Genomic DNA, 61,031 nt, shown 5'->3' with positions numbered 1-61,031 from the left:
GTATTTAGAAGTCAACAAGGTTTCATGTTCTCAATTTGAGAACAACTGGCTTATGTCTGCAAACAAACACGACAACTTAGTTCCCACAAAAGCTTTCCCACTTGCAAAACCCAGTAGCACTACTTAGCCCATGACACTCATCACTAAATATCACTCTCAGGAGCGGCCTTGAGAAAGGGCATTTCATAAAACCACCCAAGAGAAGTGACACTTGTTGAGTGACACACAAGCAAGTTTTGACCACATAATAAAAGAAAAACAGCACTTTTAACTTTTTTCAATTTCCAAAGACTGAATACACCATCCTGCAGCTCTTCACTTGTTCATGGCTTTCCATTAAAAATACAGAGAAAAGCATCAGTCTCATCTATTATTCAATAACTCAAACTGAAAATAAAAAATATAAAGAAATATTTTCAGCAAAATACAAAACCAAGCACTCCTGGACCTTCACCATTTCTGGGTTATCCACAAACTGCAGTCTCAGTAGCCAGTCTAAACCTTCAAGAGTGAAATATTAGTGACTGTAAGCAACAAATCTCAGGAATCAAACTCCAGGAGTAGAAAATATTGAATTTTATTTAATCAAATTTAAGGCTTGAGAAAAAAAATATATTGAAAGTCATTCAGAAAAGCCATCTCAGAAGAGGAGATAGGAGCTCCCCTCCCAGTGGCTGAACAATGTTCAAGCTGCATGACAATGCACAGGCAGTAAGGGGAAGAAAGAGGGAAGGATGGGATGGGGATACAAAACCCAAGGAAGGCAGTTCTACACCTAAATCAATGGCCACATCAAGCTCCATGGACTGGGAGCACAAGTCTGTCCACATGGCACTGCATGAGCTCACCAAAGCTAAAGATCTCTTGGGAAGAAACATTCAGGTTTTCACAAGGCAACCCAAGGTCCTTTGGTCACTGCACTTTTTTCAGTGCTTATATTCATCCTCCTCTTCATGTACAGGGAAACTGTGTCCAAATGCAGTTATATCAATAACACCGGAGGCAGCTGCACTGTCAAACACACTGACACATACATACATTGCTTAACGGAAATAAGTTGTGCTCATTTCTGAGAAATAAAAGATATCACATTGAAGTTTGCTTCTCTCAGTCCAGTTCTTCAAGTCTGACCTCTTTTGACATCTTCATGAAAAACCTTGGTTCCACTGTAGTGTTGGTGAACTTGTTCCAAAGGCAACCGCTGAAATCTCAACATCAACAATGTATCAGACCTCTCAGTGAGATCACTGAGTTAATTTTCCTTTGAGGCTTCAGAGGCAGGCTCACACCCAGCTGCTTTTGCTGACAAGACTTATTTTAGACCATAACCTAAATCTTTAGCCATGAAGTCACTGCAGGTCCACAGAGAAGGTGCTAAATAAAACTAAGTAGAAAGTGTTCCCCTTACAAGTCTGAAATTACACCAGCCAAGTATGGGTGTACTTCAGAACATACAGGGGCAAAACAACCTAGAGCCCAAGGATTTAAAAAATTACACTGAATAAGCATAGAGAAGTTTATCCACAATGTCAAAAAAGACAAATCCCTCCATGAATTTAAAGGTCCTCAAATAAGTTGAACTTCCCTCAAATTCAGTTCCAAATAACTGAAACACTGATACAAAGGCTGGTGTTAATATGGCCAAAGCCATTAAGAATTAACTGTGGAAATACAATACTTCAGTTAAATTCTGGTTTGCATACAAACAGTGCTTCAAAAAAATGAAGTATTAATTAGTCTTCAGGTAACTTGGCAAGATGTGCAGACCCTGGAATTGTAATCTGTAATGCTGGCTCTTGTCAGCAGCTAATTTCAGTGCATGAGCTCCACAGCCATCTTTGACACCAGAATGATTTTCACCAAATCGCTGGAATTCCTTCCTAGCACTAGGAGCTGCCTGTGTCAAAAACTGGCAAAGGGAAATGTACTCTCTAGCTGGTGTTTTCAATGCAATGTTTTATGACTAAAAACTTTCAGACAGGAATCTGCCTTCTCTGATTTTACATACATCAGATTTCACACATAACCAAGTAAATCGGCTGATGAGGTGTTACAAGGTTTCAAGCACCAGAATTTAAAGCAAAGTTTCCTGGCCACTACTCTGCTGCTTACCAAGCTGTATTACAATCACACATTTCTGGCTGCTTCTCATGGATCAGATTCAACAAAAAGGTAACACAGACCTCAAATTCATGGCTTTACAGAAGAAATGCCTCTTGCTCTCCCCTCAGTGATCTACTGCTATTGTTTTCTTGTTGTATACCCAATTTAAAAAGTCACAGTGTACTTCCAGCCATTTAACTTGCAGGTTTTTAGATGAGTTAATAGCAGACTATTCTCTGCTACTGTAAGGAAATCAGCCATCCTTAGACAAGCTTCCTTTTCCTGTTGTGTCTCAATCACTGGCCAGAAAAAGAACTATGAAAGCTGAAGTACACATGAGCACTGTCTGAAGTGCTTCACAGATTACAAGCAAGAAGGGTGTCTGGACAATCCACCAGACACAAAGATTCTTACTGTTGATCAACTTTTGCCAGTGAAATGATTGTTAATATATGCATAATAGAAAAAAAGAACATAATATATTTAAAAGCTTGGCTTCCAAAGAAAGCCATATACTTTAGAAAGACAAGTATTAAATCTTCAGGCACACTACATATAGTAAAATATCATTATAAAAATAGATACTTTTCTAAAATTTACACTATGTTAGGCACTGTAAGTGAACCTGCTCTCCCTGAAAACCCTGGTGTCACTGGAAGCAGTAAATGATGTTAGTTATATGGCCCACAGTAAGACTGACAGCTACAGCTACTTCTAAAAACACTTCAGCCACAGACTTCCACCTTACAGCTAAGGAGACAACACCAAAGTCTTACAGAAGAGACTGGAACCCCTACTGACCTACAGATCCATCTACTAATCCCCACAACGGGAGGACTGGAAGAAGAGTTTCATTTTCTCTTGATTAAAATGAAAACCCTGACATAAGAAGGACTAGTTCAGCTTCATGTAGAAAATGACATTAACACTGAATTTGCAAGTCTTTCATCAGTCCTGGTAGTGGCAGTTAAAACTTCTGAAGATCAACATAGCAGTTGTGACAGAAACTAGAGGAATAACAAAAGCCATCAACAGCTAGCACAGCATGCTTGCTACCTACTGAAACAAGCTGCATTCTGAAGTGTATGCAGACAGCCCTTTTTAAAGCTATTACTGATCATTGAAAGGATAAGCATTTTTAAAGAGGTTTTTCTTCTATAAATAAAGAATATTTACATTTTTCTCAGACAGGAAACAGCATCAGGGCTTTACACCCTCTTGCCTGAAATGGAGATTTGTAAGACTTAATGCTATAGATAGTCAGATTTTTCCCATCCTGGGAGCAGGCTTGAATTATTCAAAATAGCATGGGATTCGAACAACCTAAAGTCAACTAAAGATGTGGACATTTTGTGGGTTTTTTTTCCCAATTTCCAGTTATGATCGCTGGATATGCTGCCAAAAACGGCTGGATAAGTCTCCTGGAGAGATTAGCATGATTGCAAGGTTCTGAAGAAATCAGCACGTGACATTTGACAAGATTACATTTTAAGACAGAAGACAGGAGTGAAGACAGAACAATCTTCATAGCAATCCTTCAAGGAAAGGGTTTACAGCAGTTTCATGGCTCCCTGCTACAGTCTTTAAAATCTGCTCTGCCAGTGTCCTGGGAAATTCCATTTCTTCCTCAGAGATCAACGCTGGTGCGCTGAGTTGTCTTGCCAGAAAAAAGGTAGACAGCATGTGTTTGGTGATTGTTTTTTGTAACAGCTTTTAACAAAAACCATGAGCAGGGGAAAAAAAAAAATCCACATAAGGCTTTTAACAACAGGAGTATTTCATGGTCTGTGCATTTCTTCTGCCTCGGTGTCCAATCAATCATCTTAACATACACTGTCTTGCAACATGGGTCTGCTTTCATATTCAGAAGGCATTACTTGCCTTTACAGCTTCAATATCAGAAATCAATGTCCTGGCTAGGAAAATCCCAAAAATCTAAAAAGATAAAAAATACACCATTTTGTGAGATAAAACACTTGTAATGCACCAGTCTGCAAGATGTTTGTTGGCAGGTTCAGATATTTCATAGCCAAGATCATCCATCAAAACATAGCTATTACTAAAAGGTAATAAAGGCAACAGAATCCTGCAGGTAATAAAACTCATGAGAAAGATACTTTCATGTAAAACTTCAGCAGCCTTCAAAATAATAAGCTTTCAGATGCCTTAGAGCTAGAACAAACCCACTTCACCAAGCCTGAGTGTCATGAACACCCATGCTTACCTACTGCTAAAGCTACAAAGCAGACATTGGCATTCGTTCCACAACTTTGAATAACAACCCAGTCAGTTTTCAGATCAATTTTTTTAAATACAGACAGAAAGTACAATTACCAGTACTAAAATGAAATTCTTGTCACAGACAACACAGTAGTCCCATATTATTCAGAGACATTTGAAATTTGAAGTTTTAACATTCATGGCAGTTCTCAGGGAAATCTTCCTTTATAAACTGAGGATAAACTTGTAACTCAGCAAACTCCCTAATGCATTCTTAGCAATAATATAAAACTGGGGTGAAGTTTTGGAAAGCCAGAAGATTTCATTTAAATGTCAGGTTATGTCTAATTCTCAGTCCCACAATAAAATAGCTTAATGCACAAGAAAGACCCAATTGGAAAGCACAAATAACTGAGAGTGGTTTCACAGAGTCTTGGGACATGAATAGAGAACAGCATTGTCAAGTTATTGTCAATCAACACACTGCCAAACGATTAAACTTTGTGTCTTGGCCATCTTCCTAGCAAGAGGAGCTGTTTTTAGCACAGCATTTCTCAATCCCATGGAAGCATTATCACCAGATGGTGAGAAAAACATATCAGACCCTAAGCTACAGAGGGCAGTATTACCAGGGCTGGAGGAAGGACTTTTGCTAGCACTCCATACTAACTATTGTCAATTACACAGAAAATACTTTCTGTAGCAGAATTTAAAGTTTATTGTTTCCAATTGAAGTGAAGGAATTTCATAGCATAGAATGCAGTGCAAACAACTGCCACAATGAAAGCAGCATCCACCTTGAAAGCAGTAATGTAAGATGCTTTAGTGAGAGTTTCAGCTCCCTCTCTGATGTACCAAGCACTGATGAGGTAACAGAAGTCACCATCTTCCATCTGGTTCTCCTAACATCACATTTGCTACCTGTTCACCTATTTCCCTGCTCTTACATTCCCAACCTTTTTGAGCAGCATGCTACAGCCACTTTAGGTCAGCCACTGCAGGTTACCTACAGCCAGCTGAGGTAGCCTCAGCATGAAGGACAAGGCTGTATCTTAGTTCAGATTTGTGATAGAAAGCTGGAGCTCAGATCTACTGCAGCAGACAGCAGATCCCCCCTCCTTAATGACATTGAAACACAGGGAATACTTTATATAATAATTGTATATTACATATGACCATATTAATATTACAATATATATCCCAATTATCACACACTATTATTACTGCACTGTATTTTTATTATAACCTTCACTGCTTTGTGCAACAGGTGTTTTCACACTAACTCCCCTCTACCATAAGAGGTGTTCCTGCCATCCTCTTATCAAACCTAAAAAATCCACATTCAAAATATTTATTATACCTGTCCATAATTACTTTTACCTTCAGCAGGTCTTTACCTACAAACATGGCAATTTTTCAAAGAATCATAGCAATAACAACTAACCTGGAGCAGTGAGATAGCTATGAAGACACCTGCAACAATGTAGATATTTCGGGGTAACCAAGCTTCAAGTGCATGGATACATCCTTTGACAAAAATCTGATCATCCCATTGACTTTTGCTCTGAATGTAAAAAGGAAGAATAAGAATATTACTTTTCTGCTCAAGTTTACTACAAGATCAATCACATGATCTAGCTAGGCTAATGTTTTGTCACTTTTGCAGTAAAGTTTTTAACCACACGTCAAAAATACACATGTGAATTGGAGAATGTCAGGCATTGATATTTCTATCTTCCTGAAAATCCTGTTTATTAGAAACACAGTAAAACTAGCAGATAATAGACTAGCAGATGATAGATGGTCAAATTAGCAAACAACAGATCAGCAGATTTAGACTATTACAACTGGTAATTGAAATGAACACTTGAAATCCAAATCCTATCCCTTTTTGAAACCCACCTTTCCCCTCACCTGTTCCCACTTGTTTTCTCTCCCCTCCCACAGCAGGAGGTTACTTTAAACAAAGGACAATGTCTACCTTTTTCTACATCTGTAGTATGATGTAGGACAGTTATTAGCTCCTAGAATTTTGAGCTGACACATCTATCAGCAATCCCACCAGTTTTAGTCTTGTCTATGCAGGCACAGAACATGACAGACAGCACCTTACCTTCTTTCTGATATCATAGCCACATTGTGTATTCACAACTTTTTGCTGCAAAGCAAAAGAGATTTTAAATAAACAAATCAATTTACTTGTACTCACTTCTGTTCACAGCAAGTTTTTCTACCTTTTATATCCATAAACAAATCAATTGTCAGAGCCAAACATTTTTAAAAGCATTTTTAGCAAGACAAGCAAAGCCCTAGCAGAACAGAAGAAAATTAATGACAAAGCAAAGGTGCGTACTATAGATGATGATATCAGATGATACCCTGCATCAGAAAACTCAGCTGCTTCTATCACTTGCATTCAACTAGCAACTTTTTAACATGAAAACTGCACTACCATCACACAGGTGAGACATCTGCATTTACAAAACTGATAGTAAGGTTTATTGAAATATTAATAATAGAATCTCACATTAAACAGACTTAAGCATCCTTCTGCCTCCTTAAATATAGCAGCAGCAACAGAAAAATGTGCAGTTGAACAGTACTGCTCCAAACTAGGCTAGAAAATAATTACTGGGGAATCTGAACATGGTATATGGCCCTGACAAAGGCTTTCCTTGGCTGATTGCCAATACAATCAGAGAAGCCTACCAGATATTAAATATAACTTACCAATGGCTCTCAGCACAAGGATTGCTGGATGGATTTTAAGCTGTAAGTATTCCCAATAATACCATAAAGCACTCTAAGTTAGCCCCTACCTCCACATTTTGGCATCTGCTGCAACGCTCAAAAGTTTCACAAAGTTTAGTAAAACAAGTTAACCAATAAGCACCTAAACCTTGCCAAAACCAAGGACTTTCTCAGAAGCTTTAAACTTCATACATGAGTACTTCACTAATTACTGACAAAGCAGCAAATGGAGCTACTCCTGCCTGTCTGGCAAAGGGGTGGTGAAACATTAATTCCATCTGGGGTAAACACACTCTTAGAGGTCTCAGCTCTTTACACGCCTGAAAAAGGCCAGGGATCCAAGGAAACAACACACTGGGAATAAAAAATAGCCAGCCACCAGTGCTTCAGATCCAAACCATACCAAAATGGCTTGAATTCCTGGTAACAACACATTTTCACTTAACAGGTTGCCACATTTGGACCCTAAAAAGAATGCAACAGAAACACAAAAAAAGGTTTGTCTGCACAAGAGTGATTTTTAGTCATTTAGGACACCTCAAAGCCCTTCAACACCTTATTCAGGAAGTACTTCCTGTGATAACCTGACAATCTCAGGGCAACAACAAAGCCAGGAAACAACTTACAGCAGGATCGGGTATACAACAGGAAAAAGGAACTCCGCACTTCTCACGACTTTTGCTTTCACTCTTGCAGTCAAAGTAGATGTTGAAGTCCCAATCTTCTGGACCTTGGGCCCCACAGCAATGGTTCTGCAGCAGATAAATACATTCCAGAAGTTTGTTCAGTGGATAAATTATCTCTAAAATACCTCCAAACAGTGTTTGCTTACAAATCTTCACTATCCCTAAGTCTGTGCAGAATCAATGACAACAGCAGAGTAAAAACAATGAATAGATATGAAATCCAAGCTCTGTGAAATCAAAGCAATACATCTGGAATACTGCTCCTGGAAACAAGTGTCAGCCTGTCAAGGCAATTCATAAAAATTATCATTTTAGATGTAATTGTCATACAATAAGTTCCACTGCCAAATTTTTTAAGAGAAAGCTTTTTCTTAGGGAGCAAGGGAAAGGGGAGCAAATGAGAAAGGTCAAAGGCAGATGCATGCCTGAGAGAGCTTCCACAGCAGACATCAGAACAAGCCTGGACCTCAGGCTATCTTCCCTCCCTGCTGCCTTCAATACAGAAGGAAGGAAACCAGCAGATCAGTAACAGTACTATTAGCTACAAATGATTATGATTCTATTAAAAAATGAAAACTTTAAAATCTATATTCTCCTAGAAGGCATCAAAGAAGTGACAGGATATGAACTTACAATTCTCTGTAGTGAATCAATGATGTTCTGGAGGTCAATGTCGTCTCGGTAGGATTTAATGTTATTCTCAAAGAATTCTTTTACCCTGTCCCTCACCCAGTCCTGGAACAGGAAAGCCATAACTGCTACTGCCAGCTCCAACAGGAATATAAACACAATTGTTCCACAGAACTGTAAAAAACCGAAAGTCCTAAATTAGAAAATATTAATTCATTTTGTATGCATTCCTATACCACCAGAAACAGATACAGAACTGGGTTCAAATTTTGATTCAGTACAGACACTGAGCACAGTGAGTATACAAGGTAAAGAAACCCCAAGAGGAAGAGTTGGTTTTTTTTGTCACCTGAACTTGACAGTAAAAAGACCATCAGACAGTCATTATTCACAGCAATGAAAACAATAATAAATGAGAATCAGTAAAACACAGGGCTAAAGAAGTCTTGATTACCTCTTGGATTGTTTCTAATTTTATAGTTTATTTTTTTTTAATTTTTTGTCTAGCTTAGCTGTTTTTAGCTCTGAAGCAAAGAAGAAGCCTCAGTATAAAAAGAACCATTTAAGAAATTTTACATCAGTCTCTGAAGTCCCAAAGTTTTGCCAACACGTACAAGAAACTTGAAAGCTTTTAAGGGATTTTGTTCCACTATATTATACTCTCTCAGTGATTCCTAACTGACTAAGCATGTTCCATAACAACACAATGTTAGATTCCGATATACCTACTATAACATCACTGCAGAGCAGAACAAATTAAAAAAGTCAGGGAAGAACATGTTCCACAAAGAGGAGAATAGATAAGCTAGGACCACTCTGCTTTCAATGCCATTACTCAGAGGTTTATCAAGGCAGCAAGTTTACCATGTATTTTGCCAGAAACCAAATTCTATCATGAATTATCTGGGTTTGCTCCCAGTTCATCATTTGCAGCTTTCACACATATAATAACTCCCTCATGTAATGATGTTACTTACAAACTTCAGCAGGCAGATGTTTTCTCTCAGTGCTCCCACACAACCAGCAAATCCCAAAGTAAACATCACTATTCCCACCACTAAGACAAGCACCACTGGGTCCAGACCATGAAGACCAGTCACCTTTGTCAGATCAGACAATACACCCTGCAAGAAAAAGTCAGAACAAAATGTGACCACTGTAAGCATCTCATTCACTCAGCATTCCTTCTGGATGATTTCCACGATTCCCAATGAACTGGTTGCAAACCCTTGAACTTGCCAACAGTGACACCAACAAAAAGTCTTGTTGTCAAATGGTCATTGACAATACCAGTTCTCTTCACCCCAGCAGAGGAAGTATTAAAGTTATAGCTAGCAACTCTTCTAGTAAGTCAGTTTCTCGGGCTACATCGTCCTATTTGCCAAACAGAATTCCACAAGATGGTGCCAAAAGCTCAATTCTACCACTGAATGTTCATTTAGTTTCAAGGTAAAAGAATTAATGTTTTATATCAACTTGAAATGCATCAATCACAAGGGCACTCCAATATCACGGCCTCAAAAATATATTAAGAAAACTTTTCCAATTCTAATGTTTAAGTGGGACAAAGGGAAAGACATTCTAAGGACAAAGCACCTTATGGATGACGTTTGAAAGAGGGAAACCTTTTTTTTGTTTTCACGGGAAGCATATTTGTCCTCTCTTTTTGGTTACAATCCTTCTAGTGTCAGAGAGTCTTAGTAGTGCTACTCCAAACTCTAGCAGAAATATAACAGCATAGTCTAAACACTCCCCTTTCACCCCTGATATTCTTACACCAAAACCAGTTACCTATTCCCTATATTTGCAATTTGCCCAACATAGAAGCAATAGTTTCTTTTTTGTTAACTATCCAAAAACCATTTATCTTGACAATAATCTTTGCTATGAAGTCTGTGCGCTTAGATTGCTAAATCTATGTGAATGCAATGCTAACACAGTGAAAACCCTCCTTATACTTTCTAGATTAGGTTTTAAAAAGTTATTACACCAGCTACCATTAAAACTCCATCAAATAAATATAGCAGGATTCTCGGGGTATGTGCAAGAACAAGACGGAAGATGCAGAACACAGAAGGGACGAACAACAAACTCTTCATGAGAAGGATTTGCAGGGACACCCAGGCAGCCCTGAAGTAGTCTGAGTGTTCATCATACAACTATTAACAATACATAGAACATCTTAGTAAGGAAATATTTTCACTTTTGAAACAAAGAAATAACAAAAATCAACACATGTTCACTATTTTTCTTTATAGAGTATATTCTCAAGCTAACCATGTTTAGTGTAAGAGCAAAATATCAGAGACACTTGGAATAAGCTGCCCAATTCCTTCAATAAAATGCAAATTACCATCTTTCTACCAGGTATACATTCTAGAATAAAGTGCAAAGGATATACATCCTAAGATAAGACCTTGGAAAAATCTCTATCACTTCTTATTCAATTGCTTACTTAACAAAATAAAATCTACAGCATTAGAAGAAAATGTGCCCTTGGAGGAACTCCATCAGCTGAGGACATTGATTAACAGCACTGCAGTGTTCCACAAGACTCCATCTTCTTTCATAGCATGTTCCATAGCAGATTCTGTCAGAGCTGTTAATTTGGCAACAGCAAAACAGAGTTGTTTATATCAAAACTGGCTGATGAGATGAAAAGGAAAAAAAATAATTAAACTGAAGGACTCACAATTGCCTTGCAACAGCTGGTGACTAACAGTTCAAACAGCCTATTACAAAATGGTCCTAGTTTGTAGATATGTTTTGCCAGTCACACGCTTTCATTTTTAAAAACTGTTACACCTCACAGCTAAAAAACTTGGTCTACCTGGTTAATTATGAGAGTCCCACCTAATCAAACCTTGGCTCAGACCCCACAGTCAAGAAACACCTGTCAGGATCAGATGGGCTAATGCAGCATCCGTGTAGAAGCAACATGCTGTGAAACCAAACCATGTGTGCCCAGGATGCTGAAACATTCATAACCATTGCCAGCCATCTCCTTCCCACAACCAAACTCAAGCTTTTTGTTTTCACACAATCTCACTTGCTCAAGCAACATTTTTTGGAGGACAATTTAGTCTGATCAAAGCATGTTACAAGTAGAAGTAGGCAGGAACCAGCTTTATTATTCAGCCTCAGAGGTCCACAACACTTTCTTCACTTTCACACTTAATGTTTACAACATGCTCTTTTAAATAAGAGGGTTATGGGGATTTTGTTTAAGAAATGATGTTAAGTCAAAAATCCTGAAGGAAGGAAACAATGGAATTAATTCAGAAAACTCTAATCCCACCACACCCATTTTGCTAAAGACACTCCTGCCTGTGCCATCTGCACTGGTACAAACAGGATGCCCTTTACAACACAGACTTCCTCAGGTGCACAGGAGAGCAGCCTGATACCTGTACTCAGTGTCAGACATTCTGTAACAAAACTCACACCTCAAGTCTTCCTTTCAGTCACACAGAACAGTGACTTATTTGTCCATGCCCTTTAAGTCCCTCTAAGCAACAGTCTTGATTTGAAAACTGCCTGTACCCTCTCCATTTGTTATTAGCCACGAACTTGCTGGAATGAAGTGAGGCTGGCCAGCCTTTGGTTTCCCAGATCTTCCTTTGTGTCCTCCTTGAAACCATTCTAAGCAAAACTGTTTTGCTGATAAGAGGGCTCAATGTTATTCACCTTGTTTCTATCAACACTTGACAATAATTCACTCTTTGTGACTTTTGAAGTATCTGTTGTTGGACAGATATTGACTCTTAAAATTTTATGCAAGTTAACTTTTATGTGACTGTTCAGAATAATCAAAGTCAGTTACAAAATCATAAGGATAGGCCAATTAGATACACCAGTTAGAGAGATTGGATCTTAACCAAATAACAGAAGTCACAATGGCAACATTTTTCCATGTAGTATTTTCAACACTTCTCACAAACCAGCAGTCTCATTTCAATATATTACCAGCCAAAAGAGAAGCACAGGATTTAGAGCCAGAGAAAAAGACTGCTGAGCAATTAATCTGTACTCCTAATGCACAAAGAACCAAGACAAAATCATAGAAATGAAATGGACCTAATGTACTCCATGTTGTGGTAAGAGACAGGATGTTTAGAACTCTTCCACCACCTGTAGTTTATCTTTGGGTTTACCACTGCAGCTCAGTTTCTGCAAAGTTTTTCTCTTACTTCCCATCTATTGTTCACTGAGATGCTTATCTGTGAAATACAGGCACGATTGGCTGAAGAATGGCACTGCTCTGAAAGACTGAAAACAGCACATAACAACTGACAAAAATAACTAACAGATTTCATGAACCATTCAGAAGTTCAAAAGCACAGGAAAGGCTTTGAAGCAGCATTTATTTGCAAGATAGCACAGAGAACAGAAAGAACTCAGGAAAAGTTCAAAAAAGAAAGACAGAAAGAGTCTGCCTTTGCCTTTTAGTCACTTCAGTGTACCATAAAGCCAATTTGGCAAATGGAGATATTAGTCTCCAGCCACACAGATCATATGTGCTTGTATAAAAAAACCAGAAGAATGAACATTACAGAACAAACTCAAGGCAAGTTTGACATCCTCCTTTAAGGGTTGGAAACAAAATTCTTTTGTAACAACAAAATAGGAGGCAAATGCATTTGCGTGTCAAGATAGATTTTCATATAGCAATGACAGCACTAACCTAGTTATGAGAATGTGTGCAAGCACATGGGGAGCAGGGAGGAGGAGAATAAATACCTCAGAATTAAAAGAACCATAAAACTCACTTCCAAAAAGCAGAGGACTCAGAACCTCTCTGCATGTGGACAGCTGCTGTATGGAACTACTCCAATTAAGGAAAAGTGAACACATGATGGTAATTGAAGTCTTACCAGTTCGTGACACAACTCAACAGAGAGGGCACCTGCCCTCCACCCCTGCCTGAGATGCAGATCAGTGAATCTAGTAATGGTCACTTTCTCCTAGTGCTTGACTTCATTAAACCCTTACTTTTACAGCCACTCAGTGGAGGAACCATTAATTTCCATACCTGTATCATTCTGTTCCCTTGTAACAGGAGAACTCAGCACATGTGCATGTAACTTCCTTCAGCTGAGGAAGTTTCTTAGTTACAAGAAACCTTCGCTAAAAATAAGAGTTATTCAGCTACACCATGTTCCCCAGCGTTGTTCCTCTACACGGAAACAATCACTTAAGCACTCCTTAGGGAATAGAGTGGACAACAGATGGCCAACAGACTGGGAGCATCTTTTTGAAGTATTTAGAAGATGCACATTTAGATTTAGTGGTGCTTTTCAACATATAAAGACAGCTCATACCCCTCCCAAATATTTGTTTGTAATAAAAGGAGGTGAGTAGAGAAATACAGATTTTAGAAAACACGCTTTTGAAAGAGAACCTATTCATAAAGGCTAAATTCTCCCCAGCATCCTGCTCTTACAAGTTCATAAAAAAGCTCTGAATATCAAGGGTCACAGCTTAACTCCTGATCAGGGACAAGAGGTAAATTCCAACTAAAATCAGTTTAGATTATTTGAACATGCTCCTGAGTACAGATGCTACATTTAACTTCCGCTGCTTCCTGAGGAAGTAGTTTTACTGGAGCAGGAGGAGGCAGCCACTGAAATAAGACCAGCCATCTCTTATCCTTACCTTTTCACTCCATGCCCACAGACCAGCTGCAAGGAAGGCCACTCCAGCTAGCTAAAATTAAAAAAAAATTAATTAGATGTAATAATCAACCACATTATCAAAAAACTTACCTAGTAGCACTATTGCTCAAATAAAACAAATACTGCCTGTCATTTGAGACAACAGTAATGGGACCTTATTCCCCATGAGTCCATCTCTTACAAAAATTATTTGAATGGCATTTATTCCACAACATTTATGCATTTTATAAATTACTTTTTAAAAATATTTTAATTTGATTCTTCATGATAACTCAAAAAGCACATTATTCAAGAAGAAGAGATACTTAACAGACAGCCCCACAGAGCACCATGCAAGTGGGAGTTATCCTTGTCCCAGTGATTTGCTAGAAAGTGTCTGCCTGCCCACTAATGAAGATGTCAGAATATTTAATGCATTTTGAGGTTATTCCCTATTTAGTTGCTTAATACTACCAATATTATGGCTATGACAGTAGCCACGCTTGCTCCTTGTGACTTCTCAGTGCCAAGGCTCTCTGTATTAGCCTCTTCTCTGATTAGATACCATTTGTATTCTGAATCCTTATTTTGTTTAAGCCCATCTGAATCAAGCTGGATTAATGGTCCATTTGCTTACTTTCCATAAGTATAAAATCTAATTTATAACAAACCGTCCACTAATTCGTATGTTTGAATAATAAATACTCCTGAATTACAGTCACTCAAAAGAAGAAGTTCCTTGTTGTAATATTTTATTCTCTTTCTTCAGTACTCAGGCAACTTGTTTTTAACATCCAATTTCAATAATCAAACTAAAATGACCTCTCAATCTTCCTGTCTATGCAGGAATTATTATATGCCATAATCTGGATTAAGCAACCAAAACCACCACTGACACATGGAGCTAGAACTGAACAAAGCAGTACTAAATAAATTGCCAGAAGCAATAGCACAATGAGTACTCACCTTGGACTCAGAATCAGCTAAGAGCATCTAAAGAGATCATTTGGATCAAAACATAACTTGAAAAATACTATTAAAAACCACATCAATGTAAACAGAATATTGACCCAAATTAACCCTAGATCTTAACCCAGTGATCTTCAGATCAAAAAAAAGCAGGGAAAATAGTCAGTAATCAAATGTGTATGTCATTAAGTTGCACAGTGCATATAATTGATGCATCCTTCATCCTTTTCACTCCAAATGCTCCAGGAATGCTGGGAGACAGATGAAGACAGCTGGTATAATTTGCAGTAATCAAGGTAAATTACACAGACAGCCGGATCTTTGGAAATTTTTTCTACAGAAAACAAGGTGGAAAAAAATAACTGGGAAGACATATTGCACTCTCTGTATACAAATTAAGGGTACTAGAATACTAATATTGTGCTATTGAATTTATAAATAGGGTGACCTCTTCAGACTGTCTGCCTTCCATTATAATTACCTTCTTAATTAAATTTTAACGAATTTTTGATTAAGTAGATTTTCCACTAGCATGTATTATTCTCACCTTTGAACATGAACTTTGCTCATTCAGTTTCAAGAAAATATACTACTTTTGAAAATTTATTCCCATAAGCATCTGTGCAAACTAGCTACAAGTAAAATAGAGTTTATCAGAAGAAAAATAAACTTAGTCTCATTAAAACAATGCGGATAAATCTAAAACTTAATTCAGCTAAGACAAGCAATTCAAAAATTTCACTAGAAGCAACCAAACCAGATACATTAAAAAATTCTTTTGCAAAAATCCAGTAAAGTATGGGGTACTTGCAGAAGAAACAAAGCCATCAGCCACTACATTGACAGGTGCAATAACCAAAACAACCAATCTGCAACAACATAAAATAGTAGTGAAATGAAATTAAATCATTTTGCTTCAAAGACTGTGTGCAAGGTACTTTAAAGTATCTCACTGAAAACCATTGTACAAACACACCATGCTGATCAAACTAGCTCAGAAGTTGGTGTGATTGAGCACGCCCAGAGTTCTACAGAGAATCAGCCCCAGGAAAATCCCCTCTCTAACACACCTGCACAGAGGCACCCAAAGGATGTCTGCAAGGCAGACCAGGGAACTGATCTGCCTAAACTAAAAGCCAAGTTTTAACCTCCTCCAGCTCACTGAGCTAAATGGCTGAGGAATGGGACAACAGGCAGCTGAGAAGAAGCAAGGACAACCAAAAGTGTTCCCAGGGTGAGAGCAGGCTAGTCAGCTATTTCAAAAAGCACAGCATTATGCAATTTGCCTTTCACCAGAATCTGAACAACATGTAAACAAGAAAAAACTGGATTTCCCAATTCACTGCTGCACTGCAGAGACCTTCAAACCATTTACTCCATGAAAAGTTAGATGGAAACATACACAAAGCAGCTCAATTGTGCCCAGAAACTGAAACACTATTTACCAGCATTTGCTTATTTCCTGCTTTAGAAATCCACTTTTTAAACATAGTGCATCAAACTGTAGGCACTGCTCTGATGTACAATACTGATGTCAACTCAGTGACACTGTGCACAAATTACCACTTTTAAGCATCACCCATTTATCCATTCCCAATCACACTTTGAATTCCTATGATTCCTATGACTGCTGCCAGAATCACACTACCAACTGAGAAAGCAGGGCTAATCTGTTTCTCAGATGTAGGCAGCTCTTGGCAAGACAAAACTCTAGCAACACAAAGTGATTGTGGGTCAGTCTGTCCCTAGGTCAGATCAGCAGCAATAGGAATTGCACGCAGTTTTTGTGTATTCTCACATTTCCCACTCCCTGGATAATCCTGTTTTACACTGCAGCTCCACCCATGCTAGAGCAATCAGCAGCCTGCAGCCCCTTCCTTCCTATCCTTTACTCTTCAGAGACTCTTCCTCTCAGGGTCAGGAAACCACCTGGTGGTGCATTCTCTCCTCTTCCTGGCACAGCATTGCTGTTACAGAAGTTCCTGGAAAACAACATACGATGGAAAAGCCAAGCTAATCTTATGCTAACCTGGGTGTTCTCTTATTTTTCCAAGAGATAAACTCAGAATTCTTTTCCAGAACTGAAGAGAATTTTTGACTTTCATCACCATGTGCAGGGCCTCCATTCCCTTTCTTAAATCTCCTACAGGATGAATGACAAGTTCTGGTTTTGCCTCCAAAAACACTTAAGAGTCACACACAACTACTGACCTATAGAAGACAAACCCAGGTGATTGTAGCTAAAAGCTATTTTACCCTCCCCTCTCAATTCATGTGAGAGACAGTGAGCCCACATGCAACATAAAAGGCTTTGGCAGAGCACACATGCAATCCTTCACTTCACTGAACCAGCCACGGCCCCACGAGGTGCAAATCTACCCCAAAAAACACCCTTTCCACTGGAGGCAAAGCAGCAAGCACCAGAGCTCTCACAGAAGAGCTCTCTCAATTGCAGAACGACTCAGAACAGAAAGGTGCCAAAACCAAGCTCTTCACTTGGCATTGTTGCAGTCTTTAATTTGCACCATGACAAATGAAGTGATTTGACCAAAAAAAAAAAAAAAAAGCATTTAAACACAAAAAGGTCCAGCCTTCTTATCTTGCTCTCTGCAGGGCTATCTTAATGGCTAATGGCTGCAGCACTGCCTTATCACCACTCATTAACAAGAGTGTACTTGGACAAGCCAAGTCTTGTGAGCATGCCTAAAAAGCAAGATGGAAACAAAGTAATCACACATGAAAATCAGGCTTAGGCAGAGCCTTCCTATGGCCTCCATTCCCTTTCTTAAAAGAATAGAGAAGTGGTATTACAAGCCAGCAGCGCACAACTAAAAGCCAGAACTTTCTTTTTCCAAATCACTCCCCTGAAAAAAAAGAGACTTCCAAAGAATGAATATTTCTAAAGGGTGATTACATTGAGCTTGCCATTAGTCATATTTGCCCTCTTTGAGTTCAATATTTTGTTTAATCCCAATCTATGTGAACTGCATTTGAAGCATGACACAAATTGCAGTAACCACCCAGTGAAAAGTCTAAAACTTCTGGGAATTACTACATCAGCACATGGTTTAAAGTTTATACAGTCAATGATATCTTCAGAGCTACAATGGGAAAGTCAACATTTACCTTTAAGGATGACAGAAGAACAAATGCAAATATCTTCCTGCAACTATTTACTATTACCTGGTTTGTGCATCAACACAGGAGAGCTCTAACAGCTTATATGGGCAAAAGGCTCTCTGACATCCAGCTAAATCCATCCCTCATCCACCTCTAGAGTAGCCAGGCTCACTAACAAACGCTCACAAACAAGTTTCCAGAAGCACCTGTCCTGCAACCCAAAGAAAGTGAATCAAAACAAACATTCCCTCTTTAAATGCTACTTGTGGATTATGGTTACATTTCCCTTTCTGGTTTTGTAGTTCTTCAGTTTTTCTAAGGCACACAGAAAATTCACTCTGTTTCACAAATGGTGAATTTGTAGTCATTCCAGCCAGCAGGATTTCACAGGCTCCTGAATCTTTGTGTCAGCTAAATGATTCATGGATTGCCTATAGGGGTGTCTACCTTCAACATTTACATAGCTTGTTCTACAACTAAAGGTGCCAAAAATCTTATCCACAGAGCTGTAGCTGCACATCATTTACTAGGTCAGCCTGATAACGTCAACAGAAGCATCAGACCCTTTTGTTGAGGAAGCTACCAGGACTACAAGTACCTGTACAGAAAGCTAATTCCTCCAGCCAACAGACCAGCTGAAACACACGGGTTGTGTTATCAATTCTTCTCCATGTTTTGGCATCTCTTTAAAAGTTGTTCTTTAAAGAACAGAAAAATTTTTAGATCTTCACCATTCATCTCAAGAGAATACAGTTTTTAAAAAGTGAAAAAAAATGTAGTGACTGCAGAGAAGAAAAAAAGATATAAAATTTATTCCTGTGAAAAAACAGAGGCAAATTCTTGACAGTCTTCCTCCCTTTACAGCAAAGACAAAAAATTTCAGTTTAAAAGATTGTCAGAAACAGTCACTCAAGCTCCACTTCATGAGACACTCACGAGAGTAACATAGAGGTCTAGAAGAAATCTAATATGTTCATGAACAAGAGTGTTGATTTCTCACGTACCCCGCCATGAACTTCTGAAGAGCATCCACATAGTTATCAAGTGATTTCTCTGAAAACCAGAACAGTTTGATAACCATGACTTCTCACTGTGCCACACTCCACCACGGGTACATGGGAAGAAGAGGAATGGCAGAGCTGGTGGCTTATAAGCACAATTTCTGACCTGTTGAAAGCATCCTCAATTGTGACACAGAAAGTATCATGCCTAGTGATCACTTGCACGATGCAATATTGTAGCAAATCAACCTTTAATGGGAGAGAAGTTTCTGCAAATCTTTTCTGCCCAGGTATCCACAGGAGGATAACTCCCCTGTGGTTTAGTGCTACAGTATCATGCTAGAGCACTGCACTATAAATAAAAGGTGGTGACAGTAGCAAGGAGGTCTGTGGTTATCAGCAACTTTACTGCTAGCACTGGACAAGTTACTATATCTGCACTCTTCCAGGACTACTCATGCCTTTCCATGACTGCAGCTCTAGGACTTCAGGTGCAAACTTGTTAACATTTGACCTGAAAGTTCCAAAAGGAACTACTGAGTTTGTCTGAATTGCTTCCAGACCTTCCCCTCACAGACATCTTAACTCTTTCTGGTGCAACATTATGCTCTAACCTTTACAGGGCCTTCTTTTCCAAGGCAGGTGCTTCATTAACATCTAAATCCACTCGTGTATTGTTGCATCTTTTCACACTCATGATTCTAAACGTTACAGGCAGGTTAGTCCATAGCTAAGTATTTCAAGACTGTATCAGACAATTCAGCTGCCCACAGAGCATGACATGTGCTGCCAGCTGTTGACACATGCCCGAGGAAGCTCCTTTCTTCTCTTCTGCATAGTGTATTGACAGCTACACCACCCAACAATGATCAAAGATGGTCTGAAAGGAAACATTTTAAGAGGATTCTTTTAACAGAGAAGCAATTTAACATGGATAATATGGACACTGAGTCCTCACACTTTCAATAATAATTTCTCATAAGGGATAAGATTCTTCAATTACAGAACACCTGGGGCATACTATACATCAGTTTCCTGCTTTCACACAAATATTTCAGCTGGTTCTCTTGACCAGAATAATGAAGTTAATAAAACTTAGCTATGCCTAAGCTATTTCAGCCTCTACATTTTGTACTCACCCAAAAGACAATGTTGTAGCTGAAGAGCAAGTATTTGTACCAACAGCTGACTTCTGCATTAGAATATCGGTAATAGTGCATCTTCTATGGCACAGCCTCTGCACAAAAGAGAAAGAATGACAGCATTAGGTAAAGATTTCATGAATAAATGTTTCTTCCCAGGTCTCTCTTGCTCTGTTGAGAAAGAGTGTACAGTAATCTTTACCATATGCCATCAAAAGGCATTTTCAAAGTCAGCTCACACTTCCACTGACCCAACACTACCTTTCAGTATCTGTTGCTTAATAATCTTATCTTTAAGCACCCTAATGTTATAACAGGGCAGGTACACCCACAAAGGAAAGTCACTATACAGTTAGCCTAGGAAGATCAACATAAGCAAGGTAACACTCATCTACCTTCTCACTCCTTCAAAACCATTTTACTACTGCAAATGGCTACTTGGACTTATCCACAAACCCTGAGCATTGTACATCCAGCAATCCAGCTAGCAGGATATCCAAAGTGTTTACCTGGAATCTCTCAGTCTCTCTGGATTGCTAAATACAAAAGGTAATTGTACCCAGCTCTTCCATATTTGTGTGTTCCTTTACCAGATCATCTCCTGTAAGAGGTTTTATTCTCAAGAACCAAAGTCCCACCATTTTAAACCCTCAGCTCTGTGGAGTTTGGTTTGCTTCCTTACACACACTAGAGAGATGAAGTTCAACCACAACTCATGCTCAAGTATTTCAGACAACTACAGCTGTTCAGAGAATCATAACTAAACCACCTCTGCAGAAATGCCATGCATAAGAAAAACTGAGAACAAGCTGTGAATTCAGAGCAGGAATAAGCACTTGCACAGCCCTCACATTCTGGACAGCTGAGTGCTGCCTAAGACAGATGAGCAGCATTTCAATCCTCCACTTCCTTGAGGTAAATGTTAGTGGAAGGTTTGCAAATCAAGGAAACAAGAATGCAGAATTTCCAAACACCTCCTAACTAAAAAAACATTTTGTGCCACTCTGGTCATTCACAGACAGAGTGCAAAAACCAAGCCTACCCTATAAAGTCTGAAACCCAGACCATGGAATGGACAAGTGAACTGCACCACATCCACAGCTATCAGAAGGTAAACTAGGTTTTTTGGGGTTGTTTGGTTTTGTAGTTTCTTTTCCTAGAAAGGAATCTGCACCTCAGTATAAAAACACTCCCACTTACAGAAGAAACAGAAGTTGGCTTTGAGAATCCCATCCAGTACAGACCAGAATGTGAATTAATACTTCAGCTTGCTATTTCTAGAGTTCAGATGTTGATTTCCATATAACTTTAACCAAACACTGAAAACAGGTTTTCTTCCTTCACCTTACAATTTCTAGTGTGCACGGTCCATTTATAGCAAAAAACATTTAACTTTCATTAAAGCAAAGGAAATTGTCCTTTATGGCATTATAGGCAGTGACTGGAAAGGACCTTCCTCCATTTGGTCAGCTGTACCACATGAAATGAGTTTTCTAATTTAGTTACTGACCTTTGCAACCCATCCAATGTTACAGACAAAATTTAGGAACCTTTACAACTGTTATGAATCATAGCAAAGAACTCTTGCTTAAGCACCATCGCCTTGCTTATCTAAGTCCACAACTGAGTGAAGATAGGAAAAGGAACAAAGACTGGTTTTCCCCACTTAATTTCAGTTTCTAGGTCCAAATGGCAATTTATATGTCAACAATCAATATGCACACACTTGGCCGAGTCAGTCAGTCTGATGTGCCTGGACAAGAGAGGAACGAGAGGGTACAAGAACAGAATAGCACTAATCTGAGCAGGGTGCAATCCCATTTTACAGCAATACACTGGCTGCCAGTGCAAATACATTCTCCAGATGCAGACACACCGAGGCCTCCATCACTGTTGTGCCCCCTCCCTCTGAAAATCAGGAACCTGATAAGAGACAGGAGCAGCAACTACAAAATGCACATAAGGAGCATTGCTTTTGGTGCTGCTACACCTACAAGAGAAGGCAGCAGGTTGTATTTAGCTAGCACATCATTAAATTTCACAAAAATGAGGTTCTGCTAGACAAAGAGGCTTAAAATATAACCTGAGGCAAAAAGGCAAGCACATCACTTCACAACCTAAAGTACAAACATCTGAAGACTTACTTTTTGTTAGGTTACCCTCCCTAGCACTGGACTTATTTGTAGCTGTTCAGCTCCAGCTTCACTGAAACTATTCACAGGAATAAGAGGATTAAAAGTATCCTTATTGACAAGCACTACTCCCCACCCACCTCACTGTTTCGACCACCAGCTTGCAAGACATTTCTCCATGCTTCAAACAACTGCTAAAATGCCCCAGTCAATACCAATCACAGTATTTTAGCAGAATGAAAAAGAAAAATGCTTTTTCAACATACATATTTCCAAATGCTCAGAAATGATGGGGGGTGTACTACCAGTACCAGCAAGAAGCTGTCCTATAACAGCACACAGCTCTTCAGACAGATATTAGCCTCCATACCACATGCATATCTTAAGAGCTGATTTGGCTTGCTCTGTGCTTACCCTCATCAGAATTCTTTTGGTGGTTGTTGACAGACCACTGAACACAGTATAGCTGGTATGGGAGTAGCATAATGAATCTAAAGTGCAGGTATGTGATTTCTTTCCACTAACACTACAAACAAATGAAGCAGTCCACTCAAGACTACACAGCTACCCTCCCTGTGTTTATACTAAAAGCAATCATGTTTCCTAACACAGAAGGCATCTGTAACCAGTCCAGAAATCTGCTTGTCAGTAATTCACTTTGTGCACAGCACAGGCTGCATAGCTATGGTCAGGCAATACTAAAAACACTTGGAAGATTAAAGCAGTATGTGGGCAGCGCAGACTAATAACGTTCTCTACTGTGTTTCAGACAAAGCAAGTCACAATGTGTCAGCTGACAGTTATCACCCACTCACAGCAACAGGAATTTCTAAAAATCAAATACAGAGCCTTGCTGCTTTGGTAGAATATAATTTTGTCCTGGTGTTTACAGCTTTAGTGAGAGGCGGGAAAATGTAGTCATTCATCAAGAGGACACTGCCATTCCCAAAGCTTTTTGACACCCACAATTCCACTCTTACCTTCGAAATGCTACAGCAGTGATACTCCTAATCTATGTTCCTAATTCTCATAAAACACAATGTGATCTGTTAACTAATCTAGTGTAGACATGCAGAGAAATCCTCATGGATAAAATGTTAAGTCAAGAACAACTGCAACAAAGTAATTTTCTAGATTTAGGTCCAAAAATTATTTTAATCCTCCAGAGACATTTACTTTACAAGGCAAACCTAAGTCACACTAAACTTCCAAATTCAGCTAATACTGCCACCATATTGAGTCCTGATCCCCTTCCCTGCCCCGCCTAAAACCCACAACCATTAATCAACCTATTCAGTGGAGGATGCAGCCACACAGCAAACCACTAGCAAATCTTCAGCTCAATCCTGTAATCTTGTACCACACACCAAGAAGTAAACAGGTTTAAGCCTTCAATCCACCTTGCCAGAGCATGTGCAAATGCCAGCGTGGGGGCAGGCAGGAGGTGGCAGGAGTACAAGGATAGGAAAGGAAAAGCTTTCCCATGAGTGTGCCCATGGAAACACAGCACCCCTCCAGTGCCAGCCTATACCAGCAGCACACCTGAATCCAACACACTGAAAGATGAGGGGAACAGGGGCACAACTGAGGCAAGAGGAAAAAAAAAAAAAGTCATTTGCCAAGCTGTTGGCTTCTCCACCACTGTTCATCAATACAAAGCATCTGAATGAAGCTGGTGAAGCAAATGGATGTAGAATAATTTGCTGAGGAGCAAGATTTTTTAAAGTAGAGCAAGAGATGTACTTCGGTGTATGATTTGTTTTGATATGACTCAATTCCATTCCATCAAGACCAAATATATATCAAAAAGCAGCAGTTCATTCAAGATATGGTGCCATTAAAAACAACTGTCATTCTTTGAAGGTGCTCAATCATTAGGGGTTTTTGTGAAGGTAAAAGGCAGCCTAATCCCTGACCAGGAAAAATTCAGATGTATTCTTAGGACCTTCTAAAAATGGAACAACTAAGAGGCACCTATAGATTGCTCTTTCCACATCCTACAGAGAAGCTGACCATCAAAGGGGTCCTAATGTTCAGAACAGTATCTGGGTGCCAGCCATCAAATCTTCACCTGAAGGGGCTGAACTGGTACAGCCAAAAAGCAAGATAAATTGACAGGATATGATGCTCTTACAGGTTAATCTGCTCCTGGAAACAGACAGTCCTGCTGATGACTCAGGAGCTCCAAGCAAGCATGTGTCATTTTGAAATTTTGTCTCCAAGAAATTCAGACTAGGGCCTCAAAAAGAACAGACTAGCTTCTCCTAAGGAACACAAGTATAGTTCATTTAGTTCTGCTGGAGTTCAGATGAGCAGAGAAATATTTGCTCATTCTCAGAAGAAACCTGAGGATTAATCAACAAAAGGGTATTTTTTTAACCTGAAAGACTTATGATGAAAGGCAAATATCATTAATAGGTTATCCCTGTCTCACCAGAAAAATAATGGAAGTAACAAATCTCAGAACTCAACAGAAAATGTGGCCAAAGCTGGGCAGAATTCTTAAGACATCATCTTTTAAGACCCTTATTTTGTACTGTGCTGAAGACTCAAAGACCTCAAAGAATATTTCAAGCAGAAGTTGCTCCACTGTAAGCACTAAAAAACAATCCCTCAGAGAAGAACAAATTCCCGACCTATTGGGCAGGGTTTCAGGTTTCAGTGACCAGGGTTTATTCTATTACTGCATCACAAACTACAACTTAGGAAAACCTGTCAGAAACACACACCAGTGTTTCCAAACCCCAAATAAAGGAAGCAGTAATTCAAAAGAGCTCCACTCCAGGTCTCTATACCTCACACTCCTTATGCTGCACTTTTGGCCAAGCCACTACTTCTGTGTGGTTGAGTTGCATCCAAAACACCATGTAAATGCTCAGAATTCAGAAAAAGTGGACACTGCACACTTTCAAGAATAACCTACATGGTCATCAAGAGCTTCTTCTGAGCTCCCCACTTGACTAACATCACCCATCCTTTGGCATAAAGGCTCTACACTGCACAACTGTAATTCGAGGAGCTATTCAAGTTATGATTCATGGAATATTTTCAGCTCCATTTGATTTCTTAAACCAACAGAACTTCACTAAAGAATTGTAAAAGGCAAGCAGAATTCGGTACTGCTCCCACAGCAATTCAAAAGCTGTAACAGAGGACAACAGCAGTTCTACCTATTTCACTTTTCACTGTTCTTCATACAGAAGCTACAAAAGATACAGTTGGCTGGCCTTGTTTCCATGTGAAGAAGTATTTATTCCTACTCAGCAACAAAAAGCTGCTAATAACATTTAAAAAGAAATCAGCAAAACAGAAGAAGCTCCAAAGAGTCCATATTTTCATTTATACAAACTAGTCAGAAAGCCAGTCAATAACACCGTACAATGAAAGTCTTAACAATGTAAATTCAAACTACAAATATTTTTAGTTATTGACACTGAGGAGAGACACAACTCAATTATCCAGAGAATTTCAGTACATTTATGCTAGTTCTGCCCCACTGACCTCAGATTCATTGAAGAAGTAACTGAACAGCTGAGGTGGTTTCTGCTAAACATACAGAGCTGCTTGACAGAGGTATCAAGTGAAAGGCAAGGATCTCTTACCTAGCTCAAGGAAAATCTGCTCAAAGTACCTGACTGCAAACAAAGCATCTACTCCACATTCTGACTTAAAGCATGAGAGAGCACAGGAAACAGAGGGAAAAGGAAATGTTACACGTAAACTTCATCTAAAAGACAGCAATTGTCCAAACATAAGGAGAGGGCAGTAGAAGAGAGACAGATCCTTTTGTAAGATACCCATCTCTTCACTAATATTTAAGAAATGCAGAGAAGAGCAGGAGCACAGGATGTAGGGCCTTCACTGACCTAATCCTATTGGTTAAAGCTCTGGAGTTAAAACTCAGTTGGATTACACCAAAGTAAGTGAAAGCAGCACCAGATACTATCACTACAGTTCAATAGATTCCTCATTAACAACTTAGAAAAGTTTAGAGAAATATTTTGTGCCTATGAAAGTTTTCTTTAATAAAGCTATTGGCCAGTTTCATCTGAATAGGACCTTGCCTGTGCTGCAATTTATTCACTATACACAACAAGCCACAAGTCATGCTTTCCTTTTACTTCACAGCAAGTTCAAGTATTGGGAAACACATAGAAGCCAGTTAGTCATTCTGAGCAGGAATTTATCCACCTCAGGCTGCAAAACCTGTCAGGACAAGTAACCAGAAAAATCTTAGCTGACCCAAACTTCTCAGCTGCTTTCTATTGCCTCTCATGAGAGCAGATACATACCAACTCTCTGTAACATCAACAGCTGCAAGGCAAAAGTCAAAGTCTTTATTTAAAAGAAGCATGTAATTTGATTTTTTTTTCCTCCTTCTAACAGAAGGTTTTGAGAGCTTTACAAAGCAAATATCTTATCTGAGGAGCCAGAACTTCCAGTTTGGGGAATATTTTTACTTCTATTTAGTAATCCAAGAATAACAGAATGTATTTCATACACTTTGTCAGCTCCTTCCCACAGCTCCAGACAGACCAAAAGGTTTCAAGAACAGAATGGGTCCCTCCCATTGCTATACCATTTCATGTCATAAAAAAGACAGGAAGTCACCACCTTTCTTTGCTGACAAACACACTCTCTCTTCAGAGAACATCCTAAACTTTTATACATATGGTGACTTTTCACCACTTCCAGGAATGCCAGTTGTTCAGTCTCCAGTTATATTTCAGTCTGAAAGAATATATCTTTATTTTCTCTTTTCATAAGAAAAAACCCCCAAGAGACTGATTATAGCAATACACAACAAAGAAGTGATGAGCATTTAATTTGCTTTGGGTTTTGTGGTTTGTTTCCTTAAAAATGTTCCTTGCTTTGGATGTAATGTGCAGTCTGTCTACATCCACACCATATTTCTTAACCTTCACACTGAACATTCCTATATACAAATTTATATACATAAACATATCTTTTTACATAAAACATCTTATTACATATAATAAAACAGATATTTATTTTAACAGTTTAAAACAGATCAAGGTATTTCTTAGTTTAAAAAAAAATTAAATTTTAAATTCCAGGGTTGAAATCTGATCTCCAGAAAAGAGCACACTAAGTAATGACTGCAATATCTGGATAATACTAGCTACATTCACCACTCATTCTGTTCAAACAATGCTGACTCCATGTCACCGAAACAAGAAGTGGAGTTCAATCCACAAAACCTCCTTTTTTTCCTCCCCTCTCACCTCAATTACCAGGGCTATGCTTTCAACACCAGAGCAACACTCATTTCAAATGAGGCACCAGGGAATGCTACTTTTTGGGGAAAGGCATGGGGGTTTGGGGACAATGCCCCCAAAGCTTTCTTTTGCTGCCCTCCACCTCCAGCAGCTGCATTCATAACAACCAGGACAGGCTCATTTTACTTGCCAAGGACGACACTCACCAGCTTCCAAGCCACAAGAGAAAATGGCTCTCTGTGGCCACGTAGGCAGCTCAACCACTGTGAAATTCATCTCCTTACCTCCTTTCTGGTAAAGAAACACACTCATGAAACTTGCAAAACCCAGCTAGAAGATGAACCTCTAAGGCAGCACTGGAAAATCTTAAATATGTGACAAAACAGCCTTCACCAATGCCTCACAATCTAGCCATTTCAGCAGAGTCAGTGTCTCAGCCCAAATACACAACAACAATTAATGCCCCAGGAGCTACAGCGAGTAGGCTTGCAGAGCACCCTGCACATGCTACCACACCACAGGGAAAAGATTAAAAAGACAAAAACCAATGCTGCTTCAGGACAAGCCCATGCTTGAACAGCTCCAGCCCTTCCCCCAAAGCCAGTGCTCTGGCAGGTCGTGAGAAAGCCTTGACTGTCTAGTCCAAAGTCTCTGCATCCGCCCCTGGGGAAGGAGGAAAAACAGGCTTTCCACCTCTCAGGATGATGCCAAGAACAACACAGTGCCATTTAGAGATCAGGGCAGCAAAGGCTGTGAAGGGACACAGTCAGTGCTCCTTCCAACACAGACCTCAGTCTGCATCAGCTAATTACAAACACCAGCAGAATTAGTAGGTGCAGAGCTTGGACACAAACACTTCCTAACCTGTGCCTTCATTAAAATAAGAAACACAGCTCCTGATGGAAAAAACGTGACAACACAGGAAACTGCCACCTGAATGGGCTGACAGTACAGTGTGACTGGCTACACAAGCAGCACATCTCAGATAAAACACCACCATAGAGCTGAACTGCACCTTCCCTTCTCACTTGCCCCAGCTGCACAGGCTCTTTCAGTTGAACCCTCTCCTGTTTTGCAAGGGCAGACCACTGCTACGACCACTTAGTCAAAATATCCTTTGCAAGCTCAGCACGATGGACACTTGGCAAAGAAAGCTGCCTTGACGTCTTCCAAGAGCCATCTCACCAACTGCTTTCCAAGAGTCATCTCACTAATTGCCTTCCATTAGTTTCAAGTCAGACAGCTTTTTTGATGAACCTTCCTGCTCCACAGGCTCACCACACAGCCAAACTGAAGTTACTCAGGGCAGGGTGGAAAGCTTTGCTGTTGTTACCCTTTATTAGATACAGCTCCACCACTGCAGGCATATTTCACCCCCATAAGTCCTTCCCTGAGCACCATCTAATAACAAACTGTTGAGGGAAAAGCAATATGCATCCAAAGAATCAGCTCCATACCCTGGCAGCCAGAAGGCTGCTGTCCCATAAAACCCAAAGTCCAAGCTCTCAGGTGCCTCCCTTCAGATCCAAGTTACTTGAGGCTATTCCCTTTGTTTTCTATTCCAGAAGTTTCTAGATGCCAGCAAACATATTTCAGCACCCATTTTATGCCCCAAAGCAAGAGTACCCAACTTGCCAAGCTGAACAAATGAGGTTTTAAAAAATTTTAAAATTCACAGCATTCAGCTGCCTCCAAATACTCTGCTTCATCCTGCAAGGGCAGCAACTCAAACACCTGACTTGGTTACCTTCGAGTCCATCAATTATTTAGACAAAGCTCCTTTCCAGAGAGACTCAAGTATCAATTATTTAGTCTTTGAGCAGGAAACAAAAACTGTTAAGAGAGGAAAACAGACTTCTGGAAAGGGCTGTTGGGACACATGAACACGTTTGAGGCTGTAGACCAACAACCTGCCTGAATCAGTACGAGAATGCTAAAATAGAACAGCCCCTAAAGCCAAAAGCTCACATGCACACACGAGCTCATCAAGTGCCAGAGCCAATTAGTGCCAAAGAGCCCCAACTACATCAGGGGGTCTCAGGACAGCTCTTCCCATGGAAGACCTTTATCAGTTTGGTATAAATGCCTGTTCTCTAGCCCAGGAGCACAAAATAAAGACAAGCTCTTTTCTAATACCCCAGAAGCTCTTTTACAACACCAAGACAACATTCAACCACGCTCACTACAAAGATCAAGGGGAAGCAGAGCCATGGGTTTATTACAGCCTTGCCTTTCCCACTCAGGTTCAGATTAAGAACGAAGACAGGCCTAAGACTTTCAGGTTTTGCAGAACTTCTAAAGACAAGGACACAGCAAGAGCTCTCAGAGGAAGCACAGATAAAGCATTCATCTTAGGTAAGAGCAGAAATCCTTCCACTCACACGTATCACACATAAGCTGTGGTACAATGAAAAGGACAAAACACTGTTGCTTGGCTCCCAAAGAGTTGAAGAAAGACAGGAAACACTGGAGCAAAACAAGTGCTGATCCCTCCCCCCTGCCAAATGGGGATTGAGACACACTTTGGATCAGAAAAGAAAATATACCTATTTTTAAACCCAGTTAAGGGCCCTGGGTTTGGATACAGTTCCTATTGTGGCCAGCATATTTTATTTTCACTTGTTAAAGGTTTTCTGCACAAGTGATATCAGAATTCACATGTGAATAACCAAGCAGAGTGATTCTTCTATCTGAGAGCTTCAGTTCCAAGAGTTATGCCAGATTGGTGAAAAAGTTTAGCAAAAGCCTGGCCATTCAAGGCAGTTGTTTCAACTACAAACATCACAATCTCTTATGCAGTCAATTTTTAAGGATCACTACTTTTGCAGGTGATTCTCAACACCTGCACTTTGCTATTATCCTCACCTGTGACATTCCCCAAAATAGAAGAATTTCCCAACAATGATTTTTCAGCAGACCATCTGAAAGCAGATTTCATCCAGAATAAAGTTTTTTTACAACACAAAAAGAATTTCAAATATGACATTCAGCTATAGTTAAGTAGTTAAATTGCACATTTAAAATTAAGTCATCAGAGCTTAGACATTTCAGCCCTTCCCCTTCTTTTTAGATTGCTGAATCAAAATTCAGATTCCCGTATTCTTGGGAAGAGCCAAACTGTTACTCCTTAAAACCCACACATACCTAACCTTGATAAGCTTTAGTCTGACTATCTCTGACGTTGTTCATAACCTTCATGAGATACTTTTGACTGAGCATGAGCAAAAGAATTCAAGAGAAGGATCCTGCTCCTGTCCAAACTGTGCCAGGGGCTGAAGGCAGCATCAGGAACTCCACCCAAGCCACCAACAGCAAAGCTTTGGAAGAGCCAAAGACTTTAGGACTGGGGCAATACCAGAGAGGAAGACACATGACCATTCTTTGGATCTAGAATATAACCTCTGCATCTAGAAATAACTTCTGCTTAATTCCCCTTTAGTAACAGCCTGCACCATTTACTGTTGGAGGGTCTAATTTACTTTATCTGAGCGACTTCAACTTGAAGCAAAATGCAAACCACAGCACGTTCATGGATTTTGTGAAGCGCAGCTCTCTCAGCGTTAGAAATGTACCACAGGTGGCAAAGTGTGAGAGTCTGTTCTACCAAAAAACAGGAAGTTTTGACACAGGAAGCCACAATGCAAAGCAACATGGCACAGAGAGCGCACAAGTGTGCCCAAAATCCAAACATTTTTTCCATACCCCACCCAGGTCAAATTTTTCGTAAAAGCAAAAGAATAAAGGGAGGATCTGTGGAACAGTTTTGACAATCATTCTGTGAACTCCACTTCCCCTCACACACACCCCAATGAGAATTCTGAACTAACACAGGGACATCAAAACAAGCGTTTAATTTATTCACACTTATCAGTGCTCACTGTGCCACACCTAATTCACAATGAGAAACTCGACAGACTAAGGGAGTCAATTGTAGCAGTTTGTCAGCAGAAAAATTCCTCTTTTTTCCAAACACCCATTTACAGGTAATGGCACATTAGTAGCCACCCAATAAAGCTTTATAAACTAAATAAAAAAACCCCCTAAGAAAATCAGAGGTCAGCCTCAAAACAATCCAATATTTCTCAGTTATTCATTAGAAACATAGAATAAACCCATTCATCATCCAGATATAACCAGATTCACAAGACACCATGTCAACAATTTTCTTGCTACACCCAAGAACAAAAAGTTATGCCTTCAATACCAAGGAAAGTATCCCAATTAAACAGCATCTTAGGGCTCAGAGCAAGGGCTTTTTATGGTCCTTTCATTAAGTATTACAAGGCCTAACACCAGTAAAAGGCAGCCCAGAACACACCCCCTTGCAGTACTGTGAGGTATGATACCCATGCGAGGGCTCTGCACAGACATGGCTCCGGGCAAAAGATCACACTTTTTCCTTCTTTTCTGCCACCCTCTGCTCCCCACAAGGAGGAGGAAGGACAGGAAAGAGGTTTCAAACGGGAAAGTTTGTCTACAATGCACTAAACGTCACACAAAGCCTGTGTCCAGAAACAAAAACAAGACTTAAATGGGTTTTCTCCTGATTCGGGGACCGGAGATAATGCTACAACACAAAGGGAGCTACAAAGGAAGCTAACTGGATCAACTTATACTAAAAAAAATAATCACACAGAGCACACACCACGCAGAAAATCAGCTTTCCATGATCGTGACTTAGACCCAGACTGCACCTTCAGCAAGCACACCTAGGAACAAGATCAACAAACATAAAACAAAATGCCAACTGTGAAACTTACTTGTTTTTACTTGTAACTTACATTTTTTTTCAATATAAACACACTTACAAACTCTTGGAAAGCTATTCTAAAAATTCCTGTTTCAGTGGCATTATAGTTTTGAACAAGACAACCTTTTAAGGACAGGCAACAACACTATATTCCATCCTCCATGAACAGAGCTAAAAGGATATAGGTCAAACCCTAAAAGTGCTTTCTTCCAGTGTCATCAACCAAAGGATAAAGAACACCATTCTACAAACACAAGTGTCCCGAATTCTTCTAAAAAACCCAAACACACAATCTAAATCAAAAGTTGCAAAGCAGTTTCCACCACAGCTCGTTCCCACTTCACACCAGTGACCAGACGTCAATTCCCACCTGATCCCTTCTCTCTGCACACAGTTCTTCAGTCAAGCAGATACTGCTAGCACCTCAACCTTCCACACCAAAAGCTTCACATATTTATTGTGAGTATAAAGGACTGATGCCTTACTCCCTGCTGGAGACAGCCAGAAGAGAGATGGATCATCTCACCAGAAAGCACTTAGGAACAAGACACACCCTGTGCTTTCATTCTCTAGGAACTGCTCTCCTTCCATTTCATGCAGAGTTCTAGGTCACAAGGCTTATGTCACTGTAACAAACAAACAAAAACCCAACCAAACTAAAAAGTAGTGCTGGAAGAATTTTGTTCTGCCAGTTATTTTAAAATATCATTCACACCTCCACCACCACCTCCCTGGAAGATCCGCTAAAGAAAGGAAAAACCACCCAAACAGGTAGCTCCTTTTACAGCATGGGATAGGTTTCTTTGTGAGGGTTTGTTTTTGGTTTTTTTTTTTTAATTCAAAATGTCTCAAAACGCTAAATCTACATAGAGCACGGAACATAAAGCAAGAGCCAAAACGGATCTGACCACGGAGCATCACCTCTGGTACCCCGCGCTCCACGGCTGGGCCTGTTACGACAGAAAGCTGAAAGGGGGGGCAGAGAAGTCGATCGCTACCACAGCCGACAGCCAAATTAAGTTAAAAGATTTTAAAAATTAAGTTACGGGCCTCAGTCCTTAGGCCCACTGGGCCATGTCTCCCTCCAAACACCGGGGGCTTTAGGGCAGGGGTCGGCAGCCGCCGAGGCGACGGCAGAGAAGGGAGTAGGCGAACTCTGGCTGCAGCACTCCGAAAGGCCTTTTTCTGTTATTTTAATTTTTGTTATTATTACTATTTTTCTCCCTCGTGGCACCTCAGCGAGACATGCTAGCGCGAACTCCCAGAGGAAGCCTCACCCGGCCTCTCGGGCTTCCTTTAATGGGAAGGACAATGGCAGGGGCTCGCCACAGCCCCGCACCGCCAGGAGGCTCCGGCAGCAGGCAGGGGCTGCTCCCGCCCGGCCCGCCGGCCCCGGGGATGCTGCAGGGCGCGCACTGCTCCGGGGAGAGGGGGCACAAACGCCGGCGTTCCAAGACGGGGAGAGCAAGGGGCACTCCGGACGGCGCGACCCCCGAGGCAGAGGGCGGGCGGCACTCACCGGGGCAGGCGCCTGCTCGCTAAGTTTCGCCGAGCTGGGCGGAGGGCGAGGCGGCGGTCGGCGTAGGTCCCTCGGCTGCCTCGGCTAGTCCATGGACACGGCAGCGCTGCCGGAGCCTCCCCGCCGCGTCAGCTCGGCCGGAGCGCCAGGCGTGCCCGCCGGGCGTGCCCTTGTGCCGAGCCGCCCAGCCGCTCTCCCGCCGGGCCCGGCCGCGCGGAAATGAACGGCCCGGCCCCGCCCGCTCCGCGCTCCACACAAAGGGGGCGTGCAGGAAGCCCGGCTCTGCCTCTGGGCCCCGCGGCTCCCGCCGGGACCGCCCGGCAGGCGCCCCTCCAAGCACCTCCGGGGCCGGGCGGAGGCTGAGGGCGGCCCTGGCAGTCCCTCCCCCGCAGCCCTGCGAGCGCGGCCCCTCGGTGGGGCCCGCGGCTTTGTTGTCTCGGGCTCGTTCGTGGCCGGGTGCCTGTGGCCCCCGCCCCGGCCCTGCGTGCGGGGCTCGGCCCAGCCCAGCCCGCCCCGGCCGCGCCTCAGCCCGCAGGGCTCCGGAGCGTGAGCCAGAGTAGCAGAGACAGCACATGCCGAGCGATACTGCAGGCACGGCCGAGCCTACCTGGAGAGCCGGAAGGCGAAAGAAACGCACATGAAATAAAATGATCCTGAAGAGTATTTTGAGTCTTCGGGCGTCCCAGGGCTTCTATGCCTCCCGAGAGAGACGCTGAGAAGAGAGGAGGAAGGGGAAGGTAGGGCTGAGCTGTTTAAAGCCGTGCAGTTAGCGGGTGATAGCTCCCACCTGAGGCAGGGGGAAAATGCTCCCCTGCCGTCTCGCTTGGCTCCCGACCTCCACGCTCCCCTTCTGTTCCCTTTCCACACCTTGTGATCTCCCTTGACACTGGTAAACATTTCTGTCACCTTCATACCCATCCTCATACATAAAGCAAAACTCATGTCTTCAGTGCTTCGCTATGAAAATACATTTGTGGCAGGAAGGCAAGGCCAAGGGAGGTCGTGCAGCACCACTGTGTTCTTACCGGCTGTCTCATATTATCTACGCTTTCTTCACCTGCTCCAGCCCTTGGACTTGGAGGAATGCCTTATTTCCCGAGTCAGGAACAAGCCTGCTCACAAAGACAGCAGCAATCGCACTGAAGCGAAAGGAACTGTTGCGCAAATGATGTGAGCTTAGCACTTCTCTAGTGTGCTAATTCTCCACTCATCAGAGCTGACAACCAAAAGCGTGCTAGAATTAATAGCAAGTGCACGTTTCTCCTCATCCGACCCCTTCTGATGTCTGACAAAGGAGATAGACACCCGTGTGTCACCCACTCGCCACTCACATGATCAAGATTCCTTCTCATTTCCCACATGCAGTTGTTTAAATAAATGGGGGGTTGGTTTGGTTTGGGTTTTTGTTTGGTTTTGGGTTCTTTTAAAGGGGGGGGAGAGTATTTACCAGCCTCCCCTAAGCTTGCTTAAGCCTTCTTAGAAACCAAAGCAAAATTGAACTGAGTGTTAAAGCTGGCAGAAGATGCTGGAAGAACTACCTGAATTTTGAGCAGAATCTAAGAGGGGAAGGGGAGCTCGGAGAAGTCACTGGATTATCAGATGGTAAGAAGAACTAAAAGAGATCCTTTCTCCATCTCAGAAGTACTGAAGTAATCTCACAGAGCACTGAGTCACATCACCAGAAAGTCCAGAACCAAGGCAGAAAGCTCTAACATGCTGATTCTGTAAGAGATAGGAAGATGGCGCAATAGTAACTTCTAAGATTCAGTGGGGAAAATGGGAAATTTCAGGGAAATGCAACAGCTTTAGGATGTGAGGACTGTGGAATTAGGAAGGGCATTTGTCGATAAAATAAGGTTCTCTTGCAATTTACTATTTGTAAGATCGTTAGTGTTAGCAGTTCACAGCATATTTGAATTGACTGTGCTCACTGTTAACATGGAGTTGGTTCCAACAGCCTCTCTGTGTCCCATTTATTTGCCTTTGACATTATCTCTGCACAGTGCTTCACTGTGTTGCCAGAAAAATTGGAGTAAAAATCTCATCCATCACAGAAACCATTAACTAAGTGCTAGGGCAAATTGGAACACTTTTAAAAGACAGTCACTTCAGCAGTAAGAGGTGTAATAATCCCGCAGGAATAAAAATAGGAAATTTGATTTTTTTTTAAGTGAATATGTGCAGGCCGATGTTCATGTGTGGTTTGTTAATCTTGTTTCCCTCTGACTACTACAAAACGTGTTCTAAAATAAATGAAATCTTCATGAGGAGTAGCTGGTGGAAAATGGCCTCTGATCAGAGCTGTTCACCACTGTGTATGTTCAAAAATATCACCAAATAGCATTTTTCAGTGTAAAAACAGTCTATTTATGGAGGGAGGCATCCAGAAATCAGAGTTAGAGTTGGAATTGTCATGTGGTTTTGATAATTATGAGCTTAAGAGAGAGGGGTGTGCAAGGAAACAAAGCCCACAGAAGCTACTGAGAGACCTTAAGCAACTTCAAATACAAAGAAATCAGTCGCTGGATCTAAAAGAGAAAGCAGAAACATTGTAGGGAAAGCCTTAGTAACACGTTCGAGATCGATTAGAAGACTAATAAATTAGCATGGAACTGGCCAGACACCCAGTGAAATTCGAGGGGATCCGGCTGAATCAGTGATTTGAGTTTGTCCTCATTCCCAGAGCGTTTCCCCACCTCCCGCTGCTGTTAGCGGCGGCTGCCGCAGCTCTCTGCTCCGGTCCCCCCGAGCGGCCCCGGACAGTCCCTGCGACAAAGGCAGCCACGGCAGGAGCGGAAATTAGTACCACAAAACCGCAATGGGTTAAATGTTGTAAGTATCGTCGTGAGTCTGCTAATAATTTATTCCCTCCACTTAGAAATATCCAAATACCATAGACTCTGTCCGTCAATACAGTATATCCTTCCTCCAAGTTTCTTAAAAGGAAAACGTCCACACAAGTGAAAAGATGGCAGGAATAGATGTCTGTTCCCACAGCTTCCTTCCAGCTGAACCCGACCCTACGTCGGTCTGCTCCTGGAACCTGTTCAGCAAATCTTCCACTGCAGAAACCCTTCGGGTTCACCGCTCCCCTGCATTTCGGCTGGGTAGCAGTGACATCCAGCGGTGCGGAGAGAAACAGAAACTTTTTTTTTTTTTCCTACCACAGTGCATCACAGGAAACGCATCAGAAAATGGCAGGGATCCCTTGGCATTCCCGTCTGGTTGTGGATATTCGCGGATGGCACCAAGGACAGGCAGTTTGACAGCGCGGGACAGATAACGCGCACGGGGAAACAAAGATGCGGAGCCAAAAGCATCCTCTGGGGCAGACAATCTTTCTAATGGCCCTAAAAGGACACTGCAAATAGGAAATGCAATTGGGGATCCCTAAAGTTCAAATAAAAAGCACTTTCTTATATTACACCTACATAAATTCATAGCATTTTCATTCATGAAATACTTACAGTAAACCCAGCTATGTGCTGAAGAAAAGATAGATGAAATGACAAACAAGGAAAAGTTGATTGAAAAAAAATTCCTACAGCAGAGTTGTGTTTCTCAAGCCCTACCCTTGCACCTTGTGCACTTTCCTACTCACCTGATCCATCTTCAACCTTAAAGATGAAAATAAACAGAATATCATTCTGCACGAGTGCAAAATGCACATCTCAGAATAAGAAACAAACTTTTAATTATTAGTTTCCAGTAACTAGCTGTGTGTTAAAGTATGATGTGATATTTGATGTGCTGAGAAGTGGTTTAGATTTTGGGTACATGCCATGTTAAAAGAAAAGAAATAACATTAAATGCATACAAGGAACTGGGCCAGCAGAGGTAGCTCTTAGCACAACAAAATTAACAACTGTAATATTTTTTTTTTCCAGTGGACATTCTAAATTCAGTCTGAAGTACTGGAAGTTCACTTAGATGTAATTTGTTCCTCCTTTACTATTTTGCTCTAATTTTACTTGATTTTTGAAAGACAGGGTTAGAAAACTTTAAAATGCACGTAAGCTTCTCTAACTTTCAAATCAAGAAGTGCACTAACTGTTTATGGGAAATAATACTGTTTAGAGCAGGACAATACCTCAGAGTCTGATGTGGTTTCTGTATATAGCCCTCTGGGGAATGTGCCAAAGCAGAGAACTTTCAGTTTCCATGAGTACTTTAACAAACTAAAAAGACTTCATGGCTCTTTCTAAAACTGTTTTTACATCATAGGAACACTTGAGCATGTTGTAGCATTAGTGATTTATACGTTTGACAGCCATTAAACTTCAAATTCTGGACAGCATAGCTCCCTGCTTCTGTTGCCACTCCCTTTGGGTAGGTTGGGAGCAGGGCTGCAGCCCCATGGCGTCCTTGTCACCATCTAAGGCTCCCTGCAGGCCCAGCTCTGACAGAGTGGGTGGAATTCAGTTGCCTGTACACAAAATTGTAAGGAGATGCTTTCCAGATTCAGCAGGTTCTACAGGCACTTCACTTTATCTTCAATTTCTAGGAATTTATCTGTCTTCCATCCCATTCTCCAAGGACTGTTTATGCCTTTCACATTTCATGTTTAGGCGAAATGCACAAACAGCCCTTGGGACAAGGCCTGAAATGCAGGTCTAAGATCAGTACCTCCTTTGCTGGTCTTTGTGCAAGACCAATTCTCTGCAAATGGCAAAGCTTTCTATTTCCCATGAGAAAGAAAACGCAGAACTCTAGAGAAGCCACCATCCAGAACACTCCTGCTAAAGGATCTTTGTTATTCATAGCCCCTTGCACACCCATTGCTTTTAGCATCTCTTGTGCTCCCTACCCCTTGCACTCCCAAGTATCCATTTGCTGACTGCAGACAAGTGGACACTTACACAATGCTTTGAACTTTTCAGGGCTTGTGTCAGCACACCATACCAGTACTGCCTTGCAGCAGTAAAACCCAGGAAAAGAATCCCTCAGGCACAATTCTTTATTTCATGGTTCTCTTCAACTGTCCATGGCTCCAAGGAGAGCCTTTGTAGAGGAAGTCCATATCACAGAGTCAATTTGCTGCTGTACTTTTCAAATCCTGTTCCTTCCTTCATCCCCAAGTTTCAGCTGATAGTAGCATACATGAGTCCAATTTCTATTTTGTTTCTAAATGAAATATATGAATCACTCAAAATTTTCACTGCTAGTGCTGTTTCTGGGAACTGTGAAGAACAAACTCTGAAGAGCATATAAATATTTTTTGCTAAAATCAGTTTTACCTGGACAAAAATACTAAGGAAAAAAGTCAGAATTTCATCCATAACTATCTTAAATACAGAAAGGAACCTGCCTTCAAGCCACTATTATCTTCCTTTCAGGGAATCACATGGACTAGAAGATCTAGAACCAGTAGTGAACTAACAAGAAATTCACTGTGCAGACATAGTGGCATGTCTTGAATGCAAAATCTCAGAGTTAGACTGACAGGGTGTAGTCTTCTAGAAACACAGATGTATTTACATGTTAATGAAAAAGCAAAAACCAAAGACATTTTATTTATGTAAAGTTTTATTATATTTTCCCCTCAGCTGGTACTCCATTACTACAGCCTTAGAAGAGTTTTGTTTCCCTAGGTAGACAGGTTTTCAACCGACTGTCTCTGACTGGAAACATCTAGGCTAGGTCAGATTTTAGACTCAGCCTTTCATTAATACAGCCAGATACAAAGGACCAGTCGAAATCCTGGCCACCTGGAAGGCTGCAAGGGAACCAAACACAACAAGAGGATTTTCATCATTTTCTATGGTTGAATAGAGAATCTTTCCTGTGCTTTGATCACTAAATAGTTAAGCAATTGCACCACACATTCAAGACATGGATACATTCTACATTTCAAGCTCTAATCAGAAACATGTGCAACTGTTTTTCCACTTATGAAGCTTGTGGTTTTATCTTCTCAGCAGCTTCAAGGACAGATGGAAGGCTGACTTTGTCTCCAAATTCTTTCTCACGATGCTCCAGTAAAACACCCTAGTCAAAGACACAAGAGAGAAATTCAGACGTGTGTCCCTGCAAAAGATCCACTGCCCAACCGAACAATTCCAGGAAACAAACTTCTGATCTAATATGATAGAAAAAAGCCTCCTAGATGGCCAGCAGTACCTGTCTTCCTGCCCCAATCACATATACACCTCCCAGGGTGAATCCTTCTCCTTCCAGATTTCCACTATATCCGCTTCTCCAAGCACGGAAGAAATTTTGCCAAACTCCCAAGCGGAAGAAGCCTGACAACATCATTTTTCGTCGGCGTGGACCATAAAAGCCTTTCTGCAGGAGAACAGAAAATATGTCAGCAAACAAAGGGAAAAGGACTTGTCATTCATGTGGGTTTTAAGCTCATCCACAAGTATTTAAGCCCCATGTACACCTACATCCCTACTGCTGACAACAGCACTGCTTTGTGATAAATGTATTTTTTTGGTTGGTTGGTAGTTGGGGTTTTTTAAATTCAGTCTGATTCTTTCACACAGGCAGAGGGGAGAAAGAAAATAAAAGGATCCCCTAGTAGATTTTGAGTATTACATAGTCTTTTTTCTTCAGAACCCAAATGATTTTTAAATATGTCTCCTGATTTAGGGAGAAAGCAGGGCGGTGGCTCTGTAGGACATGAGATTGGCAATCCAGCACGTGCTGGTGTACTGGAACAAGCCATATCACTGCAATCTGGCCTGTATATCATGAATTAATTATATGTGTCACCTTCAAATCTTGATTCACACATCATAAACATCAGCAGGTCACACAGCCAGTGAAAGAAAGGAATAAATATTAACAGGCCATATTGTTTACCTGCTGAAGGGGAGGAATAATCCTGCCACAGCACCTTATCAGTGCATTGCTACACTGCAGTTTGTAAGCTCAGCAGGATATATAAATATAGAAAAACAAAGCCAATTAACTTCTTAAACTGCAGTGCTACAAAATCCTTTTTCAATCGGACTACATTCTACTTATTTATACAAGCTCCTCAAAGAGGGCATTCATAGATTTGTTTTTAAACAAAAGGAAACACCAACTTCACTATACCTTTTCATCCAGAAAGATTTCTCCTTTGAAGTAATGCTGAAAATCCTCCACTTCAGTCCCTATCTTCTCTTTCACAACAGCATAGAGAGGGACACCCAGCTTGGACAGCTGGGGTTTCAGAGAGGAGAGCTCAGAAGCCTCCTAAGCAAAGGAAAAGACCCCAGACATTTCAGTCAATAAATGGAGGCTGGAAAACTTCACCGTGAGTTTCAAGGCCATCAGAAACACACAACTTCTAGCCTGAGGCACAAGCCAGAAACAGACCTGTAACACTTAAACTAGTTGTACTCCTAGGCAGATCTTCATCAGATTTACTACAATTTTTCTTTGTTAAACGTGGAGGAAGCAGATTCTTCTGAGCATTCACTGGATAAAACATATTGTTAATTTAAAGCTGTAGAGATACTTTGCCTATAATAGGGCTTCAATTATCTTATGAAGTATTTGAGAATGGCAGAAATATAATGCCTGCACATCACTTAACTTTTTCAGAATTTTCAATCCTTTTTCCCAAGTTGACATCCATCATTATCAGTCCTTCTGCAAAGTATTTTGAGGGGTTCTGTGCAGAAGCAGGCTATACAAGTTTACAGTAAGTAATGAAGATACACTCTCCTTCCTAATTCCCCCAGTAAAAAAAAATCAGGCAGTTTCTTCATAGACTTTCAGTATCCCAGAAGCAAACCTGCTTTTTCTGGTGTGTAAGAGTGTGAGGTGTCAGCACTCATCTGCTGGGTTTTTTGTACACCTAAAGGAATCCCAATTCACACAGTTTATATAGAAATCCCTGAGATTTTGAACAGATCAGAGTGTGCACTGAAAATGTTTCCTATCTCTCATGGACAAAGGTAATTTTTACTGGACAGAATTCCCACATAAAAAAAAAAATCAACTCCACACTTTAGAAACATGGACACAGTTTACATGAACACTCTCAGTCACCTAACTGAAATACCTTAACTGAAAGGCTAATAGGACATCTAGAATTCACTGAGCACCAAGGAGCAAACGGATAGGGATTAACAGACAGGAAAATTTGAAACTTTCAGTAATACTACTACTGCTGATAATAAACAATCACTCTGGGATTCCTGACAGAGTGAGTTTCTGAAAGTTACAGAGTCAGGCACCTAAGTGCATTCTCCTCCTGCCTACACTACACCCGTTCAGAGAGCAGAGCACTTGAACCTTCCACAAATTCTACACGTATTTAAGCACTTACTACTGATGGGAGCAGATGCCCTAATGAAGAGGTTGCAATATTAATTACTCCACATTATAGAACAGTGAGTAACAACATAATAACTATTTTTCCCTATAGCTATGAGAAACATACTGTCCAAGGTGCAATGGCTGTTCCCAGGCACTCGGTACATTCAAACTGTGTTTTAGGTGTCTGCTTCCAAGGAGCTCCACCCAAGGAGCCTAATGTCAACTTAAGGATCAAAATTTGTTTTCCAACCCACCTTGTTATGGAACAGAAACTCCTTATCTTCAGAGTCTGTACCTTCCTGCCTCACATTTAGCACCCAGAACCAAGAAGTGCTTCCTCTATGCACACCTTTTTTTTTTTTGCAGATGAGCTTTATCTGATGGCTTCCTGCCAATCCAGTCTTGGGCTGTATTTGACCAGACACTACCTGGCTCACAGAGACTTATTTTGGACTATATATATAAAAATAGCTCATAAGACTCATTACCAACTGAATCTTGTGCAATCTCCCCTTCTAATTACCATGGGTTAGGTCCCTGGCAGATGTAAAAATCACATAACCATCACCTTCAGAAGGAAAAAGCTCAGGACCTGGACCATACAAACCAGCTGAAAAGGAAACTAAGCATGCTGGTAGCTGGTGACCAGTTTTAACCATGAAACAAAACCTTTCAGATACTTTAGATGTATTTGATGACTGTGCTATTCATCCCCTCCCTTTATTTACAGACTATCTATGCAAGCAGACCTCAACTCTTCTTAATTAATCCCCAAGCCCAGCAAGTACCTCTCTGCACAAAAATCATCCGGGTCTTCGTACAGCCATGATCACGGCACCATTCTCCTTCCATAGTTCACCTGCTTTGAATGTCCTTTGTTCTGTTTGTACAGGAGAAACAACACCACAAATAATATCAGTCAGTCTTGTTTATAACAATTAATACTTTATGGACTAACACTGCAGAGAATTCCACATTCAAATACAGTCCTAACAGAAAAAAAATCCATAAGAGGAGATTATTGATTTTTAGAAGTGTGTCTTGTTTCATCCAGAAATACCAGTTTTGGTTGGTTTTCCTTCACCACAAGTATTGAATATCAAGGACACTCGACCACATGTCACAACTAGGAAAGACTAAGAAAACTGCTTCCAACCCTGGCCTTAGAAAAGTTCTTATAAAAGTCCAATTCTTGAAGAATGGGGTCTGAAATAGCCAGAATCTTACCTGATCCCAGAGTCTTTAGCTCTATCTCCTCTAAAAACTCCAATGTAGCCTTTTCTGGCTTGGACAAAAATAAGTCAGTGTTAGCAAGGACGATCCCCGTGACAGCTGCACCAATGGCTCCCAGGCCAACAGACCACATGCCCATGGTGAAGGCCCCCAAGTCAGGCAGGAAGGACATTTCTGGAAAGAGAAAGAAAGAACAGCTCTGTAACTGAACATCAATGATGCTAGAGGATAAGGAATTGGATTAAAACAATTAAAAGCTCATGCAGGTATTTTTGGCTTAACGGAGATGATCTGTATATTTATTAATGTACTGAAAGGGGTTTTAAAAGATAAAGATTACATTCCAGTTCTGTGCCTGACCCACATCAAAACTAGATAATGACAAGATGTTCTTATCCTTCCCTGCCACCAGACAAAATCATCAAGTGCTCAGATGCAATGAGGAGAAAGATGATCAAAGTGTATCACATACATGTGTAATAAAGAGCTTCTAACAATATGACCTGTACATTAGCCAGTAAATTATTACAGTAAGACAGCAGTTTCTTTCAAAAAAAGGGAAGCCTTTGTAAATTAATTGTTTTAAACACACTAATCTATATTAAACAGTGAACTTTACAAATATACTATAGAAGACTTGGGAAAAAAAAATCTAAACCTGCTCTATCGGGTTCATCATAACTGGTAACCTTTCACATTCATTACAGTTTCCCACTGAGAACCAAAGCAGGCACAAAGCCAAACTTGGAGCTCATGCCTGCAGACAAAAAAATGTCGACTTGCAACCATTTTATTACCCAGTGATACTGCAAACATGCCTGGGAGAGCACCTTATTCCTCTGTGCTAACTCACTGCCACTCTTGCTAAAGCAGAAAGGACAGCAGGAGCAAAGAGCCTGCACTCACACACACCATGTGGAACCCACAGCATTGCAGGGGGAATATTCCAGTGTTAAAGTACAAATCCTGCTTGTGGTGGCTCAACTTGGAGGTAATTTTGTTTAACCACCATCCACAAGCCCCCACAGCCCAATGCTGACCCTTGCAAGTGTTTCACAAGCCTGGAAAGGGCTTCCAGTGAGGCAGTATCAGTTAATGAGGATGCTGGAAATCACAGCAGCCCAGCCTCACGGACAAAGTTCAAGATCCAGCTCCACAGTAACTGGTACAAGAGTCACTGGAGTTTGGCAGCACAAGAAGTCACTGTACACTTACATCTCAAGGGCTGTATATTTGCACTCACACAGCTGTAGCATTACACATTATGGAGAATCAATTTTTTTTCACAAAACCCCTATTTCCTGATAGAATATTTTGGTAAATACTGCTGTCTGTATATACTTTTGTATGGGTGAGGTTCCCACCTCAATAAATGTAAGAAAATATTACTCTTTTGAACTGTGACTGCTAATAAACCAGACATACACATCAGCTTTATCCCCATAGCATAGTTGCTAGAATTCAGAAACAGTTAGGAGTAGCTCCTCAATTTTGTGCCCAGAATTTTCTGTGAGAAAACCCCTTTCTATCCTTAAACCCAGCTACAGAATACTACTGACAAACAAATGCAACATTGGGAAACACAAAATGAAAAAAGAACACATTGTTCTTTTAACAGCATACTTGGTTTCAAGGGAGGCAGTATCATGGTATCTAAAAATGTAAGTAACCCATAATCCTGAGCAAGAAACAAGGCCAGTTTACACAAACATCATGCAGATAAGATCCCACCCTATTTCACCACTTATTCCTAACCAAGGCAAAACTTCCTTGACTGTATCTGCTTTCTTTACATACTTCTTTCAAACATGAAGTCATGTTGTAATGACTTTTTTTATATCTGCCTCTGACACCTATCAGAGACCATCCTGACCCCAGCCTTTGGAATGATGCAAATGTAACTCCAAATATATGTCATGGAGCAATATCCTTGTTTTAAGACTGAAAAATCTCTGTAGCATATGCAATTGGATAAAGCCCTGCTCCTTCCCAGAATTTGACTACCCAATTATTTGGATTTCAATCTCATCAGGTCAAGAAGTGTTTGGGTTTTTTTCCTAATTTATAGTTAGGAAAAAAAAAAAAAAAGTGGAGGGGGACCCAACTATTAAACCCTAGGGCACATCATTTGTGTACAAAAATGTTACAAAATTTCTGGCAAGTGATTAATGAGTAGTTCTCACATAGCTTCTCATTTTTATTAGGATAAAGAGCATCTCTAAAAGTCAGCTTCCAATCAGTAGTTATTGATCCAAGAGATCATTAAGTGTAGTTGGACTCTTTGTCACTCTCCACACAGTGACAAAAAACCCAACCTTATCTATATGGGAAATTTTTGCTATTTATATAAATAGGAAAAAGGAAAATGCAGCTCTACAGGATGACACCTAAATTTCTCCCCTGCTAAGCAAATACCATAATGAGCCACTTTGAAAAATATGCATGTGAAGCAGCAGGCAGGATTATTAAACCATTTGCTAACGAGACAGGCTGAGCCCTGACATATCATGTCATTGAACCCCAAGTGCCGAGACTGACTGGAAAACAGCTCAGCACTTGCAACTAGCAGCTCCATTTCTGGTAAGCTGCTGTTTATTAAGGACATCTGAAGTTCAAAAGGACTTAACAACCCTCCCCTCCCACACTAAAATACAAACAGATCAGGATTTTAAACAGCAAGCAGCAATAAGACGACACAAGAAAGCATCCCACAAGCCATAATCCACGAGAGGAGACAGGAGAGCATCCCGCAAGGCTGTGCAGCGGTGCAGCACTCACCAGAACCCATGCAGGCTGCTGAGCGCCCCGAAGGGAGCGGAGCCCCGAAGGGAGCGGAGCCCCGAAGGGAGCGGAGCCCCGAACGGAGCGGAGCCCCGAAGGGAGCGGAGCCCCGAACGGAGCGGAGCCCCGAAGGGAGCGGAGCCCCGAACGGAGCGGAGCCCCGAACGGAGCGGAGCCCCGAAGGGAGCGGAGCCCCGAAGGGAGCGGAGCCCCGAAGGGAGCGGAGCCCGGCTGCGCTGCAGGCGGCGGGGCAGGGCTGGGCTGGGCCGGGCTGGGAGGAGCCCGCAGCCTCCCCGGGCCCGGGCCGGTCACTCCCTGCCCGGTCAGTCCCTGCCCCAGCCACCGCAGTGACAGCAGCCAGCACGGCCGGCCGATCCAGGGCAAGGCTCAGTTAAAGGTATCCCAATCGTTCAGAATCCTGGTTTGCTTTTTAACTGAACACATGGTCAGCCTTCTTATGGGGCGGGTAGGTACGGGGAACAGGGATTACAGAAAGCCTTTCTGAAGCTGGGAACACAGCACAAAACTTTTAGATCTGCTAAGCCACACTCTTCTGTAGGACTGGGCATTTTCACAAGTAACATTCTCCCTGTGTTTCAGCCTATTCTACATCTAACCCTTTCAAAAATGCATGCAGTATGCCAAAACAATACAAACAACCCTGGAAAGAATTGAAAAGTCATCGGAATGCACAATATTAGGAAAAAAATTATCAGTATAGAGGCTGTACCTCTATAGAGAATTAACCCAGTGTTTCTATAGTCAGTTACCTGCTTTAGTGACAACAGCCCTTTGCTAAAATACATCATTTTCTCTGAGACTACCAGATCTTCAACTTATCAACTCTGTTAAAACTTCCAGAAAAAAATGAACACTCCTCTTTGAACAGTACAGGCCAAAGAAAAAAGGAAAAACATCTTTTTGTGTGTATGTTTTCGTGTTGACCACAAGAGATCCACAAAATAACAGTGAGTTATTTTATGGCCTGTCAGCTAACCAGAATTTCAACAAGCTTAACCTTATTAATCCTGTTTTAAGTGCTAGTGGATGGTCTTCACTTTTGTCAAGACCAGTTAAAACGTTGTTTTCTAGATGTCTCATTTCCCTACCACCCACAACCAAAGAAAAAATTGTCATTCAAAGGAAAGCTATCCTTAAACATTTATTTTAAGTGTAAACAGGACCCATTGCAGCTGTGTCCCTCTGTTTCAAGATGCCAGTAGGACTCAGAGTAGCAAACAGATTTCCTCACATACTTTTCCTAAAAAGAAAACTGTCTTGCAAGTAGGACTGCACTAGCAAATACTCGCTGGCCTAAAGTGGTTTTGACCATTGCATGTTCTTCCTTCCACCCCCACTCCAGCTTCCCAGAGACGTTCCATATCAAGCCCAAAAATGTTTCAAAGCTTTGTCAGAACTTGCGTATCCCAAACAAGTCGAGCTGATTTTTTTATGAGACATTTCCCACCTCCCCCCCCCAAAATGAGTCATGATTACAAATACCTTTGTAAGTAGAAAATTTACAATTCTCAATAACCTGGTAACATGCTAACATGCTCATCAAGATTTCAAGAGCATTTTAAATACCATTAGGGATTGCAAAATACAGCATCCTGACAGCCCTTCAGACTTAGCCCTGCTTGAAGCCGGGATCTGACTGGAGAAACCTAGGAGTACTCTTCCAACTTAAATTGGCTGTAAACACCAAAATCAATGCACAGAGAAGCCTCCTAGCATTTCTTGTGGCATAAATGTAATTTTCATAACACAAGGGATTGTTTTCCTTTCTTTTTAGCATTGTAAAGCCCTAACAAACTGCACATTGTGTCAAGAGTAACAATCATCTTTTTAGGTTTTTCCCAATTTGGGCATGGTTCACTACTGAATTCTGTGGCTGTAGCTGTAGAGAAAGTTGCTGTGTCAAGCAAACGAACCATACTCCTTCCTTTGAAAGGAAGTTAGTTGTTACCCCCATTCTTAGACTGTTTTAAAGAAACCCAACATCTCAACAAGCCTTTTCTTCAGAGCAAGGGAGAGCAAAGAGCTCTGGCACATGGCTCTGGAAATCTTCCAGCTCTCTTGTATTGAGAGGGAACAGGCAGCTAGGCACTGCATGGAAAAACTCGGATCTCTGAATGGATGCCAGGAGATGTGAGATATTTCAGGGAGCACGGAACTGCAAAAAAGTACCTGTCTGAAGATAATAGAATGATGATAATGAACTCACAGCTTGGTCTGCTGGTGATGCAGAGCAGGAAAGCTGCTGTGTCAGTCTGAAAAGGTAGTGGAGGAAAGAAAAAACCAACAGACCCACTAATAATACAAGTCAGCATTTACTGAAAGCACAGCAATTGATCCCTCCTGTTCCCACACAGCAGATCCAAGAATTCTAAGTCCTACAGATTTAAGCTTAAATAAAGATTTTCCTACCCTTTTGGGTTCTTAGGCCTTGCTTATATTTTCACTTTCTATATTTTAACTTCCACATTTCTCACACTATACAATTCTTAACAGCAAAATTGTTAATAAAAGCAAAGACACAAGAAAACGGACACATTTCAACTCCAGCCCAAAGGCAGAGGGGCTCTATGCAGGAAGGAGGCTGTAACACTATACCCACCCAGGGCAGAATAATTTCCACACAACCTTGTTTCCCCTTGTCTGCTATGAACCAGCTCTGATGGGAACAGTGCCCCTATGGTTATAAAAGAAAGGCTGAGAGCTGGTCAATCCAAGGTGGATTTCCTGAGCAGAGCGATTGCACTCAGGACCCAACCAGCGCATCACGAATGAAATGAAAAACGAAGCACGGAGTCTCTCTGTCCTTCACGGATCCTGCTGTGCCTACTCACACATGGGATAGGACTGCCTAGCAAGCAGGGATCTCTCAAAACGTCAAACCACGAGGGCAGAATTTCAAACCTCGGGATGGCGAGAGCCGCGGGGGTCCCCGGCCGCCCCTCGGTGCTCAGCGCTCGCCGCCGCTTCCCCCGGCCGGCGCGCTGCGGCCGCGACCCGGGGCCAGCGGGGAGGAGAGAGCACCCCCGTGGGGGACAGCCCAGGGGAGGGACAGCCCGGCCCCAACGCGGACCCGTGACCCTCCCACCCGCCGGACGCCCACTCTGCGGCCCCGCACTCACAGCGCCGCCGTCCCGCCCATCCCCGGCGCGCCGCACTCACACCGGTGCCCCGCACCGCGGCCCCTCGGCCCCGCACTCACAGCACCCCGCACCCGCACCGCGGCCCCGCACTCACACTCACCCCACACCCGCACTCGCACCGCGGCCCCTCACTCACACTCACCCCACACCCGCACCGCGGCCCCGCACTCACAGCACCCCGCACCCGCACCGCGGCCCCTCACTCACACTCACCCCACACCCGCACCGCGGCCCCGCACTCACAGCACCCCGCACCCGCACCGCGGCCCCGCACTCACACTCACCGCACACCCGCACCGCGGCCCCGCACTCACACTCACCCCGCACCCGCACCGCGGCCCCGCACTCACACTCACCGCACACCCGCACCGCGGCCCCGCACTCGCACTCACCCCGCACCCGCACCGCGGCCCCGCACTCACAGCACCCCGCACCCGCACCGCGGCCCCGCACTCACACTCACCCCGCACCCGCACCGCGGCTCCGCACTCACACTCACCGCACACCCGCACCGCGGCTCCGCACTCGCACTCACCCCGCACCCGCACCGCGGCCCCGCACTCACTCCGCCCCCCGCACCGCGGCCCCGCACTCACTCCGCCCCCCGCACCGCGGCCCCTCGGCCCCGCACTCACAGCGCCGGCGCTCCCGGCCCGCTGTGGCCGGCACCGCCCCCGGCGCCCTCCGCGCACGCCCCGCTGCCAGCCGCGCTCGGTGCCCTTCGGCCCGCGGCTCTGCGCCGGTGCGGCCAGCGGGATGAGCCCCGCCGTTAGCGGCTGGAACGGATGAAAGCCTTCCGCTCCCTCTCGGAACCCATCGTCCCCTCTCGTGGGCTACTGCAGCCTCTGGCTAAGGGAAGAAATGAAATACATTATGGGATACCGTGCTTAAATAGGCAGGGCAAAAAAAGCACCCAACCCACAACGACCTGAGTCCAAGAATGTAGTGAGCTTATCATTCAAGTAATCTGATTAATGGGGCACTTAGAATGTTTGCATATATATTGCATTCAAGAATATACTTGCTCAGATAAGCCAGCCAATAACATGTCACAACATCATTTAACAAACATGCTCTTCAGATGCTTGTGGTCATTGGGCACCACTCCAACTACAAACTCAGAGGACTTGTCTTCACTACATTGGGACTATTTCCTGAGATCTCCTGTTAACCCGGCAGCTAAAATCCCAAAAAACAACAACAAAAAAAAGGTAGTAGCAATGACAGAACAGTCTGGTCTGTCTGGTAACACAACAGTAGCTCAGGAGAATGAACATAACCCTTTTGATGGTACTGGCATGTCTACATTCCATCAACCACTGTTTCACTGTTTTTCACCAAGTTCCAAACTTAACTAGACAAAATGGCCCTTCCTTATCACTGTGCTCTTACAGCAGAGCACAGCAGCAGCCATGTGCTGCCAGTAAGCCACATGGAACAGCACCTTCTGCAAAACAGCCTATTGAACCATGTTGTGTTGCACATGTCAGAATGGTATGGGCTCAGGCAGTTGAAGGAAAAGATTTTGAGTCTTTTTGCCCAAAATTGTGGTAGTTATGCTTTTATCTACACACATTATTTTAGAAATAAATGGATTGTAAAAAGCACTAAAGTCTTAGCAGCAGTAAAAAAATAACCTAAGCAAACCTCATAGCAGAAACAGCATTACCAGACTGCTTGAAAGAGAGGGGGAATTTGAAAGGATTAAGAATTTGTGGCTGCTTTTTTCCTGGGAAGTATATGAAACAATATCTCTGCTTTTTCTCCTTTGGGTTGGTTTTCTGTCAACACCAAACATAATATGCTGAAGTGACTTTGTCATTTTTTAAAAATGCAATCAGCATTGAATCAGAATACATGTATCTGCCATGCTGACACTGCAATCTTTAGAAAAACATTATGAGCAAAAAAATTATTGGCAAATTTTGTCAGCCATTATTGTATAATTAAAACCCTAATTTCTGCAGGCTGTCAAGATTCCTTTCTTCTGAATTTGACTGTGGTTGTGGACCAAGCTGACAACATTTGCCAATGGTAGAATGCCAGCTCTATTATTTTTGTTTCCATGGTAAGTACACAAAATGAACTTTTTTCTTAATGATACTTCTGCACATTACACCTCTAACAGCCTGGCAGCTGACCTATCCCAATTCTAAGGTAGCCAATATTGCTGAGGAGGGAAAAAAACCCCACCTATCACAAAATGAAAATATCTATTCTTTGCTCTGGGCAGGAGTCCATGACAAGGCACCAGGTGAGAGTAACAGGCAGTTCATCTCTGAAGTGACTCTGATTTCATTTGTCCCTATTGTAAAAATCTTGCAAAAAATACAGCAAAATCTGCGTCCACCCATCTGGATTCCATCCAGGAATAGCCCCCTACTTTACAAAGCAGCAAAATCCTTTGAATGCACACACACATCTAATAGACACAGAATCCAAAGAAATACAGTGTCATGAAAATCTACTGGAATCTAACCTTCCCTACCCACACCTCCAGAAAAGCTTGCTTTCCTTGAAAAGCTACTGTATTGCATCAAGTGGAGTTGCAGCAAAAATTACTTTGTCTTTATTATGATACCTTTGCCTTCATTGCTTCAGAAAAATTTTGGCAAGAAAATGAGAATTTGACTTCTTTGGTTTTCTGGTTTTTCCTCTTGATCAAATCATATTAAGATTGATCTATTATAGTTAAGTTTTTACATGCACCTATTCTCATGTTATTCATATATTTTTACTCTTAAAAAAAGAGACTAATAAACTCTCTAACACATACACTTCACAAAGCAAGAGACACCAATATTTAATCTTCAAGTTCCCAGGTTTTGAACTGTGTTCTTAAAAAATACATTCAGCCTTTCATTTCCTACCTTCATAATTCAGTTTTATAACAGTGAATGAGGAGAAATCAGTCTGTAAACTGCTTGTAAATCAGTTAATTAAATTTCCCTGGCACGCCTCTAAGTCAGAATGCAGTGTATCAGTAGCTGTGCTAAAACACGATCCAGTATTACGAAACTTTCAATTCATGTACAGAATGACAAAGCTGTGCGTTATTTCAGGAGTTTTTTTCTTTTTCTTGTTGGATCATGCTTCTATAGATCAGCCTTAGACCAAGGGCATTGTTAGACAAATGGCTTATATTAAAGAAACTGTCTTTTCTATGAGGAAATAGGAGATCTCTAAAGCAACGAGGAAAGACAGTGGTGGGATCTAGGCCCCAGGTCTGTAAAAGGACTTCCAGACTTTCAATACCAAGCCAGTAAGATTAGCTGTAGATATAAAAAAAAAATACAGCTTGAACTTTTCACCTATGTGCTATTAAAGGAAAACCACACAGATTCAGACTGATGTAGATCTCCACTAGGCCAGGCAGAAGCTCTCTCTCATTCGAAGGCTGTCCAGTGACATGTACCTGTGTAGGGGTGCTCTCAACCACATCCTGATTGTCAGGAAATAAACACACCAGCCAGCCTAGACACAGAATCTCAGCTTTCTCTTAGCTAAGATCAGGGTGCTGAAGTCAGAAGAAACCAAAGGAAATACAGGTCTTTTGAAATTAGTTCATTCACATAAGCAGTTCACAGTGGGACACCAAGAAGAGATTGGTGCAATACCCTCCATCTGGACAAGAACAGGAAGAAAGAATTAGTGAGTCTTTTCAGCGGGTACACAGACTCTTACAACAAATCTCTTTTGCAATAGCCTAATAAACACTGAATCACAGAAAAGCCTACCATTTACAAGACAAAAGATAACCAAGGCATTTGGAAAGTGCAGATGAGGTCATTAGTCCTCCCACTGTCCTTCAGTCTTTAAATATCCTAGTGTCAGGTAAGTGTAATTACTAAGTATAAGCAAAATAGAATCTGTGGTCTGTAATTTATCTATCTCCTGTTTACTGCAGTGCTACAAATAAAGTTACTCTGATTTTTTAGTATTCTCATAGTAGGTAGGACACTCAAGACCAGTAAAACAAAGTTATATTTAATGACTATTCAAGCCACTAGAATAGTGATCAAGCCTCAGGCTCTACAAGCAAAACCAGGCTCTTGAACATCTCCAATTACCCACAAAGATAGCACTGAAAAGGCAGAAACTGCACTTCTGCAAGATCAGGACATCAGAGGAAAACAAAGTAATTTTGCAGTGATTCTCGTTCATCACCTGCGACTACTGTGTAGCTTCTATTAAAATCCAGGCACTCAGCATGTTTCCAGGCTATTTCTCTGTCACCCTGGGTTTTTAAGATTTTCTAAGCCTTCTGATGTTGACATTCTTGTAGTGAATTTTCTCACACACTTTCTGTAAATAACTCATTGTTTTGCATTCCTTTATGGAGGAAGAGAGAGTTGATAGACTGTTGGTTTAACCAGTGGCATTGGAGAGGTGCCACTGTCACCCTCCAATCCACTGTCACTTTTGGAAAACTATAAATGTTGGAGTCAGGAAATAAACGGCCCTTTTTTCTCTTTCACCTTGAGAACGGTGTGAGCGTGTGTTCTTTTGTGTCCTATAGCGACATTTCTCTTACAAGTTATTGTGATAAAACTGGCATGATTAATTTCTTGCTATGGACTTCAAGAGTAGCTAAGCATCTTACAATCTACAGGAGTCATGAGCAAGGCCAAGACTGCTTGTGTTATTAATACAACTGAAGGGTCCTATATTGTCTTTAAGACAACAACTTTCAGTCAAATAATGTATCTCGCCAAGGTGGTTGTATGTAGCTAGAAAATCTGATTAAATACTTTCCATGTAAGCATTGGAGGTGATCAGTTTTTAAGGTTTAAAACAACCTGTTGATTTAGCTGTTACTCAGAAGTATTTGTCCAAGATCTAAGGCAGAAAACTGGGCTTCCTCTAACGAATTCGACTTTCTCCAGTAGAAGATGAGCTGTTCTTAATATTTAAAATCTGGGAGAAAAATTCCACGACCTCTTTTGCTAAAGAACATCCATGTGATAAAGCTAAAATAACCCTGGTATTAGAAGTGCTGATGCCAATGTGGGTCATTTTGACAGAACTTGGCTAGGAATCAAATATACATGCCAGCAAGCCTCAGTTCCAACTCCTGGTGGCAAGGTTGTAATGAGTAGCTAGGCATAGTAAACTTCTAATCTAGCAGAACTACAGTGACACTCTAGCCACAGCCTTAGAGTTGAGCTCTTAATCATCTTATTACACTGAGCTATTAGTCTGTGTAACTTTCTTCTGTTAGAGCAAAACACAAATGTGTTACTTTCAAACTGAATTTCAACACTGCATTTCTGCATTTTGTGATAGTATTTTTTCTTTATACATCAACCTAGGAAGGGCCACAAACTATGTATTTCATATTTTCAATGCATAGTTTCTGTTTAATTCTCTGTGAACTTGCTTTTTGGGAGGTTATGCTCATCTCTCACAGGCATATGAACAGTTTTCATGTAGACATCTACCATTTTTACATAACTTGATCACAACAGCTTGAAAGAAAAGCAATATAACAAAGTATCCAATGCACAATCAGAGGGTATCTGAAATTAACAACTCTAAATAATGACTTAACCTGGTAAGGGTGAACATCATGGAGAAATGCAACAGAAAGATGTTCTACTTACCTAGCAAGGTACATTTCAAGCCCACACCATCCCTTCTGCAAGTCCTATTTCCAAAAACATATGGGTTCATTTGCCTGTAATGGCAATGTGGGAGACTCCCAGCAGAACACAACTAAATCACCATCAGCCTTTCTTCCTAGCACCAAGTTATACTCCATAACCCCTCCCTGTGACTGGTTTAGCCACCAACACAGAACTAAAAGTTTGCAAAGATATTGTTTAAGACTTTGCCTGAATAGCTGCTTTGTTAGATAAAGCCTGTCAAATTGTAATTGGTTTGAGGAATGTTGATAAGGGTTTTTTTGCCCAAGTTAAAAAAAACCCCAAAACATGAATATAGTCTTCTGTTAGTAATGTGTTTAAGTGTACTTTCTTTCAAGCATTTCTCCCCACACCCATTTTGTTCACATCCACTGTAATTTTTTTCCACTGTATAAACTGTCAAACTTAAGTGTAGCACTTAAAATTGTGTAGGGGGTAAAACCCAGGAACTTTTCTGTTAATTTTTCTAAATTAATAGCAAGCATAATTTTAATGCATTTTGTATCCTATTCTGGATTTAACTAAATTTGTATTTGGGTGCTAAGTAGGTGACAATGGGACAGCATGATGTGTGGTATGAAACAGTGTGTAGATTATGTTGAGAACTTTCAAGGTTGCCACTTGCTGTGCTGCACTACCAAGCCAGTATTTTAACAGGGATTGTTATTTGTATCTTGCAGGTTAAGCTTGGAATACAGGCTTTTGGAAGGGAAAGGAGTAAAAGGCAGTGGTAACGCTAATTCCATTTCAAGCCACAGCTACCCAGGAAATGATCCACGTCATCGCCCATTCCTGTGCTTTTACTACTATGATCTAAGAACAATTCACAAAAAAAAATGTTAGCACCCTGAGATAATTTGGCAAATGCTTTTCTGCCTATGTCAGCTATTGTTCCAACAGACAACCTGCAGAGGCTCTGCTTAGCTGAAATGGAAAAAGCTCTAGAGAAGAACAGTTACTGAAAACCTGATTAATTTACAGTTTCTCACGTGTACTAAGAGACTGGCTACAGACCCAAAAGGTTTATGGGACATGAATGAAAGTTACTTCACCTGGGAGATGACAGGTGGAAAACGATGACTAAAGACCTACCAAGCCAGATGAGCAATGCCCTGGATGCTAAATAGGGAGATAGTGAAATTCACAAGAATTCTGAATTGTAGCCATTTGACTCACATGGAAACCATTAGAGCTGTGTTCTTGTTGAACCAGGGGAAGCCCTAGGTAAGCACATTACAGATGACTCAGAGGAGTTGGCTCTGGACTGAAGCAATTTCTAAACGACAGAGATGCCAAAGACAACCCTATCATCAAATGCCATAAGTTGAGCTTTGGATGAAATACAGAATAAACAGGAAAAATTATGTTTCCACTTTAATTAAGATGGTATTCAGGCTCACCCTAATTAGTTATTTTTAGTAATTTCCTTTAACTATTGCCATTAAACCATTCAACTTATTAAGAACCACAGAACATCACAGATCTAAATGACTGCCTAACAGCTGCAAGCAGTTCATTAGGTACCTACAATCAAGCTTTTCTCCCAAAGGAAGAAGGCATCAGTAACTACCCTTCCATTAATCCAGGTTTCTCTTCCTCTCTCAAAACAGTAGCAAATTACTCACATACTAAAATCCACTGAGAGCTTACCCTTCCCAGGACAGCATCTCCTCTATATGCATCAAGGGACTGTTACACAAAGAAGTCAAACATAGCTTTTTTCAGAAATGCTGATTTTGTTAAATATTAGCAAAGCTCTATGGCATCTTTATGCTATTACTAAAGAAAAGAGTGTCTTGAACCAAAAAACACATGGCTATTATTGTGACATCCTAATCACTATGTCCTTAATACTACTAGGCAGATCATCACTTAGGGAAAGTGACAATGTCCCTGTGAACATATTTTTTGCCTTATCTGATCATTTGCCTTAACCACCCTGTGATTGCTTTATGCTACACCCTGCAATTATTTTCTGGTATTCTCTACCTGCATTTCTATTCCCAAATTTTATAATATATTAAATAATTACTTCATGTCACTGTATAAATAGAGCACCCAACCAAAATTAATGACCTATAGAATACTTTTTGCTATCCCAACTAAACATGGATGGTTTGAAATTTCAATAACTATAAAAACAAATATATGCAGCTCACAAAATGACCAGTTTTTTAAAGAAGACCTAGGTAGTTATGCTTCAAAATTCAGAGCTAATGAAAGCTGATAGAGACCATCTTCCCATTAGTCAGAAAATTCATGAACATAAACAGGGCTTCATAACCACACAGGTGAGTCAAGCTCCTTAAACAACAGTAAATCAACATGAGTGGATAAAGAAGGGAAATGAAGAATGACTGAAGTCTAGTATTTCATTTTCAAAAAAGGCTTTTAATATAAATCTGAATACAAAAATAACCAAAACACCCTACAGTCATCAAAAGAAATCCTCAAGGTTTTCTCTTATTAGTTCCCTGACAGTTTGGCAAGCGCTTGTTTTCTCTGTTCTGCAGTCATATACTCACAGGCTTCCAAAATATTTACTATAATTAAAGTCTGTTGAACTGTTTTTGCTTTTACCCATATTCTTCCATTCATTCCCAGCACCAGTTCAAATGGGTACAATTGTGACAATTCTTGAATTATTTCACATTTGGGAGCCAAGAGCCTGTAAACAAGAGCAAAAACAAAAAGGTCAGAGGAAGGAGTGATCACACTTACAGACACCACGTTACTATTGACCAGTAGCTCCAGCAGTGCTGCTATTATGGGAGCTATTTAAGAAACAGTGAAAGATTATAAAGTTGCATATACATCCAAAACAACAATACAGTATCAGATTTTCAAGGCTCCTGTCATATAAAATAGATGCACCTAAAAAGATTGTAAATTTAGTTTTTTTCTCATTAGATTCAGAAGCAACCCCGGACTAGTTTAACGTGAATTGATACTTTTACAACCATTCTATGAGTTAATAAATTCTAAAAGTACACTAGTTTGACCAAATGACATTTTTGAAATGCTACTTATTTGACACCCCAGAGGTGTCTTTCAAAACAGGACTTCCCTTCTACTTTAGGAAACAGTATTAACAGCAATAAACAAACTACTTCATTTTTATTAGATGACAGCATACTAAATACTTTAACATGTCTAGGATTAAATCAAGACTGAACAAGTATTGAAAAAACTAAAATAATACCAGGATTTAGCAGTTTACTTGCAATATGCTGTTATTTTTTTACCAGGATTTAGCAGTTTACTTGCAATATGCTGTTATTTTTTTACTTGCATATAGACAAAATTTGGAAAACAGAATGGCTGCGAAAAGCTTTTGTATCAGTTCACACTGACTTCTGATAGGACCTATAAATCAGACAATGACAGGAATGAAAAAGCTGCTCTGCACTGCCAGATTGCTTATCCAAAGAATGACAAAACAAACAAAAAACTCCACCCAAAAAGCAACAACAAAGTTTGACTATTGTTTATCCATATAACCTGGTACTCTTTGATAGTCACAAAAAAATCCTGTATTTACGTCAGCATAAGCAACTCCAAAGTTCACAATACATTTAAAAGCTTACGAAACAGTTCCTGGACTAATGTGTCAATTTTAAACTAAAATCCTACATTTTTTAAATCTGTATCTTTATCTCAGTTGGTTTTTTTTGGAAGTCAGAAAATAATGTGTACTGATGTGCAAGGATCCCTTTAATCAGCTGTCAGCCAAACATGCACTTCTACTACCCCATGACACACAAAAAGGACAACAAGCATTGCCAAGTTTTAAACTCCAAGGTAAAATGTACATACCTGAAACACTATCCTGAAGGCTTGACTTCCCCAAGTCACTACTTTTATTTTCCATACTGCCTTGGCAACCAAATTGTTTTTTTTAAACAGGTGATGCAATACCACACAAAAGAGCTTGTAAGTCTCTTAAGAGGAAAAATAAACTTTCCTTCTAGATCAAGCCATACTCTATTCAGTAAATCTGGTTTCAAAGCACTACAAGAATCACACAGGTTGGTTTACCAAATTGCCCACACCACTCAGAAGAAACAGCTGTGTGAATCTTACACGTGAAAGTGACTACTTACATTTTTAGTACTTACTTTCTTATTAGACCCAAGGAAACTTTAAAGAGGAAGCCATCTTGTCCAATTATTCCCATTCCACTTGACCTTCCACTACTGTCTATACAGACCATCTCTGGTTCCATGTCTTTATTCGCTACAACAAACTGACCATAAATAAGATCTCCCACCTAAACAAAACAGGGTCAAAGAACAAAGGTATAATCTCTTATAATGATTTAGTAGGACAACAACAAAAATATCACGCAGGCCTATTTGTTTTTTCTTTGCAGTTCCTTTTACATTCTGGCATTTCATCTGAGTGCAGAAATGGTAGCATGCATGTGCAGCACAACTATTCATAATAGTGCTGTTAAAAGAAGGCACACAACTGACGTTTTCTACCAGCATCTCATGTTTTAAAACCCTAGCATCAGAGTGGCCTATCAGGTGCACCTTACTCATGAACTGCATCTGCTCCTGGCAGCACTAGGAGCAAACTAAAACACGTGAGTGAAGTACTCAGCCAGCTGAGAGAGAGCAGAGAACGCTAGTTACAGTCCTCCTATGGCGCAAAACCCTCCCGAGGAGGACCAAGGCGAAACCATTACAACCAGACCTGCCCACCTCCTCTAACGTGAGCTTGTGAAAACACTTCCCCCTAAGAAAAGCCACTGAAACGCACCAGAAGCGCCACCAAAGGACGCAGCTAAAGCGCTGCCGCCAGCCAAGCAGGGTACCCACCTGCACGTTCGGCCTGTTCCTCTTCGTGGCGCCTTCGAAGGCCAGGTAGGACAGGGAGGCCGGCTCGCTGCCGCCCACGTCCAGCCTGAACACGTCCCCCGCTTTGGCCGTCACGATCCCTATGACGTGGTCGCCCTTCACCGGCACGTACTGCAGCGGGAGAGGCGGACAGAGGGTCAGGGGAGCGCTGGCGAGACGAGGCTAACGCACAAACACACACGGACACCCGGGCCCCGCCGCGCCCCTACCCGCTTCTGCTGCGAGTCCACCCAGTAGGCGCCGCCGCCCCCGGGCCGGTGCCGCAGCAGCCCGCACTTGGTCACCAGCAGCCCGGCCCCGCTGCGCCGCAGCCCCGGCCCGCACAGCAGCCGCCCCTGCGGCGCGGTGCCCGCGCTCAGCCGCAGCCGCTCGCCCTCCGCGTCCTCGTCGTAGTGCGCGGGGAGCAGCAGCAGGTCCCCGGGCAGCACCACCTGCCCCACGAGGGCCTCGGCCGCCGTGCCGCGCTCCGCCGCCATGGCCGCGCCGGCGCACGGTCCCTCAGGCCGGGGCGGCGGCTGCGCCTGCGGCCTGCGCGCGGCGTTCGCGGGGCGGCAGCGACACCCCCCGGCCGGAACGGCCCGGACCGCCACAGCCGCGCCCGCTGTTCCTGGGGCCGTCCGATCCCCGCGCTGCTGCAGCGGCTCCTCACCCCTCACGGCACCTCCGCCAGCTGCCTGTCCGTCAGGGAGGCAGCCCGCCTTCCATTTCTGCCGGGGAGCGGCCAAGATAATGTGAGTGCACTTCGGCGTCGGAATTAACAAACATAAGGAGGTAATTCTTCCAGCTGCAGTTTTTTGCAAGGTTTTTTAATACCCGATTAGAATTTGACAGTAGAACATACAGCTGGTCAAATTTGAGGTGAACATCAGCCGATGAGTTTTGCAGGGAGCAGAAAAAAAATCACATCAGTTGTGAAGGGAAACTGCTCACAGAGAGATAGCATTGAAACAGTCGGAAAGGATCACAGTGGTGATCTGGTCCATCCTCCCTGCTTAAGCAGGGTTGTCCTAGAGCACATTGCACAGAACTGCATCCAGACAGTTTTCAATATCTCTAGATAAAGAGATTCCACAACCTCTCTGGGCAATCTGTTCAGTGTGGGGTCTACTGCACAAAGTAAAGAAGTTCTGCCTCCTGTTTAAATGGAACTTCCTATGCATCAGTTTCTGCCCATTC

General features: G+C 41.7%; 4 protein-coding genes across 9 annotated transcripts in view; 1 reads left to right on the top strand and 3 right to left on the bottom strand.

Annotated features, from left to right (window-relative positions):
* Positions 1-561: 561 nt before the first annotated feature.
* Positions 562-34,079, bottom strand: TSPAN14 (tetraspanin 14). Its single transcript, XM_066554645.1, has 9 exons — positions 33,918-34,079; positions 20,274-20,371; positions 14,046-14,096; positions 9,368-9,514; positions 8,394-8,564; positions 7,701-7,826; positions 6,437-6,481; positions 5,768-5,887; positions 562-4,038 (listed from the first exon to the last, which is right to left on the bottom strand). The coding sequence occupies exons 2-9, from the start codon at positions 20,352-20,354 to the stop codon at positions 3,967-3,969; spliced, it is 813 nt and encodes a 270-aa protein (XP_066410742.1). The 5' UTR covers positions 20,355-20,371; positions 33,918-34,079; the 3' UTR covers positions 562-3,966.
* A 5,346-nt stretch (positions 34,080-39,425) lies between these two features.
* Positions 39,426-50,095, bottom strand: PRXL2A (peroxiredoxin like 2A). 6 transcript variants are annotated; one of them, XM_066554712.1, is made up of 6 exons: positions 49,984-50,095; positions 43,401-43,580; positions 42,962-43,053; positions 40,962-41,102; positions 40,038-40,202; positions 39,426-39,905 (listed from the first exon to the last, which is right to left on the bottom strand). In XM_066554712.1, exons 2-6 carry the CDS (start codon positions 43,576-43,578, stop codon positions 39,807-39,809), a joined length of 675 nt encoding a protein of 224 aa, XP_066410809.1. In that variant the 5' UTR covers positions 43,579-43,580; positions 49,984-50,095; the 3' UTR covers positions 39,426-39,806. The 6 variants fall into 6 exon arrangements, with proteins under 6 accessions (XP_066410809.1, XP_066410811.1, XP_066410812.1 ...); XM_066554714.1 differs by lacking the exon at positions 49,984-50,095 and adding an exon at positions 49,914-49,930; XM_066554715.1 differs by lacking the exon at positions 49,984-50,095 and adding an exon at positions 49,633-49,651.
* Positions 50,096-57,363: 7,268 nt separating this feature from the next.
* On the bottom strand, positions 57,364-60,334 carry EXOSC3 (exosome component 3). Its single transcript, XM_066554743.1, has 4 exons — positions 60,065-60,334; positions 59,817-59,966; positions 59,112-59,263; positions 57,364-57,661 (listed from the first exon to the last, which is right to left on the bottom strand). The coding sequence occupies exons 1-4, from the start codon at positions 60,329-60,331 to the stop codon at positions 57,460-57,462; spliced, it is 771 nt and encodes a 256-aa protein (XP_066410840.1). The 5' UTR covers positions 60,332-60,334; the 3' UTR covers positions 57,364-57,459.
* A 110-nt stretch (positions 60,335-60,444) lies between these two features.
* The window catches only part of LOC136559418 (DPY30 domain-containing protein 1-like), a 6,133-nt gene continuing 5,546 nt past the window's right edge, over positions 60,445-61,031 (top strand). The window contains exon 1 of the mRNA XM_066554618.1: positions 60,445-60,586. The gene's annotated coding sequence lies outside the window, so the exon portion shown is untranslated. The remainder of the gene's footprint in view (positions 60,587-61,031) is intronic.

The sequence above is a fragment of the Molothrus aeneus genome, chromosome 8 (genome assembly GCF_037042795.1).
Source record: "Molothrus aeneus isolate 106 chromosome 8, BPBGC_Maene_1.0, whole genome shotgun sequence".
Classification (NCBI taxonomy): Eukaryota; Metazoa; Chordata; class Aves; order Passeriformes; family Icteridae; genus Molothrus; species Molothrus aeneus.
Note: the sequence above shows the minus strand (reverse complement) of the source record. Positions and strands in the feature narration are given on the sequence as shown.

Excerpts from the sequence above, each read along its gene's own strand:
- TSPAN14 (XM_066554645.1), bottom strand. The coding sequence starts at position 20,354 with ATGCACTATTACCGATATTCTAATGCAGAAGTCAGCTGTTGGTACAAA. Across the intron at positions 9,515-14,045 it reads TGTGGGCATGGAGTGAAAAG|GGTGTATTGTCTGATCTGAC; the intron begins GTAAGGATAAGA and ends TTTTTCTTGCAG. Across the intron at positions 4,039-5,767 it reads TAGCTATCTCACTGCTCCAG|ATTTTTGGGATTTTCCTAGC; the intron begins GTTAGTTGTTAT and ends TTATCTTTTTAG.
- EXOSC3 (XM_066554743.1), bottom strand. The coding sequence starts at position 60,331 with ATGGCGGCGGAGCGCGGCACGGCGGCCGAGGCCCTCGTGGGGCAGGTG. Across the intron at positions 59,967-60,064 it reads TGGACTCGCAGCAGAAGCGG|TACGTGCCGGTGAAGGGCGA; the intron begins GTAGGGGCGCGG and ends CTCCCGCTGCAG. Across the intron at positions 57,662-59,111 it reads TCCTTGGGTCTAATAAGAAA|GCTCTTGGCTCCCAAATGTG; the intron begins GTAAGTACTAAA and ends TCTTGTTTACAG.